At 30.1% G+C, this 72089-nt stretch overlaps 2 long non-coding RNA genes across 3 annotated transcripts; both read right to left on the reverse strand.

The window, feature by feature from the left end:
- Positions 1 to 22592: 22592 nt before the first annotated feature.
- LOC147803286 (uncharacterized) lies at positions 22593 to 50383 on the reverse strand. Of its 2 annotated transcripts, XR_015428843.1 has the most exons (5): positions 50309 to 50383; positions 37146 to 37220; positions 25737 to 25830; positions 25547 to 25641; positions 22593 to 22716 (listed from the first exon to the last, which is right to left on the reverse strand). It is a non-coding gene; the product is annotated as an uncharacterized LOC147803286 (long non-coding RNA). The 2 variants fall into 2 exon arrangements; XR_015428844.1 differs by lacking the exons at positions 37146 to 37220; positions 50309 to 50383 and adding an exon at positions 28787 to 28956.
- An 8723-nt stretch (positions 50384 to 59106) lies between these two features.
- LOC147803287 (uncharacterized) lies at positions 59107 to 66965 on the reverse strand. Its single transcript, XR_015428845.1, has 3 exons — positions 65207 to 66965; positions 64092 to 64221; positions 59107 to 59361 (listed from the first exon to the last, which is right to left on the reverse strand). It is a non-coding gene; the product is annotated as an uncharacterized LOC147803287 (long non-coding RNA).
- Between the last annotated feature and the right edge of the window lie 5124 nt (positions 66966 to 72089).

Here is a 72089-nt window from a genome sequence, read left to right on the forward strand (position 1 = left end):
ATAAAGTTCTTAATTTTGATGAATAAAAATTGGTAAAAACTTGACAGCTCATTTTCTTAACATAAGAGGACTTTACTTTGCCCTATTAACAGGGCTCAAACTCAGAATGGCATATAATATTTTGCTTTTTCATTGCTTTAAATAAATTTTTTTTAACAGTTAGCCTTCACAGAATTTAAATCAGTACAAATTTGAGGTTTACATACCATATTTTAAATAGATATATAACATGAAATTATGCAAAAATTTACAATTAAATAAAAAAAAAGTAACACAGGATTGTTCCCCAAATCTGGAAAACAAATTCCTTGTGCTTTCCCTGTACATATTATACACAATATATTCAAAGGAAACACAATTACTGTGTTGGGTGAACGATACTAACTTTAATTGAGGGAAAAATTTCGAGGAAAAAATGGAACAGCTGAACATACTTAAATAATCCATAGATTATGCTTTAAGGGGGCACCATTTTCAAAAAGACGAAAATAAGAAATAAGTTCCTTGCTTTTCCCAGTTTGTAAAGAAAAAATAAAAATCCCCTGCATTTTTCCTGTTATTTCAGGTAACTTTTAAATTCCGTGTATTTTCTAGGTTTTCCCTGTTGTCCCTATGGAGTGGCAACCTTGTAACCTTTAGATAAGAGTATAAAATTAAAAATTATACATTACTGAAATTTTGTTTCATTGTAAAATTAAATTTCTATTTCTTTGGTTAAATTAGAACTAGATATTATTACCTTTTTATCATTTGAACTACCTTAAACCGGGGCGAGTCTACCCATTTTTTCAGTTTGTCAACTTTCAAATGGTCAAACTTTGGTAAATATTAAAGAAAAAAGACTTTTAATAGGTGTTTCGGAATCGCTATTTATCCCTCTTTAGAGCTGTGAAATCGATTTTAGAAAATATTAACAGTTACGCTGTTACTGTATATTTTTATAGAACTTCTGACAAATCTCTCGTATGGGGCGAGTCTACCCATTCTACTAAAATGAATGTTAACATTGTAAATAATCAAATTTTACTATTAAATTGTTATTTTAGTTACTATATAGGATATTTATGTAGTAAAACTCATAGCTTTATTATATATTCCATTTTTCATAAAATTTTATTCATAAAATAACACAAATTGAGTATTTGATCGATTATCCCATTTTGATCACAGTTTTGCTTTTATAATCATTAACATTATAAAATAACATTTTTTTCTGATTATTGTTGATAAAAATAAATTAAAATTAATATTGTTATTATTTGGCTTTTATCCTTTGGATAGCTTTTTCCATCTCAGGTGGCATTTTTTTTGTAACATTTAAATCCATTTGTTTTGCGAATATAATTTCGAACCATCTGTAATAATAAATAATAATTTATTTAACTTGCATTAAATAAAAAAAGTTAATTTTGTAAGATAAAAATTTAAAAAATAGGTAAAATAAACATATTTTATATTTACATTTATATTTAAGCTATAAATTTTCTTATTAATGATAAATTTATCAATGCAGAATTAAAATAATATACTCAAATTCATTTAAAATGACTTAATTTTAATATAAACAAAGTTCTAAATTATATTATTATGCTTTATTAAAACTAAATACGAATGGGTAGACTCGCCCCGCGAATTCTGGCTTTTTCTTTACAACAGCAAAACTTACATTCTTTTTGGGTTTTTTTTTTCATTTAAAATTAATATAATCTTAGTCTTAGATAAGTTTATCACTTAACCAAAGTGAAAATAGTAATAATAATAATATACTTACGGAGCACCAACTAAAAGTTTGATGATTTTCAATACAAATCTCTCAAAAGACGTTTGAACAGGTCGGTTAAAAAGACACCAAATAAATAAAAACGGATTAAACTACTACAGAGCCATCTTCCTTAGAGTCTGAACTAAGTTCTCCGTCGGTAAAAAAAACTTTATTTGCAATTTAAAATAGTGAAAATTAAATAAAACTAAAATGGGTAGACTCGCCCCTGGATGGGTAGACTCGCCCCGGTTTACGGTACTAAAATATTTTTGCTCTCAACATTTAAGATTTGCTTTAATGTTTTTTTGCTTTCTAATAGGAGTGAAGATAAATTTTAGACTATCTTGTTGGAAGGAGGGAAAGATGAGATTTCTTTTCTTTACATAGCTGTCAACATTGATAGGAAAAAAACAGGTATACTTAAATTTCAAGATAATTGTTGCATAATGTACTAAATATTTTACACATATGGAATTTTAGGGAGTTTTTTATAGTCATCAAAATAGAACAACAGCAATATTTTACAATTATGATTGACATTAAATATACTTGAAATACTATGTATTATGTTTATACATAATTTTGAGTATTAAAAGGCATTTAATTCAAAAATAGGTGAAAGAATTTTTTAGTTAATTTAAAAAGATAATCCTTATCCCTATTACTTATATGTACTTCATTATGTTATATTTATTTAAATATTCAAGCAAGCAATAATCTGTGCAAAAATTCTATTTAAATAGGTTTTTTTTTTCAGGAAACTTACTCAATTTTAGGAAATTTTTAAAGATGTACAAAAACGATTAGAATTTTAAATAAACCAGTAGATCAGGAGAAACTGGCAAAATCCAGTAGAGTTGGCAGCTATATTTTTATTTCTATGAAATCGATTTTCTATTTTTTAAAATTGTTTTTAGAATTGTTCAAAGAGTAGACAAAAAATTATTGTTTTGTTAGAACTTGATTAGATTAGCTCTTGGTAGTTAAGGAAAAAAAACAACTTATTTTTAAGAATAAGTTTTTGTTTCCGAAGTTTTTAAGTTTCTTTAAGAATAAGATTACGTAAACTCCTGAAAACCATAATTTTTACAACTGAACCGTAAGACTGTAATAGACTATGAAATTGTAAAAATTAGCACCACTGCATATAGTTTGCTGAGCCATTCGTCTGGACCATGTGGCGGTGACTTTGGCAATGAGGTATAACTATTTCAAGTAGGGTTGGTTGTACGGTCATTGTTTAGGACAGGTTTTAGCTTTGGTCAGGGAGAGAAAGGGTATCTTTCTCTTCTGTTTATTGTGTTAACCCTAGAGTGAAGTGAAGCTACCCTCCCTGAAATGCCCTATTCTTGGTTCCATAGCAGCAGATGGCCTCAGACTTTGTGGTGGGGGGAGTTCTTACCGTGGACAAATTATACATAGCATACAGATCTGAAAACATTGAGAATTAAATAAAATATTCAACCAAGTATAGGATCATTGAGTAAGCTGATGCAGGCATATGCTACACCGGGAACACTGTACTGTAATTTTGAACAAGGAGAGTAACAAACCACTTCAAAACCTTCACTGGGATGAACCTGAACATAAACTTTCTACAACACTTGATTCGACAAGGTGTTCGTACAGTAAAACTGAAACAAGAGTTGCTTTTCTTAAACAGCTTTTCAATTGTTTTATTTCTACATGCAGGAAAACATATTTTGTAGAAAGATTGCATTAATAGCACATCATTGTAGCATGTAATATTTTAATATTATGAGATGAATAATTCTGAGAAAATTAAACGGAAAAAAATACATTTTAAATGTTTTTTTCTTTTCGTTTCATAATTGAACTTATAGTTTTCTTTTAACTAGTCCAACCTACTTTATTATAAAATTGAAAAAAATTCAGTTTATAAAAAATTTTAAATGACAATTTTTTATAAACTGAATTTTTTAAATGACAATTTTTTAAAAAAAATAATCCATATATTTTGATAACAAAGAATAAAAATTTAAGTACTTAGTTTTTTTTGCTTTTGAAATTTTAAATTTTTTTTAAAAATAATTAAAATTAAAATATAATATAAACTGAATAAACTATACCAACTAGTTCTTAGAACAAAAATCTAGAGATAAAAATCAAATGTCCCATCTGAAGTACACACAACTTCTCCGGCAAGATATAGCTTAACCATTAAACTACAAATTCACACATTGTTAGTTTAAATGAACTGAAACCTTAATGTGATTTATTTAACCCCAGGATCAGAACCGACAGTTAATTTTCTTACCTTATCTAATGCTTCGAACCATACTTTTGCATTTAAGATAAATTTCATTTTAATAGAAATTGTGCAGATACATCAGCTTAAAACAATAAGTAGGAAACTGTTCACATAGGAAATCATTTTTGAAAATATAACAAAATATTACCCTGTATATTCAAATCATCTTTCTCTAACCTATTGCAAATATAAATTTCATAACTTTACCAGGGTTTCCACTCAAATCTAGAAAGAAAAAAAAATTCCCTGTACATATTGCGGAGTGCGTAGCCAAATCTCCCAACAAAAAATAAGCATCTTTAAAGTACTTTTTAAGCATTCAAAAAATATATTTTCAAGCAATAAACACATTAACAAAATGCAAAATATTTTTCAAAGACTTCACATGATCATGATAAAATAACTAGTTCCTGACAAAGAATTCATTTCTTGATTATATTAGCTGCCATAAAAAGATCGCGAGATTTTTCAGTTCGCAAGAGGGTGGAAAATGAATCCTGAAGTTGAGAATAGCTCAAAAAAATGCAGCAAAGTTGCAAGAATCTCAACTAATCCAGCTCAGTAGACGCACATGCAGGCCTCCAAGTATTTCATCAAATATGTCACCATGATGGGTGCTATCATACGCTACGGACAAGCAACACGCCAAAATGAATTGTGGTTGAATGAATTGTGAAAACGCTGAATAGAACAATGGGAAAACCACGCTTGTGTAAATAACGTATTATGTAAATAATACGTAGTGAAAAGCAACATGCTAAAGAGAAAAAAAACCCTCGAAAAGGGAAAATTAAGCACTTTTTAAAATTACCTCAGGAAAAATGCAGTTTTATTTGCTTTAAAAAACGAAAATCGTAAATAAGCACCTTTAAGAACTTTTTGAAAACGCTATGCACCATGCATTATACACAATATTTTAAAAGGAAACACAATTACTGTGCTCATGTGTGAACTATATTAAGCTAACTATGATAGTTTTATTTGCTGGAAAAACTTAGAGAAAAAAAAACAGCTGTACACATTTAAATATTGCTATAGTAAATGAAATAGTTTAGTATAGTTGGAATATCATTGCATCCCATTGAGTGGTCACCATTTTTACAGAGACGAAAAGAAACTAACTTTCCTTTATTTCAGGTGATTTTAAAATTCCCTTTATTTTCCCCGTGAAATGGAAACCCCGGATAATTAGGAAACTGTACATATTTTCTATTTGGAAACCATCTCTGGCATAGTTGATTTTATACTAAAAAATAAAGGTTAAAACTCCAATTCATATCAACTTTCACTAAACTATTGTAAATAAAAATTCCAAAGCTTTATTTATAAATTTAATAAGCAAAATGTACCAGTCAAGATGAATTGGGAGTAAAGTCCTTTTTGCTTCTGATTTAGGATATTTAAATAGAAGGTTGCTCTGTCTCTCACTTCATATCACAATACAGGAAGCTCCTCTACAGAAGAACTAAAATATTTGGAAGAAGATCTTCACAGTGAGCACCAAAGCAAGCCAAGGAATTGACAGCAGCTGCAAAATAAATGTATATACTTTCAAAACAATGATCAATCACAAGAATGTAAATACATACCTGCCAACATTAAAGAAATAAAATAACAGAGATTTTACCATCGACATTTATCAGGTTACAAGTAAAGTTTTGATGCATCATGCATAATCACGTAAGTCAAAAAGAGAAATTCAAAATTGAAAATAATATAAGAACTTACAGTTAGCAACATAATATGTACATAAATATTAATCTAAAGATGATTTTTTAAACCATTATTTATAAATTATTTTATAACCATTGTTAAACAGCCAACACAATTTTAGGTTTACGGCTACTAATGTTCAACTCTGTCGCCTTGTCATTTTGAACCCAATCCAGAGGAAAAGGGAACTCTTGGATCAATCAAGAACTGGGCAAAATTTGCCTTCGTGGAGAACTTTTTGAAGGAACTGACCCACATTTGCATTACATGGAGAGGAAAGACACGAAAACGTCCAACAATTAGCCTGACTACAAGGAGTACTTAAACTTTTAACACTCAATATACTGCAGTGCTAGCAATAGCACTATCTGTTGAGGAATAAGAGAAGTATTTTTGTCATCAGCGGATATTTTATTGGGTAAATTTTTTTTTAAAAAAACTTTCTTCAAAAAATACAGAGAAATTTTAGAATATATGGGTTAACAGGTTATAGTCGCAAATACAGGAGTCTTCGTTAAAAAGCAGGACACTTGACAGGTATGGTAATAATAAAATTCGAAAATATCGTTTTGCTTCACAAGAGATTAGGGACAGTGCGAACAAAAAAAAAATACAATTATTAAATAAGGTTGTTAAATTTTTTTTTCATTTCAAAAAGTTTATAAAAGTAATTTTATGTTAAAGTTATAAATATTATTATGCTTTAATGTACATGGAATATCTCAACCTGGCTACCATGCTCATAAATGGAACGAATTCTTGAATATTTCTTTTCTTCTTCAAATTATGTGTCATGTAAATAAATGTCTTCATTTCTCCATTTTGCTTCGCAATATTGCCATATTTTATACTAAATTTCAATAAACACCCATCCACAAACATAAAAAAAATTCTATGTTTTTGATACACCTAATATTTGTATTTTTTTAAGGACCAGCAAGCATTTATGTATGTGCGTATATGATGACAAAAACAACTAAAAAATTGCATTTACATTAAAAACTTTGAAAAAGAAACAAAATGCATAAAACTCAGAAAAATGAAGAAAGAAAGAAAAAATTGCATTATAAAAGAACTAATGTTGTCAGCATTTAAATCTTTAATAACAATGTCTAACATATGTAGTGTTAGACAATAATGTGATGGTTAGGTATCAAACACTTTATTCCACGATGACCTACACTTATTAATTGGCACTAATTATTTTGGTACTTTTTAATTTGTAAATAGACTAAACACGAATTTCCCTCACACTAGCAAAACAATATTTGATAGGTTGACCATGGAGCCAAAGAAGAGAAGCTGTCTATTTTTCCTGAAGTCAATGAGTGTAGCAGTTTGCCAAACCAATAAGCAAACTGGGTTGGAGATGAAAACTAGCAGTCACTGCTGGCTCAAAAAATGTCCCTCTGTTTATGTTTTAGTGCAATTTTGATTTGTAAAGTAAAAAGTTTTTATCCTTAAACTTATCTTCCAGTTTAATTTCTTGATTTTTATTTCACAGGTTAAAAAATTTTTTTACTCAATTATTCTTAGCGATATTGATTTTTCTTCTTCATGTCGTGTTTAACAAATTATAAATTAAAATGATAATTAAATTTAACTATGCCATGACCTTTAATGAAAATTTTCTACAGTTATGCCCCCAGTAGTAGAGACCCTCCCAGCAGATGATTTTTCATCTAAGATTTCTTAATATTTTTAAAAAGTAAATGGAGATGACTCCTTTTTGAAAACATTACTTAATTTGAATAAAGAGCTGAATAGCGAGAATACCACAAAGAGCAACAACTAAAGATTGTTTCAGCTAGAATTTTAAATTGATAAAATAAAAAATAACAGAAATTCTGAAATCACGCAAATTCAAAAGAGAATTCGCTCTAGAAACGATGTTTTTTATTTCATTTTTTGAAAGAACACCATAATTTGTAAAGAGCAGGATAAAAAAAAATTATATTTTAATAAAACATAACTATGAATGGGGATTTTGTTACAAATTTAGATATTCGGAACTTCATGAAATTGGAGGGGGAGGGGTGTTCCCTTTTAAAAATTAGATTTTTCGGCCACCTGAATCCATTATTTTTTTTAAAAAAAATAGTTAAAATCATGACATTTCAGAACAAATTTTGTTCAATACTGAAATCCATGACTTTCAAAATTTTCCAGGTGCGCTGATACACTGCTTAGAATAGCTTCCGATATTGAACTGAGATTGAAGTGTTTAAGCTTTGTAATATCATTTCTATCTAGGTCCCTTATAGGCTTATAATGTTGGTTAAATATTGGGGTGTCTATGCTTTTTAATATTGGTCCTAGATAGAAAGGAATCTTGTTCCAATAATGGAAGTCCTTCTAGGACCAATACTTAAAAATCCAGACATCCCAATGTTAAATCAACCCTCGGTCCATGTTCTTATTGAGGCAAATTTTAGCCGAACTCTGCCTTGCAAAAGAAAAAAAAATCAAAGTTGAGTTATATTTGGTATCTTCGTATGATACGCTACATATTGCAACGAAATATTTTCAAAATAAATTTCGCTTTTATCAATTTTCGAAAATTCTATTTTTGCGTTTATAGCAATAGAAAGAAAAATAGTTACGAAGCCACTTTTTACGTTGTTTTTTCAAATGTACTGCAAAACTGGGGCCAAAGTAAAACTGATGCTTGAGTAACATTTTGACCATTACTTTTTATTGGCGAGGCGGCTAATCAAAGATTTTGGAGCAATATTTTTTTTAAATATTATTTTTTTTATCTTTTCTTATTTTCACAAAAATTAACGTTTCTGAAATGAATGTTTTTGATGCCAAATATAGGCTTACTGTTATGGGCTAACTCTGCGTTGTTAAATTTGAAATTTCCCCTGAAAAGTCTTGGATTTTTAGTTAACAAAAAAATTCATTACGAAACTGTTTTCGCTGCTCTCTTTAATTGAGTTATTTTATTTTATTTTATAACTGTCGTTGAACAGTCAACAGTTTTGGGGGTTTACGACTACAAATGTTCAACTCCGTAGCCTTGAAATTTTGAACCAATCCAGAAGACAAGGAAACTCCTGGATCAGTACCCCCAGAGATATGATTTGTTATGGGGGCATGGAGGATTTTGAAACTCAACAGATTTAACGGGCATCAGTCACCGTTTACTACACGGGTAGTCTTCGGTCGGTGGGGACCGAACTCTAGACCTCTTGGATATGGGTCCAGTGCCCTACTAACAAAGCTATCCAGGCCTTTTAGTTGAGTTAATATTTTTTTAATAACTTTTTACAGGCGGGGTAGGTAACAAAAAGTTTCATTAATTATTTCCTACGATAGGCTAATTTTTGAACGCTAAGTCCAATTTCATGGTCAGAAATCAGCTGAACTTGTTTTTGGTCATAATTATATTTAGCGTCAGGGGTGCTAATTTTTTTAGCGTTTATTATAAAATCATTATTAATAATTGCAGTTTATGAATGTGTGTTATCTATTGCTAATTCGTAATAAACATTGCTAAAAGTAAATAACGTTTATTATTCATTGATGAAGATCTTAAAATCCTTTAACCATTTTCAACTTCAGATTATACATCGAAGAATTGATGAAAATTAAAAAAGTCATCGTTGTAAAATATTTCAATTTTGTTATTTGTACAATACTTGCAAAATTTAAAAAATAAAATCGGTTTTGAAAAGTAAGAATCTGCCCTATTACATTTTCTTGCTCATTGGAAATGATTTATACACTTATTTTAAATTTTAATTTCTATCATAATTCAACTAAATGTTTAGTAACGAAATGAAAATCTGTATTGTTTAAGTATAAAAAATAAATTATTTCTTAGTTTCGTGTTTCATACTATTATTTTCTTTGAAATTTAGCAATGACGCAGAATTTTTATTAAACACATTTTTCATAAAATTTTGAATTAATTTAGATCAAAATGAGTGAAAATATCATATTTAGCATTTTAACAATTTATGGTTAAGAAATACAGCATGAAATGTCGGATGGCTCATGTCCAAACAATTTTTCAAATTTTCATTTCTTCGCAGTTATTTAGATCGAATAGAAACAGTTATTCATCATTGAAATATAATTTTAAAGTCAATTTTTGATAAATTTTTGAATATCAAGGATAAAAAATTTTAAACTACTTTTTTTAGATTGTATTTTTTAGCATAAATATAATTCCGATAAAGTAAGAGATTTTTTTAGTAACCATTAGACTGATGTTATAATTGAAAAGTACCAAAATATATTTTTACTTGTAATTAGATTGTCAGAAAAAATGTATAAAAGGGAAACCGATGTTCTATCTGAGTCAAATGGTTAAACTTGATTGATTTTTTTTTACTGCAAATTTTATTTCAGTTGGTTTTAAAAATTAAAATAAAGAGGCACATTTTTACACTTAAGATCCCTCACTAGATAAATGTTTTTTAGTAATTAGTATACGCTTTTCATTAATTTAACGCGAGGGTGTTTTTCAAAATATTAATTCAATTATCTTCAGCAATTTTCTATAGGTTATATAATTCCAGAAATTTTTCATTGAGTATAAAAAAAAAATGTGTTCAACAAAATTAAAGTTTATTGGAGCAGTAGTTTCAGAGAAAATGTTTGTGATGCAGTTTTAAGATGAAAAGAAAGCTAGCAAAAGAAACACGTATCAAAAGTTGACAAGTGGCATCAAAATCTTTTAAAAAATCATAAAAAAATATTTCCATTGCAAGTAGAACATAACTAAAATTTTTTTAGAACCATGATTGATAAATAAAAGTTACGCGGACATCTTAATTTATGAAACAAGAAAAAAAATTCGTACCAGAATTATGTAACTTCACATTAGACAGCTCATCTTACACCCTAATATCCCTGTCCAAAAATTAAGGGCCACAAATTGTCCTGCGTAAATTGAATAGATAACAAAAAGCATAAGCAAAGTTTTACTTAGCATTTCAAATCACGAAATGAAATAAAAATTTATTACTATGTTCACAACACTTTTAATTAATATAACGAATATGTGCATGGTACAAAAGAAACATGTGAGTAACATAGAAGAGGTGGCATAAGTTTTTACTGAGTTTTTATAAAACTTGATTAATTATTTCTATAAGATATACACTGGACAATAAAAATGAATTAAAAATAATTAAACTTAAGTATTGCTTTTTCTTTCCCTCACTATGAATGCATGCGATTTACTATTTCATAGGTAAAGACAAGTTGACTTACAGGTTTGTATAAATTTTCTTTTTGTGTAAATTTCCAGTTTTCTATGTGTGATTTGTTCTCTTGTTTATTAGATCAAGGTTGGTAGCCAAATCTTTCACTAAAAAATAAGCACTTTTTAAATACTTTGTAAGCACTAGAAATCTTTTTTAAGCACTAAAAATATTTACAAATGTCTAGTTATCAAAGACTTTTCATGATCATGATAAAATAACTAATTTCTGACAATGAACGCTTTTCTTGATTTCATTATCCACCATAAAAAGATCGAGAGATTTTTCGGTTTCGATTTCAGAGGGTGGAAAATTAAACCTGAAATTGAGAATATCATGCAAATTGCAGCAGAGTTCCACATGAAAGTGCAAGAATCTCACCGAATCCAGTTCAGTAAACGTACTTGCGGACCCGCAAGCATTTCATCAAACATGTAAAATGGTAGGCGCTTTCATACGCTACTGACCGACGGAAAGCGGAAATGCATTTTGTTTGAATGAACTGTGAAAACGTTGAATAGAACAATGTGAAAACCACGCTTTTGCATAATACGTAGCGAAAATCGACATGGTCAAGAAAAAAATTTCATTTTTGAAAAGGGAAAATTAAGCATCTTTTAGGACTTTTGGAAAACGATAATTAAAAATTTGCACCTTTTTAGCACTTTTTAAAAACGCTACGCACCACGTAGATTATAAATTCGCTACAACTTGTTATGACCGTAACTTATGTCTGTATGATGATCGAGGAAAATTTTTAGAGCGATCACGATTTTCTTCTGTGGGCTAAAGTTACTGTTCCCAAATGGTGTTCCGCGTAACCTTATGGTTCCGTGGAAGATTTAAAGGGGTACCGAGACTTTGAACTGTATGACATTTTTGAAACCTACAATTATATTTAGGTACATTAATCATTATTTACTTAATCATTATTTACATCATTATTACAATCATTATTTACTTAATATTTCGGATGTCCTTTCTGAATTATTTAAAGTAAATTGACAAAAGAAAAGGCACATACTTATGAAAAAATAAATACAAACAACTTATTGATGGACTTACACAAATTTGCATTACTATTTCCCATTGCGATCTTCAAATCAAAACTAAATTCATTAATAAAGAAATGCGCTTCCCTAACAACTAATTTCAACTTATGGTCTTTTTAGTTTTCATTTCCACGGCCTATTTCATTCATTTTTAGCTTATGACTGAAAACAAATCCATACCTAGATTAGATTCCGCTTGCTGCTTCAGCAGTTGGATATCAAACCTAATTTAAGATACGAAAAAATTTCATTCCTACTATCAAATATTTCAAAACTGAAATAGCCCTTTATTGGTCAATAAATTTATAATTGTCTTTTAGTAGTTTTTCATAATTAGTAGTCTTTCATATTAGTAATTTTTAATAATTAGTTTGTATATTCACCTAACGAACTTAATTTATGAAATCGGGGTTCCACAGAAGGCTATTTGCTATATAGTTTGACTATTAAGGGTTCCACAAAAGAAAAGAAAAATTGTGAACTGCTAGGATAACGTATAATTTCAAATGTTACTTTAAATAAGAACTACTAGTTAACCAGAATAATAAATTTTTCAGAAGTTGGATACAGGATGTGTTTGGTCGTAACCTCTTTGGCGTTTGCAATAACAAAATTTTTTTCACAGGCTGACAATTGCTCTCTAGATGTTAATGTTCTCAGAAAAATTAAAACACGTGGTTGTTTGATCGGTTAATGGGCTAAGACATATTTTTATTCTTATTTAACAAATAGTTTTGGTGTTTCAAAATAAGGAGGTTAGATATAATAATAACAGCAGCCCTGTACTTGATCTTTTAGGAGCCGACAGCTGCGGCCAGAAATTTTATTTGAAGAGAAAAATTATAAGGAGATTAAACTCAAACCTTTCTTTCTAGATCATAAATATGTTAAAACTTGTTTCAGATAGAACTTTTTGTCGTGTGGTCTAACGATTTCTCACATTGCGCCTACGTTTGTGGTCTTGTGTTTTCTTGGTCAGCGAAAATGTGTTTTGAATCTAACCCCTTTTTTTAATGTGGGTAAAATTTTTGTTGGTTTTAAGTATTTTCGAGATCTGACGAAATATGCAAAGAGTGAAATTAGCATTAATGACCTCATAATTTTGAAGAAAACTTTCATAAAAAGTTTTTGTTGTTTTATTAAAAAAAATTGTATGAAATTAAGTGTACATGGCATGTAGAGTGCGAGAAATTAAAAAGAGTCCACCCTTAATAACTTTTGATCTAATCATAGATTTTAATGTGCTAAAACCAGAGTGCGTAGCCAAATTCAACAAAAAATAAGCACCTTTTAAGTGCTCAAAAATATTTGTGAGCACTTTAAAAAATATCATAATTAGGATATGAGCACTAATAAAAATGTTCTCTTCCTATTCTTGGAAGTTTCTTATATGCATTAACAAAATGCAAAATAATTTTCAAGAACTTCATGTGATCATTATTAAATAGTTAGTTTCTAACAAAGAACTCTTTTTTTTTATTACATTTGCTACCATAAAAAAACTAATACCCAATTTTAAGCATATTTAATATTGAGCGACCTATTATATTTCTTAAATCAATGCTAATTACTTTATTTAATAAGGTAAAGAAATTTATTAAAAATTATAATTAATTTAACGATTATTTATAAAGATTCACAAGTGTATTTTTTAGATTTAAATAAAAGTTTTTTAAAAAAGCATATTGAACAAAACATTGTCAAGATTATGTTATTGATTATATCGAATTTATAGAGATATGTAAAGAATTAAGCAAATTAAGAAAATTTAAATAAATTCGTATTATAAATGTAGATTAGTGAATGAACCCTAATCATTTTTATTAAAATTTGTTACTTGGTTTCAGCATTTCTCTCATGTAATGATTTAAAAAATAACTTTGAAATGTAAATAAACGAGTTTTGAAACAAAACATTTTTGTCAGGAGTAAATTATTATATGGCCCCTAAATTCATAGTATTTAATAAACTTGAGATGATTGAATTTTTTTATCTCAATTGTTTTTAAATCAAATCATGAAAAAATGAATTTAGAGTTTTTTGGAGTAACATAAGATTTTTTGCTGCATTTAAAATAGCGAAAGCCCCTAACTTCATACTTTTTTAATTGATTGATTTATTGATTGAATGTAGGGTTTAATGGCACAAAGTCTAAATAAGGACGTGCTGCGAAAAACAATCCTTCCTTTTTAAAACTTGCCTTTAAGTATTATTGAGTTTTTTCATAAAACAAGTCAAGAGCACTGAAAGTTTTAAAAGTATTAATACAACAAAAAGTAATAAAAAAATTTATTAAATACAAGAAATTTTTTTTTTAAAAAATGTGGTAAATTATTGGTAGATGGTCCCTCATATAAAAATATTGCTACTAAAAATCTCAATCAATTTTTATCTTTATTAAATTAAGGAATAAATACGAGACGGAAATTTAGAGGCAATAAAGCTTTGTAATTCTTGATTGCTCTGGGGATAAACATCAAAATACGTAATTAGTGAATGATCCCCATGTCAAATTCAAGGATTATGGTACTGATCTATACATAATGAGCGCGAGAAGGCCATTTAGCTTGTCAGTAAGGAAGACGACAGCGCTTCACCAACGATGAAATTAACAAGAGAAAAAAACATTTCCTTTGCTATTAGGTAAAAAATTGGCTACGTTTAGTTAATCCCAGAGTGATCAGCAAAAATGAGAGAATTTTTCGATTCAATTTCAGAGGGCCGTAAATGAAGTCTGCAAATGCTGAAATTGAGAATCTCTTTCAAAAGGCCGCTATGCATGAGAGTATGAGAATCCTTCCCACCGGATTCAGCTCAGCATACGCATATGCTGACAAGCAAATATTTAATCAAACGTGTAAAATGATTGGCAGACCAACGGTAAGTCGAAATGGATCGTAGTCAAACGAATTGCGTAAACGTTAAATGTTATATTATAATTATACAACAGTCGTTGAACAGCCTACTCAATTTTGGTTTTACGACTACTAATGTTCAACTCAGTAGCCTTATAATTTTAAGCCCAATCCAGAAGACAAAGAAACTTCTGGATCCGTAGAGGTATTATTTGTTATGGGAGCATGGAGATCTTTGTGACCCGGCAGATTTAACGCATAGCAGTAACCATTTACTATACGGGGCGTACCAGGCTATCCTGGCCAGTGTAAACACCGGGATAGTTGGTAGGTGCTGGGCCGATGCCCAAGAGGTCGCGAGTTCGATCCTCGCCAGCCGAAGAATGAATTAATGAAAATGGTAGTAAATGGTGATTGATGCACGCTAAACATGTCGAGTAGTAAAGTCCTCCATGTTCCCATAACAAATCCATACCTCTGGGGGTACCGATCCAGGAGTTCGCTTGTCTTCTGGATTGGGTTCAAAATTACAAGGGTACGGCTGTTCAACGATGGGTTGAAAATAAAAAAAAGAGAAAATCACGAGTCGTGATTGCTCAGGGGATAGAGCGTTCATCTTCCCATAATGCGAACCCAAATGATATGAATTCCGCATCCGACTTGCACCAGCCACAGTGCTGACGTGAAATATCCTCAGAGGTACACGGATCATGGGTTAGAGCCCCCTTGGCGTCAGGCTAACCGTGGGAGGCACTCGCGGTCTTCCTCTCCGCGTAACGCAACTGCGGGTTAGCTCAAAGCCTTCGAGATAGGGTGTTTCATCCGAAATATTGTTTCTACTCTCTAGTTGTGATGTTACTCTCTGGGGGGTTATATTTTAAGTTGACGAAGGATAAGGTCGAAAAGAAAGACAGTGGACTGAGGTAGCCATTTAAACCGATTGGAAGCGACCTATTTGAAAAGTGTTCATCTTTGTAAAGAATCCATTTGAGAAGTAAGTTCACTTTATCTTATTTAAATAGATTTAAATGCTTCTTCTAATGTATTAGATATATTGTGATGTTTTAATCAAATTTAACATTTAAATTAAAAGCGTATCGATTATAATCACACCCTGTAACAATGAGTAACTTATCGAAAAAATTGTTACGTACTAGATTTTATTCTAAATAAATTGTTCATTCCTTTTTAAGTTATTAAAATGCTAACTCCATCTTTTTATTTTGTATAAAGGTTACTAATATGATTTATTAGATAGATATTTTATAGATCACATAGTAATTGAGATTAGTTAAATAATTTTAGATTACATTAAATCTATTTTTTAGCTTTACATCGTGCAAATATTGGATTATTCGACGTTATATAGCATTTTTCTCTTTTTTGATGTGAAAAACCTGTAATTCTTATTTGTACAATATTTTTCATATTGTATATTTTATTGTTTGTAATATATTAAGTACAAACAAAATTTATAGTACATTTCTGTTGAATATCTTATTTATCTACATATCAATGACAATTAGTTATGTTAATAAAAATTAGTTCTGCTTTGAAACATATGCATGAGATTTTATGTCATACTTTTTTACTAATCTTGCATGTAATATTGAAGATCAAGCAATAGTACTTATCCATTTACCTATATGCTAAAATAATTTTTTATAAATTTTCGTATTCTTCTAATTTTAGTCTTGAATAATTAGTTTTCAGATTTAAATTTTGAGAAGACTGATTTTATACCTTCCTTTAAAACTTAATATGAGTTTTTAAAATTACATAACATCTTTATTTTGGTTTGCAGTTTTAGTATTAAGTTGATTTTTTTATAATTATTTGACATTTATCATAGTAACGAATAAATATCAATAATATTTACACAAGTACCTCTCAATTGATTTATATAAATTAAATGTATAAAATATTAAATGTTTGAACTTTTAATTTAAATTTTCAGTAATGAATAACTGTTATAGTTCCTTGTTTAATTCAAATTTTTAAAAATTCTTTGCCGCTTTAATTCGATTAAGTACATTAAAGTAAAGATGAAGTCATATTTTATTATTAAGTACTTTTTATTAAATATTTTTATTTGTTACCAGGTATGTAATATAGTAGGCAATGCTAGATGCATCAATATTTACTAAGGCCTGGTACCTATAAATTTAATTATTTACACATGCATATAAAAACAATTGTTTTTATTTTTTTGTTTTCAATTTTGAATTATTAGTACAATTTTTCTAATTTTAAATTCTTGAAACACAGATTACTCATATATACAAAATTTTAATTTATGTTCTTAAAATTATACTGTAGTTTTAGTTCTGATTTTCCATTTGGTTTGGTTTAAAACATTATATAAGCATCAGGTCTTATTTAATTTTTTAGTATTTTCTTATTACATAATATGTAAAATATAAAGCAAGTATCTATCAATTGCTGTTCAATTTTTTTTAATTAGTCTATTTCCAGTTTTCCAAAATTAATAAATTTTCTGATTTTACTAACTTAAAACCTGATTTTATCTACATTTAAAATTTTAAGCAGCTTTATTTTGATTTGCATATAAGTTTTGGTTTGAAGCATTTTGAAATCTTATCAGCATTGAAGCATCTGAAATCTCATAAATCTTATATTACTGTTTTGCTTTTTTTTTTAATTACCTGGCATTTTTTTAATAACATTAAAAAACAATAAAGTAACTGTTTCTAGTACTTCAAATAATTTAAATACACAATAAAGCAAAATTAGAAATACATATAGTTTTAATTTTGCTTTACTAGCAAATATTTTTGAAATCTATATATACATTTTATGAAGACTAACACATATGATTGTACTATAAATGACAGTGAAAACAATAAAATAATTTTTTTAATGAAAATAATAAAAACTAATTTCAATAGATTAAACATAGCATATTATTTTATGATGTGCTATGACTTTATATATTTATTGCTAAATTTTTAAATAATGGTTTAATATTACTTTGCATCTTTAGTTTATTTCAAAACATTATGCGTATGAAGTCGTACATTTTTTTAAACCTAGTTAACTTGTAAAATTTTTTTCTTCAGTTATTTTATGCCTTACATGCTATCAAGTGATATTATCTACTACACTAATATCCATAGAAGTAATTGTCTGTGTAAAAAATTAACAGACATTAAGCCTTAATTTTAATTAAATAGCAGTAATTCTGTTATTGTTGTTTTTACATTACATAAGTAAAAAATTCTTTAAAATTTATTTTTTACGTGTAATAAAAAATCTCACTAAGAAAAGATATCACTGACTATAAAAGCTATTACTGGAACTAGTTTTGTTCATAATTTTGCATGAAATAAGAATGAAAAGCAATAAGATATTTTTTCACCATTTTAGTTACAGAAAGAGACTATTTTAAAACAAATTATGTGACTATTTTGACATGATATTTTGAATCTGTTTCATATACTTTTTTTTTATTTCTTACTTTTCAAGCATTAGCTTCACCCATATGTTATAAATTTGTTAAAACTGTTCCTGAAATTATAATGATGATATTTAATTTATAATTTTAGATGCCGTTTCAATTAGAAGTATATTAAAATTGAGTTTTTTTTATTATTTTTTATTTGTTTTTTAAATTCATCTCAAATTAGATATTTATTTTTTTGTAAATAAATGGAACATGCTATATGTATTTCCGTTGCAGATGCCACGATCATACTGTGTACCTGGGTACCGTTCTAGTTACTAAGGAGAAGCATATAGAAATATCACTAGTTTCCCAAAAGATTTAGAATGAAGGAATCAATGGGAGAATCTCTCTCATCAAAAAGACTTTCAAGCTACTGATTCTACAGTTATCTGTTTTAAGTAATTTGAAGAACGCTGTATTGAAAGAGAACATAAAGCAGTACGAACAGATGGTTCGATACTTGTTGTACCTCGAAAGAGCACAGACTTAACTTCTGATGTATTCCCCTCTATTCTCCCAAATTTACCTAATCATTACTTAACCAAGGAACTAAGGCTCCCAAAAAAAAGCACCAGATGAAAGATTTATTGCTCTTGAAAAAAGAAGGTAAGAAGAATTTAAGCAATGGTCTGCTGATGACAAAATTAAAGATTATGAAGATTTTATATAAAATTTTGAAAAGAAGCTGCCAGACCAGTGAATTGTCATTCATAAAAAAGATAATATTTTCATTTTTATTTATGAGTATTGCATGCATTTTTTAATATAGTACAAACATCTTTATTTTTGTACAGTTTATCAGCATTATTGTGAATAAAAACTTTTCCAATCTTTAGTATCTTTGTATGGGTTTAATTTTAAGACATATTTACTTCATATGGTTTATAGTTTGAGCAGGAAAAGATTACATTATGTATTCAGGGGTCTGCCCAGACATTTTGTGAAAGATTCTTTTTTTGTGAAATTGTGAAAAAATTACTCACATTCCTTCAACCAAAGTCCGCTTTTATGAATTTGTGCAAATAGGGTCTGGTTGTTGCAAAAAACGTTTTCAGGGAGTTTTTAAATTGTAAATAGATACAAGATTATGCTCGGCACTGTAAAATTATGATAAAAAAACTAAATTTTCAAAAATAAACAGCAATTGCTGCTTCTAATTTAGAGATGCAACATTTGGTATTTAGCTTATACTGTTGAACGCAGAATATTCATTTCGGACGAATAATGGAAGAATCGTCTGCCGAAGACAAAACTTAATTCGTTTACATCCATCTTTCTTGTTTTCTGCCCTGGGAAGGGTTTATTCGATTAACAAAGTAATAATGAGGATAAGCAAATTTGTGAAGGGTTCGATTAAATGAAAAATCATTTTGTGAAGGGTCCGTTTTTATGAAAAGATATTTTGTGAAGTGTCCGTTAACGGACCCAAATTTCTTCTAAACAGACCCCTGGTATTATTAAGGTATCTGATCACCTTTTTTCCGTGAAAATTAATCAAAATATCAATTTTTAGATTTTGATAATTTCATATAAAACAAACGTTTATCTTTCTAAATCCGTTTGAATTTTGTCTCTATGTACAGTAGAACTTAAGTTATAGCATTTTTTGCAAAGTTCTGTCACGAAATATTGAAACCGGAAGTTGTTTTCTCTCAAGCGGAAGTCGAAGTTTTACCCCTTTTGGTTTCAGTTTCTGTTTGAAATTATCGTAAATGACGTATTATTGAAAAGACTTGATTTAAAATGAATTTTATTATTATGTATTTGGAATGGCAACAAATTTAGAGACTATTTTGAAACTTTGATCTGGCAACAAAGTCAATAATCAGATCCTTGTTTATTTTTAAACTTGCGATAGCGTTTTGAATTAGTTACCTTTCAATTTCTTTTATTTTTGATAATTTCTTGTTAATTTTTATTTTATTTTTGTGTTATTTAGTTTTATTATCGTTATATTTGTTTTATTGCCGTTATTTCTTGCTATTACTTTCCAATTATGGAAAAATCTATCGCCAGAAAACGAAAACGTCGCTTCCAAGGAAATCAGTTTTCAGCACAAAAGTTGCAAACAAATCTTGAAACGTCTGTAAGTTTTACAAAAAAAAATGAGCATTTGGATGTTTCTGATGTTCTGATAATCAAATTCTACATAATATAACCCAGTGCATGAATGCATATTCTTTCCATGCTTATACACAACACCGTTGGACAAAACCATTTTCTGTCAAAATTTTAATTACTGCAGCATAAATATTTTTATTTACATGAATATTTCCAATCCATGAATTTCAATTTTTTATTTCATTCTTTTTTGTTGAAATTAATATACGCGCATATAACATTGAATATCATTAGGTATAATCATAGTTATAATGTAAAATGTTTTTCAATTTGTTTTTGCATTTCACTTTATTAAAGTGGCTTAGAACTTTTTTTGAATGTGTTTTCATCGTTTTTATTTTCATAGTAAAATACAGTTACTCAATAACTTTTTACAATTATTAATTTTTCAATGCACTCAAAAAGAATTTTAAAAAAGAAAAAACCGAGTATAAATCAATGTAAAAGCATTTTTATGAATTATCGAAGGAAATAATTTAATATTTTATTCAATTATCAAGGAAAAATCTTAACGCTCAGATTTTCAAACACTAAAAAATGTTCTTTTTAAATGTTTCACCATAGTTCAGTGCTTGATTTAGTGTTTGAAAATCATTTCAAGCACAAATGATATTAAAAAACATTAATGTGCTTTGAAGTCATTCTGTGAAGTGAACGTATCTCAAATTTTGTAAATTTCTTCCATCTTTTACTCAAAATTAAAATATTACATAAAATTTTAAAAAAAGTAAATTTTTACAAAATTTATATTTTTTTGGACAATAAAAATGTTATTATTTGGATAATCAGGCAGTTTAATCTAATATTTTACAATTATATATTAATAAAGTTCAAGTATAATGTTATTTTGTGTTTTTCTCAAAATGCATTTTTCCGATTTTTCAACCATCTCAAAACACAAAATCTCGAAAACTTTTCATTAGATTTTCCTCAAATTTTTTTTGTGCATTCGTATTAAATGGTTCTAGGGAATGAAGCTTGCTTTTGGATCTAAATTGATTTTCTCACATTTTGTAGGAGTTATCTTGAAAAAAAAGTTTCTGATTTGTAGCATTTTTACCCGTTACTTTATTAAAATGGTTGCTAATTTTTAAAATATTGAATTACAGAGCTATAAGTGGTTCATTCCCGGCAGCAGTGGTTTCTAATTCTTTAACACTTTACAGAATGGAAAATATCAATTTGTTTTGGACTTACCATGTTTTGCATATACATCAAATTTTGACACTTTTTGGGCACTTTTTGACTCATAAAATAAAAAATTCAAACTAAAATAATAATTTTTGCTGCTTATTTTAAGTTTAAATAGCTCCTGCAATAAATAAACCAAAAAAAGTATAAGTCAATCAAATATTTCTAAATGTTTGATTGAAAAATTTTTGAATTCAAAATTTTGATTTTTGATTGAAATTCTTTACACAATAATGATGTGGAAATAAAGTAAAGCAATATAATTTTCTGCGTAAATATTGAATCATAAAATAATGTATTCTTTTGTTGCATTATTTACATATTTTTTTTAAAAAAAAATTCTTCAGTTTAAAGTGGATTATGAAAAATATTAAATTTTCAATCAACAGATATAAATTATAAATGGATAACAGTAAAAAATATTCAATAGCTTTATTTTCCTAAAAACGATTAATATGTTTTAAGGACTGTATCATAAGAATGTTAAATAATGAAGTGAAGTTGAATTAAATTATCACTTTCAATTAAGATCTTAAAAAAACTATTCTGACATGCAAGGGAGACCTAAAATTATTAATCTGAAGAAAAGAAAAAGCAAGACATTCTTTTCTAACATGTTACCCACTTGCTCGTGACGTCACAATTCTTACTTGAAGGCTTGTTCACCCTATCTAAGAGTTATTGGTTAGCTCCATCAAAATGTCCTCCTCAAGGGCACACCCAATGGAAAGAGCACCCGGGGTTTTAAGAAAGGAAAATCGAAAATAAGCACATTTAAGCACTTCCTGAAAAAGCTAAGCACCATGGTGGTAAGATCCCCAAAGAATGAAAGTTGAGGATATACAAGAATCAAGTAAGTGTTAAAGTTATGCTTGAGGGTATTTTTTTTTCTGGAGAAAATTTTGAAAATATAGTCAAAACAGGAAAATCGGTACTTACCATACTAAAAATGAAGTGCATTTTTCACAAAGTTCAGCCTCCCAACCCTTATTGGTAAATTCAAATAATATTCTCAAGAAGTCTCACACATAAATAAAGGGCGGGTACATCAAAGCACACTCCAGTTCACTAGAAAAGAGGAAATTAAAGAATAAATATAAATATAAAAACAGATATGAAAAATCAGAGAAATTAAATAACACAGTCAATACTCAATATCGTAGTTTGAGCAGAAATGCTTGTTATAATGTGAGGTTGCTGTATCGTGAATGCAAACGAATACTGTCGTAGCCAAAAAAAAATATTTGGGGGGGATATATTTATCGACCATGTCAGCCTTCATTTTTGGAAAGGAACATGTCTCACATACTAGTGAATTGTAAATGTAATTTTGTAGCGGTAGACACACTACAGTACTCCCCCCCCAGAATTATAGCTGTGACAGAATTCGATGAACGGATACCATTGGTTGATTCATTACTGTTTTGTGAGAAGTCGGGAGAGCTGTATTAAGATCACCCCACTTTTTAGGGCTGACAGTGATAGTTGTATTAAGTTCACGATCGTGGTCGCTCCTGTGTTGCCTTCAGCAGTAGAGTGAATACGTTGTGTGTGATCGAGACTGAGTAGCAACAGCTCGAGGTGGATATTGTAACAGTCACAAGTAGCAAGTCAACTGTTCAATTGAGGACCATCCATCGAAGTAGGCGTGTTCAAATCGAAGTGGGAGTTTCCTGTCCAAGCAGGCATGTTCACATCACGCCCGAGTCCTCAATGTGGGGGATATATTTATCGATCATGTCAACCTTCATCTATGAACAGGTACCCCAACGTAGAACCGAGTTATCATGTCTTATTTACTATTGAGTTGTAATTTTGTAGTGGTAGACACACTACATTTCACTTTTATCATATTTTAGAAGCAGAAATATTTAGTACTAAGGCAACTTTTTCTTTTCATTAATATATCATAAAAGTGAAAGTTAAAATAATACTTATATATGCTCCATGATACCTTAATATGCTCTGCCAGGGCTGCTATTATAGATAATTGACATACACCGAGTTAACTGAAAAGGCCAGATGTTTTAACCTCAAAAGTAACCACACAATTGGTCTGACATAGCACAAAAAGAGTGAATAAAATTTTTATATAAGAAAAGTATTACTGATAAATTTATTGCATCCTTTAAAAATAGTCATAAGCATTGTAAATGACAATAAATTACCACCACCTAGGATAAGAATTAACACTTAATATATACCTATTTTTATCATGGCCGGTCAAATAACCGTACTTTATGTTTCTTGATTGAATGTATGAAATGTGGACGTTAGGAAGGAAATAAATTTAAAAAAACTTTATTATAATTAAACGAAATTATATATTGCAAATTTTTATGTATAACAAAGAATAAGAATTTTTAATTCATTGCTCATTTACATTGTACATTTTCCGCAAACATATTTCTTCTAATCATTATTATTTCTATAATTCTTACAATTATTATTATAATTAATATTATTTCTTCTAAAAATTTGAGCTATCTTTGGCTATATCGCTATAAATCGCTATATTTCGACATTTCTCTGGGTAAAAACTAACAGTTAGTTAGAAATGAAGTAACGCCAACAAAATAAAATATAAGCGACTTACCAAAACATTTAGTTTTTGCCACTTTTTCTTATACAAAAATGCCAATCTAAGATTTTAGGTACTTTCTTGAAATTTGAATTCACAGTTATTCTGATTGAACTCACTACGCAACAGTCTTTGCAGGAATGTGCAACTCATCGAATGCAATACGTTGTACACGCATTACATCGTAATTTCTGATCCGATAACCTTCGAAAGCAATAAATTGTTCTCCGGGTCAAATGACCGGTTCTGGACGAAATAGGTTTACGACAAGTATTATTCGAAACAAAAAAAATATAAAAAAATAACAAACGAATATTCTAACTAACTGTATATAATTGTTAGAAAAAGTCTTAAGTCAAATGTGCAAAAACGATGAGCGCATTTTCGATGCAAAAGCACTTTAACGGTCATTTGACCTTTTATGGCATGTTAAGTGTTAAATCACGTCCTGAATATATGTGTTTTCTTGTTAATCGTACGTATATAAACCGCGATCCATTATTTTAAATCAAGTGAATGCAATTTTAAAATTCGTTTTACCTAGAAAGGAAAAAAAAGGTGAAATATGGAAGTTTTTTTCAGCCAATAGAAAAAGCAGAACTTTCTAGGAAAAAGCGGAATTTTTCTTTTACAGTCAAACTCCCGCTATAGTGAACGTTCAAGGAATCGAAGTTTCGGTTCGCTTTAACGAGGAGTTCGCTATGTCCGTACTGCAAACAATTTTAACTAATTTTTCCGAACTACTTCCTTTTATTACGCATTGTTTAATCAAATGACCAATAAAAAGAAATACAAATATAATTAAAAAAAAACAATATGTACTAACGAAAAATGCTTTAAATTTTATTTTTAATTACTCTTCGTTTTACGCACAAAAAAATTTAAGGGTGGCCTTTATTTAAGGATGGGTAACTGAGATAGAAGAAGCAAACAAGATATAATGCTTATGGCCACAATAGATGGTTCTGAAAATCGGTTTATGTATTTTATGTAAAAATTTCAAAATTACCAAAAAGTGAAGAAAAAATCAGTCGAAGACAGAAAAAAGTTCATAATTTCCAATTTCCTCTCTTTTTTTTTGGTTCACTATATCCACAAAAATTAATATATGTGCATAGCAAGGCAAGGGAGCGAACATTTCGTTCACTATATTCAGAAGTTCACTATAAATTATGTTTACTATAGGGGGTTTGACTGTATTAATTTTTTAAAAAAAGCGGAAAAAACTAATCTCTATTATAACGGTGGTCTAACTAAATAACATTGGATGCAAATAAAATAAAATATAAAAAGAATACCTTGAATCAACTTTCATACCTTGATTTTACTGTTACTATAACTTTTTTCTAATGTATTCTAGGGTTGTAGGTCAACAAAGCTGTCAACGAAGGACGAGCAGCTGGGAAGGGAAACTAAATAAAAAGCTTAAAAAATATAAGTTACATATTTAAGAAATATACAAATATGAAACTGAGTTTTCAATTACAATTATTGAAATTAATTTAACCTTTCTTCCAGCACTTTTACATTCCAGCTCATATTCTTCAAAGTTTTAAAACTTCTGATGAGTATACTTCCAAAGCTTCATTTAACTGATCAACCTATATGTGAAAATAAATGATTAATTAAAAAATAATTTAAACTTAACTGATGTAAATTAAAGTGAATACTACAGTCATTTGTACAATAACAACAGTTCACTTAGTAATAATTAATAGATTTTAGTTTATCAATTTAGTTGATAAACTAATCAGCTGGGGAAAAATTTCAATCCTAATGGTTCCTGAGGGTGACTTCAAATATCCTAATTAACCAGTTCAGACATTTCAAGTTACGAACTGAGACAAAATACAAAAGTGTCCTGTTTCTGAATAGCCATATATTATATAACGTATATTCTAAACACAGGGTGCGTAGACAAATCTTTCAACAAAAAATAAGCACCTTTTAAGCACTATATACATTAACAAAATGCAAAATAAATTTCAAAGATTTTACATGATCATAATAATATAACTAGTTTCTGACAAAGAGCTCTTTTTCTTGACTATATTAACCGTTATAAAATGATTAAGAAACTTTTAGGTTCGATATCAGAGGGCGGAAAATGAAGCCTGAAATTGAGAATATCTTGCAAAATGCAGCAGAGTTTCAAATGAGAGTGCAAGAATCTCTCCGAACCCAGCTCAGTCGACGCACATGCGGAATCGCAAGTATTTCATCAAACATGTAAAACGATTGACGCTTTTATACGCCATGGACCAATGGTACGCCGAAATGTAATGTGGTTAAATGAATTGTAAAAACGTTGAATGGAACAATGTGGAAAGCAAGCTTTTGCATCATACGTGATGAAAATCGATATGGTAAAGAAGAAAAAAAATCTTATTTTCGAAAAGGGAAAATTAAGCACTTTTTAAAAACATCCATTACAAAAAGCACCTGTAAGGGTGTTTAAAAAAGAATATCGAAAATAAGAACCTTTAAGCACTTTTTAAAAACGATACACAAAATGAAACATATTTCTGAATAAACATATATTATATAAGCATATATTACATACAATAAATATTTGTCAACAAATATTATTTCTATAAACCATTGAGCCAGAACAAAATATCCCATTGGAACTTGTCCGTCACTGCAATATGACTTTCCCTTTATCATTTCTGGTTAGCAACTCAAGAATATTTTGAAGAATAGAAGCAACTCAAGAGAATTTTGAAGTTGAACATCACCAAAGTAACCATTTAGATTTTGGTAATTCGTTATGGGACGCCATTTTATGATTCCTCAATTTTATTCCATCAATTCTCAGCTTTCTATCTCGATCAAGTTCGCATGTCTTTCTTATTTTTTTATTGATTCATTAATTCAACTATATTTAAAACAAAGTATTAAACGTTTAACTTAAACAAAAAATTTTATAATGTAATGTAAATTAGAAATTTTAAATTTTTTTCTTCTCAAAGATGTTAAATAAACGATATTTAATTGGACAAAAAAGTTAATCACACTTAGGATAATTTTTGTAATAATTTGGTAAATAAAGTGTTGAGTACAGGGAAAGTTAGATACAAACACGGCATGCAACAAGAAATTCGCTATTACGACAAATTTTCAAGTTACTAACAAAATTTTGTCATTGAAGATCTCAAAAACATTTACAGGGGTCTGTCCAGACATTTTGTGAAAGGTCCGTTTTTGTAACATTGTGAAAAAATCACTCTTAATTTGTGAATATAAAATAAACGTTAAGTCACATTCTTTCAACCAGGATCCTGCTTTTATGAATTTGTGCAAATAGGGTCCTGTTAATGCGAAAAACTTTTTCAAAGAGTTTTTGAATTGTAAATAGATACAAGATTATGCCCAACGCTGTAAAACTATAATTAAAAAAAATTGAATTTTCAAAAATAAACAGCAATTGCTGCTTCTAAATTAGAGATGCAACATACAAATATTTGGTATTTAGCCTATACTGCTGAACGCAGAATACTCATTTCGGACGAATATAGGAAGAAGCGTCTGCCGAAGACAAAACTTAAATTTGCTTACATCCATCTTTATTTTTTTCCCTTGGGAAGGGTTTATTCGATTAACAAAACAATAACGAAAATAAGCAAATTTGTGAAGGGTCCGATTAAAAGAAAAATCATTTTGTAAAGGGTCCGTTAGCGGACCCAAATTTCTTCTAAACAGACACTTGATTTATATAAAAATTTCAATCTTACCACTGTAGAAATTTGTAAGCCCAACAAACAATTTCGGCTCTACCTTCATCGATTAAAAGGAAATGGCTAAAACTAACTTTCGTCCAACATTATTCTTCTTTGTCTTCGAACATCATCGGCAAAAAAATTTAATTTAGTCTACTAATCCATTAAAATTATGGCCAAAACAAATTTCAGCAACCTTTCCCCTTCTAAAAACCGCAATTGTAAATGAATTTGTTGGCAAACCAACCAAAAATAAGTGTACAAAACAATTTTCAGCTTTCTTTTTGCCTAGTAAGTAAAATGTTTCATCTTGTAGGAAATCGTAGTTCCACGTTGGTTTGATAAAATTTATAGTCTGGAGTTCTTTTTGTCTTTTAGATTTTCCACATTTGCTTTTGCCACGGCATTTGAATAGTTATAGACGAGGACTGTTACGAATTTTTTTTTCTTTTGTGTCTCAAGTTCACAGAGTTTATTCAAACTCTCTTTAGCACGTGTTGAAAGCTACAAATTTGAAGTGTGCCTTTGAACGTCAAATTTCTTTAGAAAGTATTTACAGCTGGTAGCTTAGCAAAAATTAGCATCAATTCTCCTACCAATGTAAAAAAATTCATAACTTTTTATATCCAGGAAACACTAGACAGAATTCTACTTCAAAATGTTAGCTCATTGTAGTAATTCGTGACCCAACAAAAAAATAGATCGAATTTTAGTGTCCTACGTCAGCACTACTTATAACCTTCTTCCTCCATTGTTAGAAAAAATAAGCAAACCACAAAGCCATTTTCGTTCATCGAACAGCCCGAAAATTTCTGAAGTACGAAATTAAAATTCTTACCAGAACTATGATGCAGCGGAAAATACTTTTCTTCTTTTTCATGTCAAGACACGTCCTAAAAAATGCCAACAACGCTTATCAGCATTTCAAAAAGAACAATTAAAAATAATACTGCTTAATTTACAGCATTGTTCATGCATTGTGTGTATAATTTATTAATAATATTTTCCCCCTTGCCGTCAGACTAACCGTGGGAGATTTTCCTCTTCATATAACGCAAATGCGGGCTAGTTCCATTAAAAAGTCAGAAAAGAAGGCAAATCCAGGAGTTCTCTTGTCTTCTGGACTGGGTTTAAAATTACAAAGCTACGGAGTTGAACATTAGTAGTCGTAAGCACAAACAATTGGGACGGCTGTTCAAGGACAGTTATAAAATAAAATAAAAAGTATTATTTATTTGAAAGAAAGAATAAATACTGAGCAACTTTTATTCTATGAACCCATACCTCTCATTCCCATACTTCTGTCTATCAAAGTTGCCCGCTAAGCAAAGATATAACTATTGTGAAACAAGCTTTAGCTAACTTTTGACCCAAAACTTTTATCACAGAACTCATGACTCATTTTAACGACTCGTCATCCTACCATACATCTTAAGGATCTAGCAAACACAAGTTTCAATTCAATTTTTGAATGCTAACTAACTCATTATAAGAAAACGTTGGGTGTTAGCCAAACAAACATTTTCGTTAGGCCAAAACAGGTTTCAGCTATGTTTCAATCTAGTAGCCGCACATTATAATTTTGAAACCAGACGTTAGTCGATTATACAAAATGCCACGTGAATTCAACAAGCATTTTCGTTAACCAATCAAAAAATAATAATAATAATAATGTCAAATGAAAATTTCACTTTTTTTCACCTAAAAATAGCAAAATTTGGTTTTGTCCTAAAATGTAAGCCCGTTGCAAGAAACTGTTAGCTCTACACTACCAATCAAAAGATGTAGACAAAAAAATTTTTAGCTGATTTTTAACACAGAAACCGTAACTTTAAAATTTTCTTTAAAACGTTAGCTCAATGTTAGAAATCAGTCAATGATACCCAGGTTCCGATTTAACCAGGTTTATAATATCACCAGGTTTAGAAACTACAAGTTTGACTTTCGCTTTAATACGCTAACCTATATTAGGAAATTGCAGGTCAAATCAAAAATTTTTGTTACCAAATCAATTTATCGAAAAATATGGCCTAAGTCTTTGTTAACTACAAACAATTGTGAGCCCGACTCAAACATTCTGAAAATTTCTTGAGTAAAATCATTAATGACGCATTCAAAAAAATTAACGTCTTTATAAATTCAAATTTCTGATATTTTCAAAACATGAAATTATAAATAAATTATATGCAGCACAATTTAAATATTTATGTATAAGCTTACTAAATCTAATGTCTAATCACATTACTGTATGAGAAAAAATATTTACAAATAAAAGAGCTGCCAAGTATAAATTATAGTTCTAATATTTCTAAATAAAATGTACAAGAATTTTTATACATAAATGTGATCGATAATTTTTTTTGAAGCTACTGGATTTTTGGTTTCCGAAAACTTCCGGATCGCGGTAGTGAATCCGGATTTTTTTCCGGTGCACAATGATTTCAGCTTTTAGCTTAATTAAAACCATTACATTGTAGAATGTTTAAAGTTTAATACAACGAATACTGTTATCGTATTAAAATTTTTTTGTTTAAAATATTGCAAAACAATGAATTACGTTTTCATATAAATGTCTGGAATAGAGACGGATGTGTAAGTTTTTGATGCATCATTTATACTGATTTGTAAATGATTAAAAAATAAACAACAGTATGGTATTTTGGTGAATGAAGAGCAACGCTGGAAAAAAATACGAAAATTTCCTGTTGCTTTCATATATGCTTGTGCGATGTATTGAAATTAAAAGCATTGAATTTGACATATTTTCATATCAGAAGATGCCTGAATGTTCACTGTAGTGTCTCTACCTCTACAAAAATTCACTAGTATATAAGACATGTTAACTCGAATCTGTAGCGGGGCACCTTTTCATAAATGAAGATTGACTTCTCTTCCCACACTGATGAACTTAGGACGTGATGTGAACACGCCTACCTTGGCAGAAACGCCCACTACGATTTGAATACTCCTACTTCGCAGGATGGTCTTCATTTAACAGTTGTACTGCGACATCGTCCTCCTCCCGCTGTTGCACCTCAGTCTCGATCACACAACAACGTATACACTCGACTGCTAAAGGCAACACAGGAGAGATCACGACCGTGAACTTAATACAACTCAATCTTTATCTTAATATCAATCTTAATACAACTCAATCTTTATCAAATCTTAAATTTAATTTAGACCACTGATTCATTAAAGTCATTGCCGAAACAAGTTTTAGTAAACTTTTCCCCATAAACCACAGGTGTAAAATAGATACAGCAAGTTTTAAGTAAATGAATTTATTTTCAAACCAACTGAAAATGAGTTACATACAAAACAATTTTTAGTTTATTTTTGACCTAGAAAGTGTAATGTTTCATTTTAATGATAGTGCTCTGTAAGAAATCTTAATTCCACGTTGGTTTGATAAAATTTATAGTCTGGAGTTCTTTTTATCTCTCAGATATTACACATTTGTTTTTGCCACGGTATTTGAATAGTTATAGACGAGGACTGCTCTAAATTTTTTTTACCTCTCAAGTTCAAGTTTTATTTTTTATTCGTCGGTGAACAGCTGACCCAATTTAGGGTTTACGAATACTATTGTTCAACCCCGTTGCCTTGTCATTTTGAACTAATCAGTAGACAAGGAAACTCCTGGATCAGTACCCCAGAGGTATTGATTTTTTATGGGAGCATGGAGAACTTTGCAACTCGACAGATTTAACGTGCATCTGTCACCATTTGCAATAAGGGGAACCTTCAGCAGGCAGGGATCGAACATACGAACTCTTGGACATGGGCCTAGTGCCCTACCAACCGGCTTTTATTAAAATTCTCTCTATCACACACTGAAAACTACAAATTTGAAATTTGCCTACAAACGTTAGATTTTTTAAGAAAATATTTAGCGTTGGTAGTTCAACAAAAATTTACATTAATTCGCCAACCAATGCAAAAAAGTTATAACTCAAAAAGTTTAGGCAAATTATTATCCAGGGAAAAGTTTTTTTGACATAGAAATCACAAAATTGAGTTTTGTCCTAAAATGTAATCTCGTTGCTGGAAACTGTTAGCCCTACACTACTAATCGAAAGATGTAGACAAAACAAATTTTAGCTGATTTTTAACATAAAAACGGCAAATTTTAAATTTGCCTTCCAATGTTAGCCCTTTGTTAGAAATCAGTCAATGATAGCCTCAAAAAATGTTCGCGATCAAAACCACCAATTTCTGACATGAAAACTACAATTTTGAATTGTGGTTGTTAACTATAGACCATTATGGAAAATCGTTAGCCTAAGTTTTCCCGCAAATATTATACAAAATAAGAAATTTTTTTTCCAAATGACAGTTCATTAAAGGAAATTTTATGTCCACGTTAGCTGGACAAAATATTTAGATAGCCCAGCCGTCAAAAACAGCCCTGATCATAACAAGTTTCAGGTAACTATGTACCATGAAAATATTTTGAACTATGAAAAGTTAAATTGTGAAAGAAAATTTTAAACTTAACAAAAATCCTTTTTAGTATGAACACCAAAAAATTTGCTGAACTGTGTTTTAACTCATTTTCTTAATAGAAATCAAAAGTTTGATTATCGAATCAAAACTTTAGTTCATTACAGTAAATCATCAGCCCAGCAACTTTATAATCCAATAGCAACAAGTTTAAATTTTAACTTCAAACGTTAACCCATTGTAATAAAATTGCTAGCACATTTTTGTCAAATTAAAAGTTTTGTTAGAAATTATTCCCAAAGAAAAATATGGCCAAAACAAGTTTCAGCTAGTTTTTGACTAAGTAACCGCTAGTTAGAATTGTAGGCCAAACGTAAGGCCAAACAAAAAATTTTGTTCCATAACCTATAAGAAAATGAGTTTTTTTTTTTTCGCTCACTTTGGACGAAGAAAATTTAAATTTCGCCCCCCAAACGCAAGCTCATTGTACATTGTCCATGATAGCTCAACCAAAATTTCGTTAGTAAATTGACCAAAAAATTTTACGACCGAAACAAGTTTTAGCTCCAAAAATATTTTAACTTATATTTGACGTAACCACAAGTTTGAATCAAACTTTTGACTGTTATGGAATGTTGTTGGCCAATGTTATTTTTTATTTTATTTTATAACCGTCGTTGAATAGCCGACCCAATTCTTGGCTTTACGATAGCTAATGTTCAACTCCGTAGCTTTGTATTTTTGAACCCAATCCAGAAGACAATGGAACTCCTGGATCAAGTATTGGGTGAAATTTACCTTCGTGGAGGACTTTTTGATGGAACTAATCCGCATTTAAGTTATATGGAGAGGAAAACCACGGAGAGCTCCTACTGTTAGCCTGGTGGTAAGGGGACGTAAGCCTCTCACGGTTACCCTGACGACAAAGGAACTCTAACCCATGATCCGTCAACCACTGAGGATATTGCACGTTAGCACTGTGGTCGGTGCAAGCTGGATACGGATTCGTATCGACCATCCATCGCTAGGATTCGAACCCGATTCACCTTGTGGCGCCAGGCATGGCGCGTAGTCGCCAAGGGAATCAACGGGATGACAAACACACGATCGGCAACTTTGTATCTTCCCCAGTATTTAAGAAGCTTCGAACTTTACTTAGTCTCTATCACACACACATACTTAATTTTACGTTTCTGTTTTTATCTTGTTATGTTTCAGTTGTTAATAAATGTTTAGTTGATTTATGTCCTAGTTGTCTTCAACTTAATATGAGAGGGTTCCTCCCCCTCACTGGAAGGCGAATACTCCATCCGTTGAGCCATCGCGGCTCTGGCCAATGTAATTCAGAACCTCCGAAAATAGTATTGCTCAAAACGAATCTTTTGTCTTAGAAAAGTTGAACATTGTCGACAAATGTTGTATTATATCATTGGATTACCATTTAACCCACCATTACTTTGTGTTTGGTTTAACACAAAGTAATTGTCAAAGCAAATTCTAGCTAACCTCTAACAGAGAGTATGAATTTTAGTTCTAAGCTCTTTGTAGACCAAATGCTAACGACAGACAACAAAAATGTTCGTTAGATCATCTACCAAAAAAGTTTATGGGGAAAAAGAGAGTTATCTAATTTTGCGATAGGAATTATAATAATTTTACCTTACAATATCAGCTCACAGACGAAAATTTAAATCGTATGCCAACCAAACTAAAATTTTCGTTAGTCTGCCAAAAATTGCGAAACTAAATTTCAGTTATCACAACTTTATCTTATGCCAATACTCCAGGCATATCTCAAATTTCTCCGGCAGCAACTGCGATTCTTGCAACCAGCTCCTCAGCATTGTCATCAGGGGTATCATAAACCATTGTTTTCATATGACCCCATAAATAAAAATCAAGACTTGATAGGTCGGGTGACCGAGGAGGCCAACGCACTAGAAAGCTCGGAACTTTCGTAAAACTCCCTCTACCGCGTCTGGAAAGCATTTCCGACCCCGCATTGCTATATGATTTCGAGTCATCAGGATGCACTCTACCCCTCTTAGGAGTTCTGAAACGTTTAACTGAGACACCCTGTATAGACACCCTGTATAAGACATATTAACTCGATTCTTGATTTGAAGGTACCTTTTCATGGAGGAAGTTTGACATTGTCGAAATCTACTCTCTCCACATGGGTGATCTTCGGACGTAATGTGAACACGCTCACTTCTATCTGAACACGCCTACTTCAATGGATGGTTCACATTGAACACTTGACTTGCTACATATGACTGACATTATCCACCTCCTCGCGCTGTTGCCACTGAGTCTCGATCACACACAACATGAGCCTGCATACACTCGACTGCTAATGTTAACACAGGAGCAACCATGACCGTGAACTTAATACAGCTCTCGCGATCAGCAAAAAGTACGGTGATCTTAATGCACCTCTCCCGGCTTCTCACGAAACAGCAATGATTCAACTAGTTGTATTCATTCATCGAATTCTATCCCATCTATAATTCTGGTGGGGGAGTACTGTAGTGTGTCTACAACTAGAAAATTACAATTACAATTCACTAGTACATAAGACATGTTAACTCGATTCTATCAAGGGGAACCTCTTCATAGATGAAGGTTGACATTGTCGATATCTACTCTCCCCACAAAACATTCAACTGTAAATGAATATGACTCAGCGAAAGATGTTCTGCACGATCTCATCACGTAAATTGTACCTTCCTTTTTTCTTCTGTGAGCGAAGTGTTACGTCATCTTAACATGCTTTATGTATGGTGCCACAGGTAGATGGATTCTATGGATTACATCTTTCAGTAAGATGGAGCATCCTCACACTGGGGTACGATGGTTAGCACATTTTTTATGAACATCTTCTAAGAGTTGAATCGGTCGAAGCGGAGATGCCGACGATGTCTTCTACTCTTGGCCACCGAGATCTCCGGACTTGATACCCTGCAATTTCTATCTATGGGTTATGTGAAAGACGGATATATGTGCTTCCCACGCTCAAAACAATGGAAGAACTCAAAGAATACGCGATTGAGTCGGTGACTGCACAAATGCGTCAAAATGTATGGTGTGGAATGGACTACCACCTAGATCAGGGGTCCCCAACCTTTTTGTACCTAAGAGCAAATACCAGAATATCGATAGAATGGCGGTGACCATTTATTTTTCAAGATAAATTTATAATTGATAGACATAGGTAATAATACACACTACATATAATGCGGAAAAAATTTAATTTTAAAAATAAATTTACCTCATGAATATAAATAGTATTCATATTCTTGTGTAAAATAAATTATTGCTAAATTGCTTTTAAAACATACGAAGCATAAAAATTATTTATAAAATATATAAAATACAGTTAATGTTATCTTAATTGCAGTTCACTGGCCAGCGCTTCATAATTGGGAGAATATGATGAAATTCCTGCTCGCAGGCAATCGTCAAGGTGTTCATCTGTAAGTCGGGATCTATATTTCTATTTTATGATATTCATTGTCGAAAACAATGATTCAAACAAGTATGTGGAACCTAAAAACGACTTTATTTTATATGCTGCTGTGACAATCGAAACCCCTGCCAACGCCATCTATGAACACTAAAGAGACTCAAATAGAGCAGTTCTAAGTTAGTTTAACCCCATCTCTCGAACCGAAAACATGTAGGTTTCGAATTTCCCCCACTTAAGTTTTATTTTCTCCCTGATTGTATTAATGTTTTATTTTGTGACTTGTAACTTACAATTTCATGCCCTTTGTCCCATTAAAATTCCTTAATCACACCGTTGATTAGAATTCTTTAAGTCGCATGGCACCACGCTGCTCCTTTTAAGAATGGAATTTATTTCTGTCAACTACATATATTACAGAATTTCTCATCTGATATAATAGTTTTGCGGATAATGTCATCCTGAAGATCAAAAACTTCTCTCTCCCCTTCTTCTCGCCTTACTTGAAGAAATTCTGAAATGTACAGGTATGTTGCTATTACGGTATGTTTATTTGGTTAGTAAAAGAATTTACAAAAAAAGGTGATCAAAGGCTCGATTATATTAAATTGTTGAAAGCGCTTTTTAAATTGAGCTTGAAGCGTTGATAAGCCAATTTCACTGTCACCTATCATTTTTTCATGTTTGGAAAATACCGAAGAGAATTAATTTTCAAATGTGATATACACAAAAATAACTTATCTCTGAATGAGCCCCTGTCATTCTTGCTATATGTTTGTCCTTTCTCTGCAGCTCCAAAATTTAAATTATTAATGCCATCATGTCGGTTAGGAGAGATAAATCTGCGAGAGATCTCTTAGCTCTAAAAATATTTGATTTCTTATTTCTTCAATTAAATGTAGAAATCTATCAAGTACTTTGCCTTTACTGAGCCAGAGTACTTCAGTATGCATTTGCATAGAATTTTAAGGGAAAATGGAATTACTTTATCGTTGGGCATAAGCAGCGAGCTCACCTAGATCGATCGACGGGCGCCATAGTGCCCGCGAGCATAGGGTTGGGGACCCCTGGCCTAGATATTGTCCGTGTGACCAGTTGAAGTCCTATAGAAAATCTGTGCCGCAAGTATACAAAATTTTGAAGTTACTTCTATATTTTGTGTAATGTTTATCGATAAATTCTTTTTCTTTAAATAGTTAGAGCCGTTTGTAATCGCTATATTTATTTTGAAGTACACTGTATATTTGAAGATCCTACAATTGCTGAAGCATAGTAAAATTCTTACCAGAACTAGTGTTGTATCACAAAATATCAATGAAGTCAATGCCATGACTCCTTACGAAGACCAATGCAAACTCTCCTGCAAAATGCAAAGAAAGAATAAGATTCCAAATGAAATTATCAACATTTCTAAAGAGACGTTATAAATAGAAAGAATCACTGTTAATTTATATAATGTCAATGAGAATTATTTATTTGATAGGGAAAAAATATATTTAAATGCAGCACTTACACTCCCATACCTCTGATAACCAAAATTAGCACACTAAGAAAAACAAGTTTTAGTTAATTTATAGCATAAAATAAGAAGTATTAAAGATTTTTCTTCAATGGTTAGCCCGTAGTAATAAATCGTTCACCTAATAAAGTACTCTTCTAAGCCTACTGACCAAAAAAGGTCAAATCTAACTTTTGAGTAGGAGAATTTTAATTTTGCCTTCAGACGTTAGGCTACTGAATAGATTTTTTAGCACACGTTAGTCCTGATAAATAGTGTTGACCCATCAAACTAAATAAAGCTAGAGTAAAATCAAGTTTCAATAACCGTTTGACTTAAAACCAATGCAATTTTTTTATATACGTAGCCCATGGTAGAAAATTTTCAATCCGAAATTTTCTCAAAATAATTTTTTAAAGAATCTATTGTGGTATTGTATTATAAAGAGCCTGGGTGCTAACTTTCGAACAAGAAAGCACAAATTTAAATTGTTCAACTAACTGTTAGCCCAGCAAGTATTTTCGTTAGTTAAAGCACCGAAAGAAGTCTAAAACAATTTATAAATTATATAATGAAACAATGAAAGCTAATTTATGATCCAAAAGCCGCGATATTTCTTTTAAGAGTTCAAGTATTACATAAAAACGTTAGTACTATGTTAGCCCATCAAAATTTTTTGTACGAAATTACTAATTTCTAGGCCATTATATGAAATCAGTGGCCCGAAAAAAAATCTTTTTTTAGATCAAGGAGTTATGCCAAATAAATTTTTAGCTTACTTTTGATTTAGAAAAATTCATTTTAACTCCAAATAGGAGCGCATTGTGAGAATTTTCTGGTAGCCCCCCACCCGCCAAAAACGTCATGTCAAGTTTTAGTTAGTTTATGATTTAGAAACTTTTGACTTTCGTTTTTATACTTTAACCCATAATAGGAAATTGCAGGCAGAATAAAAAAAAAATTGTTAGAAAATCGATTTATCGAAAAATATGGCCTTTGTTTGTTAACTATAAACAAGCTTGAATTTTATCATAAAACGTTAGTTCATTGCAGAAAATCACTAGCTCAGAAAAATGTTTGACAACATACCAAAAAAAAGTTTTGACTCAGAAAATTTAAATTTCACTTTAGCTAGAATATTTAAATGTCGCTACCCAGGTAGCGAAAGGATATTATGTAACATTAGAAAGATGTAATATAATACTAAATTTGCTAGAAAACGCTAGTCTCCTGAATGTTATCTTCTAATATTATATCTCATATTATATAAGGTTAGATAGCGTCCAATCTAACATTCATCTATTTTATTACTTTTTGTGAAAGGGCATCCCATATTATTAATAGATAAACCCTTATTTAAGAAAGAAAAAAATTTAATATTATTTAATATCGTTTTTAACCAATGTAATTTCATGACAGAAAACGCAAAAAAAGATTTGCGGAAGTGTTAGTTTTGTTCGCGAACGATTCAAAACTGGAAAAACTTTCTCAACTGTTGAGTTGTAACTTCTTTAAGATTGTTAATATCGCCATTTAATTTGTGGTCGGCAGCAAGAATGAATCGCTTCAATTTCAAAGTTATTTATAATCTAGCAATTTTTTTGTAAATTTTAATATTTTGTGTAACTATCATTGAAATTTATAAAGTAATATCGTAAGTAATGCTTGTTGTTTTCATAAAAATCAGCTAGAAAAGTAATATAAAGTACTTAAATACATGATGTGTTAGAGATGATGTTGTAGAAACATTCAGTGTACTTAATAATCTTGACCGCTTAAACATAACAGTTAAGAATTAATTTAATGATCATGTATCTAATATTTAATAAAGTCAGTAATTTTATGATAGTGTTCTTTATTGACAATGAGTAGTTTGCGCTTAGTAGTAGACTTTTCTGTCAAAATGTATTGTCCAACAATAAATAATTATTGTAGTTAGTTGCTTGTAAAAACAATGTTTACTTGGTTATTCGCAGCTGGCAACAATGATAAAGAAAAAAAAATCTTTTCCGTAAACAAATATGCCATGATAAAATAATTATTAATTAATTGGCTACTTTTCAATTAAAACCATTACATTTTAGAATGTTTGAAACTTTATTCATAAGACGAACGCTATTGTTACTTTATCTAAATTTCCTGCTTAAGTTTTCGTTAATCCAAATACCAAAATAAGTTAAATACAGAACAAATGTCTGCTCATTTATGATCAAGAAAACAGCTTGAAATTTGAAGAAGTTTGAAATTTGCCTTCAAACGTTAATTCATGGTAAGAAAACGTAAGCACTACGTTAGTGGAATAAACTTTTGTTAACCTTACCGTTTAAACCTTTTAACGATATTCTGATCTAATTACAAATTTGAATTTCGCATCTAAACACTAGTCCACTGAAGGAATTTGCTGGCCCAACAAGCAATTTCGGCTCTACAATCGTCAATTAAAAGAAACGGCCAAAACTAACTTTCGTCAAACCTTAAATTTAATTTAGACCACTAATTCATTAAAGTCATTGCCGAAACAAGTTTTAATAAACTTTTCCTTCTAAACCACTATAAAATAGATACAACGCAAAAGTAAATGAAGTTGTTGGCATACCAACTAAAAATGAGTAACATGCAAAACAATGTTTAGTTTACTTTTGACCTAGAAAGTGTAATGCTTCATTTTAATGATAGTGCTCTTTTTTTTTTTCTTTCCTCCAAGCCCTGAGCATGTACCTAGGTTATGAAAACCCTTAACCATATAGCCCAGGACTTGGCCGCTGATCCAGCTCCACTCCAGCCTAAATAACATACAATTTAAAAAATTTAAAAATTTAAAAATAAAATAGATTTTACTGAAAGTGTGGAATTTAGGAAGAAATAAGACCAAAAAAAATATTATACATGTAAAATGGGAAGTTATTAAAATTTTAATAGATAGTCATTATCCGCTAAGAAGTTCATAACTGTTATTAATCTTTTGTTTAAGGTATTGTTTGTAATAAAAGTTTTCTGCCAAATTTCTAAATTTGTTGGGTTAGGTTGACGACTGTGCCAGGAGACAGTGTAGGAACAACTAGTGAGATAATGTTCAGGCGAACCTTGTTGGCCGCAGGTGCAAAGATCAGTATCTGTTATATGCAGGTAATTAAAGAATGTTGGGAATGGTCCATGACCCGTCAAGAACCAGATGACTTGTTTTGGAGGAATTGTTTTAAAAAAAGTAACATTGTTAATAATTTTGAATAGACGTCTGCCTCTGTCTGAATTATTCCATTGAAATTGCCATTTTGTTAGAAGAGAATCTTTAATACGTCGTTTAAGATATGAAACTGGAAGTGGGTATGCATAATTTTTTGGTTGTCTCGTAGATTGTTTAGCTAAATCATCTGCTTTTTCGTTACCTACTCTATCGCTGTGTGCTTTAATCCAGGAAATTTGAATTGATGTGTGTTGTAGTTCTTGTTGAATCTCAAAAGAAATTCTATTATTTGTGTCAAAATCAAGTATTGATGATATTGATGATTTTGAGTCTGACCAGATTACATAGATATCGTTATTATTGAAGTTTTTAGTGCTCTTAATGTATTTAATACATTCAAAGATTGCCAACTGTTCTGCTTGAAAGACCGAATTTTCCCTGTCTAATGTGTAGCTTTGTGAATGTGTAATATTGAGGAAAGCGAAAGCTGTGCCTGTGTTTGTCTTCGAGCCATCTGTAAAATAGTTTGTTTTTCTGTTAAAATCAAAATTATTCTGTTCTACTAAAGTTATTTTGTTAATTATGTGAAAAGATGGATGGCGATGTGGTATTTTTAGCTTTTTCTCATAGTCTAGTGTATTATACGTTATATTATTAAAATTGGCATCTTTTTGGAGGTGAGTTACGGTTGTTGAACAAGATATTGACATAATCTGTTCTGCGAGAGGAGGAATATTTGTTAGTACTTGAAGTGCTGTCGTTGGGGTAGAATAATATGCTCTACTCATGTTTAAAAGAAATTTTCTTTGAATAGATTGTAAAGAGCGATAAATACGTGGAGAGATATTCGTAGCCCATAGGCTGCAACCATGAGCTAATGCGGGAATTATTACTGTATTGTATATTAATTTTCTCGCTTTTTGGTTGATACCCCATGATTTTTGGTTGATTTTTTGAAGCGAATTTAATAATGTTTTAGATTTTTGTTTTAAAAGATTAATGTGAGAACCCCAGTTTAATTTTTTGTCAATGACTACTCCTAGATATTTAAAATGATTAGAATGTTTAATTTTAATATTGTTGATTTTAAATATTGCACTGCGATCTGTGTTATAAAAGTGAATGTAAACTGTTTTTTCTATAGAAAGATTTAGAGCATTTTGAATTAGCCATGTGTGAATTTCATTAAGGGAATTATTTGTAATCTCTTCCAAATTTCTCCTTGAGTTGGCAAAAGTCAGTATAATCAGATCGTCTGCAAAAGCTTGGATCATATAATTTTCAGAATGTATGTTAAGCAAACTATTGATAGTAAGATTCCATGCTGTAGGACCAATACATGACCCCTGGGGACAACCTTTTGAAATGTTTTTAGTTACGTAACCTTGATCTGTTGAAACAATTGCTTGTCTATTTGTGTTTATACTTTCTATGAAAAGGCAAAGATTAGAGGGAATATGATGTTTTGACAACTCATGATTAATTATACTATATTGAATGTTGTCAAAGGCACTTTTAATATCTAAAGATATAGCTGCAACGTGTTTGTAATTATTTTTTTGGGGTGTGTTAAATTATCTTTAAAATTATCCAAAGCTAAATGGACTGACTTGCCGAATCTAAAACCGTATTGAAAATCTGAAAGGGCGTTTACATTTTCCAAATGAAAATTTAGTCTTTTAATAATAAGTTTTTCCAGAAATTTACCCAAGCAAGGTAGAAGGGTGATTGGGCGATAAGATGTTAAATGCTTTGGATCTTTGCCCTTTTTTAGAAAAAGTAAAACCTGACCTTTCTTAAAATGATCTGGAAAATAATTTAGAGCAAGACATTTGTTGAAAAATTTAAGTATTAAAGTACTGAAAAATGAGAATAAAATTTTAACTACAATGTAATCTATTCCATCGATGCCGGGTGCTTTTTTGCTATTAAGAGACTTAATTAGGCGTTGTAACTCATTGTGTGTGAATGGGGGATCCGGTGTGTTATTACTGTAAATTAATGGACGTGTAGGAATAATATTATCGTCAGGAAAAAGATTTTTGAGAATGCTGTTTGCTTCGTCAAGTTGAGAATTGTTGTTGTATATATTTGTGAGTATTGTTGGATATGAATTTGTTCTAAATGTAGATTTATAATGGGCACCGTAAATATTCTTAGTGTTTTCGCAAAGAATCTGCCAACTTTTATATTTAGCTTGTATAATATGTTTTTTATACTCTGCTCTTTTTTTTCTTATAAATTGTTTTATATTTATTAATAATCTCTGTATCATTTGATCGTTGAAAGCGTCTTTTAATTGCTTGAAGTTCTTTTTTGTAAATTGTTAACTGTGTTGTCCACCAAGTGGCATTTGTTGGACGATGAAAAAGTTTAGTTTTGTAAGTTTGTTGACAACTTATAAAAATTTTACTAATTAAGTTATTCGTAAAACTGTTTAGGTCTGAATGATTTTGTATTGTATTTAAATCATCTATTAGGTCTAGGTTAAAAGTTGAAAAAACTTTTCTGAACTTATTGTGATTTCCGTATTTCGTTTTGAATCGCGTGAATGAGGAAAAAGAGAATGTGTTATTTACTTGGATTAATATGTACTTATGGTCAGAATTACTGTTTATATCCATTACATTCCATGTTGTGGATGTTAAAACATCTGGATTATTTGTTAAAGTAAGATCAGGAAATGATGAAGTTAAGGAGGTTACAAATGTCGGTGTCGCGGGCTGGGTATTAAGAATTTTCAAATCATTAGATGTTATGAAATCCAGTAAAGCATCGCCCCTGGCATCACTGTTGTTATATCCCCAGAAGTCATGATGAGCATTAAAATCCCCACAAATTAGAGTAGGTGAATTATAAAAATTTTTGTTGCTGTAATAGATTAAATCCTTCATTAAATTTATTTCGTTATTACTTGGAGAGTTATAAAAAGAGATTAATATTAATGGAGAATTATTTGATGAATTTATCGAAATCGAAACTGAATTTTGTAGGATATCTAACTGTAGAGGAGTTATTGTTTTATTTGGTATGAATATACCACTTTTACCATCTGCCGACACGAAAAGTTTCCAAAAGCTTGGGTATCCTATTATTGTTCCTTTAGGAGAATATGGTTCTTGAAAACAAACTATATCGATCCCGTGCTCAACAACCGTTTTTTTCAATAAAAAGATAGCTGCTTTGCACCTTTGAAGATTAATTTGTAGAATGTTAAGTCCGTCAAGATTTGTTGATATAGTATACTGTTTTATATCATTATTAAATTGATTAAGCATTACTAAATGAAATTAAGTTGAAATGCTTAGAAACTAAAGTTTAAACAAGAATGAAAGTTGCCTTAAAAATTTAAAAATAAATAAAATGAGGAAAAGTAAGAAATGGAAAGAAAAAAAAAATATGGAATGTAAAAAGAAATGAATAAAATAAGTTAATAAAAAAAAGATAGCGATGAAAAAAAAACTAATAGAGTTAAAAGTATCACTAGATATAGAGAAATGTTAACAAGCAAATATATATGTCTTTTTAGTAGGGATTTGTGTAGACTTGATTGGATTGACGTAGCTCTTTAAGTTCGTGCAGGTAAGTTGGGCAGGAAGGTGAGGAGGCTCTGTGATTACAGTCGAGATTTAAATTGGAGTCTTTGTTGGATGAGTGACAGTTTATACAGTATTCTTCTTTTTCCGTGCAATGTTCAATACTATGACCTTGGTATCCGCACTTCTCACAATAACAGTGTGACTCAATACATGTGTTTTGGTGATGGCCTATTGTCTGGCATTTTCTGCATCTTAATAAGACCAGTCTTTTTTTAATTGTGCAACGTTGCAGTCCAGCATAGAAATAATTAAGATTCAAAAGCTTGATGGAGAGTTTTCTGTTGACTCTTATAATAATATGTCTCTTAGAATTATCTCTTTTATGTGGGATTTCTTTGGTCAGTTTGATGATATCGTAGGCAGGATCGAAATTGCCATTGATTTTTATCAAGTCAATAATCTCAGTTTCTGTGAATGTGGTAGGTGTGTTGAGAAGAATTAGAGAGAACAACTTTACGTCTTTGTCGTGATATTGGATGCCTGTCTTTTGTAAGGTTGAGAGGACCGTTTCTTTATGTTGATTGTTATGAAACTTTAGTTCTAGCATCTTGCTGTTTCTGTAGACTTTTTTCACGGGCAGTTTAGGTTCTTCCTGAATCAGCCTTTCCACGATATCAGTTGTGGAGCAGTCTTCTTGTGGTCTTACTATTATTGGTTTTGATGGTATTATTACTCGTGGAACATCAACATTGATAGAGGTGGTATTTTCTAATTTTTCGAGTCTTGCGTTGATGGTCCTTAGATTCTCTTCAATTTGATTTAGTGGGTTTGAGGAGTGAACATTTAATGAAAAGTCAGCAAGTTTTATTCGTATGTCGTCAATTTTCTTGTCTAAGGATGTTTGGAAGTTTCTAGAGTTTATCAAGTCATGAGTTTCTTGTTCCGAAGTTATCTTCCTTATTTGTTGAATTGCGTTGATACAAGCAGATCGTGGTTCCTGCGGAAGGAATATTTTCTTATGATAGCTGTAGTTGACGTTTTTCTCTATTATTTGCAGAAGGCGCTCGATATCCGTTTTAGTCTGTGACATGATGGAGGTATTTTTGTTGGTAGAAGTTGGAGTATCACTGATGATGTAGTCGTTGGTTACCGGAGAAGTATGTTCATAGACAGAAGTGAGATCAACGGTTACTGAAGGTGATGTATTAGTATCAGGACATTGTATGATTTTATTATCTTTTCGATGAGAATTTTTTGGTCTGGAAGGAGTTTCTGTGAGTGAGATATTGTAGTCAATTCTTTGAAAGGTTTGTGTAACTCTGCGTTGGGATCTTGTTGATCTTGCAGGATTTTGACAATTGTCTGTAACTTGTGAATTAGCCATGAAAGAAGGTAGTCAATATGTAAGCAGAGATTTTTGTCAGTCAATGCGTAGAGTCAATACGTCAGAGGAAAATGACGTTTCGAGAAACTAAAGTATTAGTTACCAATTTTTTAATTTTTTATTTTAAATGGCGAGGGTGAGTCCCAACCAGTTACCCAGAAAAAATCATTCCAAGAAAGATGTAAAAATATTTATTTAAAAATTTGATTTGATGTGATGCTCCATTGATGCTAGTGTGCGCCGATGCCAGTGATTCAAAGATTAGTGAAACAGTCGAAAATTATGATAACACTGCATTAAGTGCATAAAAACAAGTTATTAGGAAATCGTGGGGCATTTACGCTTAATGGCAGCGCTAGGCTGAATGAAAACATGAGCGAAAACAATAAAGTATTGCTTATGTGAATTAAGATATATTGTTTAGGCTAAAAAAACCTATAAGTCTAGTTTAAGAATTCTACCATCGTGTCATTAAATTGTAAATTTATGATTTACCAAGAGAATTACAGCAATGAAACTGTAAACGCAATAAATAAAGAAAAACGTTATTGCGGCGCTAGGCAGAGACAAAAATATTAAGATCATTACATTATCAATGTTAATTAATATGATAATTGCAAGAACTAAAGCATTAATAGAAATACACTAAACAAAAAACTAATATAGTCGAAGACGAAGCTAGACAGTGCTAGACAATCCTAGTTAATTGATACAAACTATGATAACTAGTATTGAGCCACTGGCAACAGCACACAAAACATGAGAATAAATGAAAACCAAAATATGTATCAGTTAAAATAAAATAAAAGATAGATCAATAACTATACTGAAGATAGATAAGAAGAAGAAGAAATAAAGAGGAATTACAATGGGCCATGGAGTGTTACAGCAATGTAAATAATTACTTTAAGGTGATAGGTCATCGCTGTGCTAATGAAACATAATCAAACTTAATGATATAAATTAAAGTGGTGAGAGTAGATATGGCAATTTATTAATTAGTACCGGTCTTGAATAGTTGGCCTGAAGCTGTCCATCATTGAGTTGATTCTATATTTCAATCATTTGATTGGGAAAAAGAATACTAATTGACCATAAGTTATGTAAAAAAATACATGAAAGACTTAGGTCGTAATAAAAGTACACACAATACGTAATTTAAGAAAAAAAAAAAACATGTGATTAAACTACTATTAGAAAATATGAATAGCCCTAACATAAGTAAAATGATAATAAAAAATGCATTGGAATAATGTATGTACAATAGGAAAGGAAGAAAGGAAAAAATATTAAAGAATTGTAAACTCTGACTTTAATATTAACTGAATACAACATGGAATTGGAAAAGATATAGAGCAGCATAAGGTCTAATTTATAGAAATTTAATAAAAGAACTTGGATGGCACGTGATTAAACGCATTTAACTGTATCTGAAATCATGAAGTTTGTTTACAAATTGCTATGGAGAATAGAACACCGTTAACATTGAAAAGTGAAGTCTCTATAAAAATCTATGAAAAATCAAGGGATGGGAGAAAATTAAAAAACAGGGTTTCGGGCAATAAAGGACAATTAGGGGAACAACAAATATAAAAAATAGATTGGAGCGAGAACAATAAAACATTAATTACAATGACCAAAGTCAGAGTTTACAAATGGTAAAATTTAACACAGCGATAGCCTATTCACATTTACGACACTTTTAAAATGATATTGAAATGAAGAGTACCAGACCGCCGGAAGATATATAAGTTATAAAAACTGAAAGATAATCGCATGGGCGAATGAAATGATGTGTTATAAGTTAAAAATGGAAAAGTGTTAGTAAAAATAATTGATTTCAAAATTACCATTGAAATCAGTTAGCATTGAAAGACATGTTAATATGGCGGTCTGGTACTCTAAGCCTACATCAATGGAACATCAAAAACTGAAAATTAAAAATGGATAAATAGACCTCCCTGAGGCTGGAAAGGACTCACCGTAGATGCCTTTGGGAATTACATGTTGTTTTTATGTAGATTTAGCTGAGTAAAAGAATTATATGATGGTTTTAAAAGAATATTTATAGAGCTCCAAAGAGTTGTTGCATCAAGCGTGGGAACTAGATCTCTCTTTTAATGATAGTGCTCTGTAAGAAATCTTAATTCCACGTTGGTTTGATAAAATTTATAGTCTGGAGTTCTTTTTATCTTTCAGATTTTACACATTCGTGTTTGCCAAGGCATTTGAAAAGTTATAGACGAAGACTGTACTGAATTTTTCTTTGCCTTTCAAGTTCACGGAATTTTTAATTTTATTTTATATCCGTCGTTGAACAGTCGACCCAATTTGTTTGTGACTACTATTGTTCAACTCCGTAGCCTTGTAATTTCATAGACGAAGGTTGTCGATATCTACTCTCCCCACTTTGGTAAACTTCGGACGTGATGTGAACACGCCTACCATGACAGAAACTTCCACTTCGATTTTTACACGCCTACTTCGATAGATTAAACAATCGACTTGCTATTTGTGACTGAGACCGTATCCACCTCCTTGAGTTGTTGCTACTCAGTCTGTATCACACGCAACGTCGGCCTGCAAACACTCGACTGCTAATGGCAACACAGGAGCAGCCACGACCGTGAACTTAATACAGCTCTCACGATCAACAAAAAGTACGGTGATTTTAATACAGCTTTTAAGACAGCAATGAATCAACTAGTGGTATACGTTCATCGAATTCTATCACAGATATAATTCTGGTGGGTGAGTACGGTAGTGTATCACTACAGAAATATAATTCCAATTCACTAACGTATAAGACATATTGACTCGATTCTATTTTGGGGTGACTTTTCCTAGACGAAGGTTGACATTGACGATATCTACTCTCCCCACGTTATGCTTATATTACTTTTAAGTGTGTGATTGTCTTTACTTAATATCTTATTCCTTTAATGCATCCTATGCCTCAAGTTATACTGGGCAATTTAAAATGAATATAGCGATTACAAAAAGCTATAACTATTTAATAAAAAATAATTTATCGCTAAGATTAACATAGAATGTAGATGGAACATCAAAATTTCTTGATGTAAGGCGCAGGCGCAGTGAAGCGGAATCCTAAGCATGCGCGAGTTTATTAGTAAGAATGATCAGTCCCGTGCAGAAGGCATGCTGCGTGTTAGAATTTAAAAAATTTCATTCTGTTATCACAGTGCTGAGAAGATTTCGTCATCGTTATAAAATAGGAACAACATACGCAGATGGCATAGGATGTTTTATTTTATATTATAACTGTCGTTGAACAGCCGACCCAATTTTTGGGTTTACGACTACAAATATTCAACTCCGTAGCCTTGTCATTTTGAACCCAATCCCGAAGGCAAGGAAACTCCTGGATCAAGTATTGGCAAAAATTTGCCTGCGTGGAGGACATTTCGATGGAACTAACCCGCATTTGCGTGGAGAGGAAGACCACTAGAACCTCCCACGGTTACCCTAACGACAAATGGACACTAACCCATGATCCGCCTACCACTGAGGATATTTCACGTCAGCATTGCGGCTGGTGCAAGCCGGATGCGGAATTCGTAAACCGTTACAAATTGACGATCTTTGTAGTTTTATAGCTAAATGCTCTAAATGAATTTTAAAATTCCCAAAAGTATGTAGAGTGCTTATGTTACTTTTTCCTTACTGAGATGTTCCATTAATTGTATTAAATGATTCAATGAATATATTACATCTATTTTTAATACTCATATCAAATGTTACAAAAATGATCAACGACAAGAAAAGATCATCGCTAGGATTCCAACCCGGTTCACCTTATTGGATAGCCGAAAGCTCTATAACCTGAACCATAACGGCTGGCATAGGATGTTTGAAGAAACGGGATGCTTGTAAAATAAAAAAAAGCAGTGGTTAATGTTGAAAAAATTCTCCGCAAGCAAGAACGAAACCCGCGAAAATCGGCGCTCGAAAGCAGTTACAAAACAGCGGTGTGGCGCGTTTTTAGACAGAGCCTGCAAGCGAAACCGTACTGGATTCAACTGCTACAGCAATTGAAGTAGGAAAATTACGGCAAACGTATGAAGGATTATGCTGAAAGCATGGAGAATGAAACAATGGCTGATCGTTTCATTTTTAGAGATGAAGAAACCTTCCACATAAGTTGGGTGGTTAACCGGTCAAATATGGGGTACGAAGAGGCCTTCCACTGTAATTGAACATGACTCAGCTAAAGGTAAGATGTTCTGCACTATCTCATCACGTTAATTGTACCTTCCTTTTTCTTCTGTGAGCGAAGTGTTACGTTATCTTAACATGCTTAAGGTATGGTGCCACAGCTAGATGCTGATTCGACGGATTACATCTTTCAGTAAGATGGAGCACCCTCACACTGGGGTACGATGGTTCGCACACTTTTAAATCAACATTTTCTAAACCCTTGAATCGTTCAAGGTGGAGATGGCGACGATGTCTTCTGATCTTGGCCACCAAGATCTCCGGACTTGATACCCTGCGATTTCCATCTATGTGGTCCCATGTATGTGCGCCCCATGCCCCAAAACAATTGAAGAACTCAAATAACGCGCGATTGCGTCGGCGACTGAACAAATGCGTTAGAATGTATGACGTGAAATGGACTACTGCCTAGACATGGTCCGTCTGCCAATTGAAGTCACATAGAAAATCTGTCACGCATTTATACAAAATTTTGAAGTTCCTTCTACATTCTGAGTAAATCCTTTCTCAATTAATAGTTATAGCCGGTTGTAATCGTAATATTCATTTTGAATTACCCTACAAATTTGAAAATCCTAAAATTGCTGAAGCATAATGAAATTCTTACCAGAACTAGTGGTGTATCACAAAATACCGATGAAGTCAATCCTATGAATCTTCACGAAGTTCAATACAACATATCTGCAAAATGAAGAAAGAATAAGATTCCAAATTAAATTATAAACATTTCTAAAGAGACATATAAATAAATATAAACATTGTATAAATTAGCAGTGATTCTAAGTATTATTTATTTTATAGGAAAAAAAAGTGATTAAATGAAGCACTTACACTCCCATACCTCTCTGAAAGCCAAAATTATCCCACTAAGAAAAACAAGTTTTAGTTAATTTATAACATAAAATAAGAATTATTAAAATTTTCTTTTCGATGGTTAGCAGTTAGTAATAAATCGTTAACCTAATAAATATTTTTGTTAGCCTATCGACCAAAAAAGGTCAAATCTAACTTTTGAGTTAGAGTGTTTAAATTTTAACTTCAGAAGTTAGTTTACTGAATAATTTTTAGCACACGTTAGTCCTAATAAATAGTATTGACCCATCAAACTAAATAAAACTAGAGCAAAATCAAGTTTTAATAACAGTTTGACTTAAAACCAATGCATTGTTTCGCATACGCAGTCCATAGTAGGAAATTTTCAGTTGGAAATTTTTTTCATAGTAGAAAATTTTTACTTGGTTATTCGCATCTGACAAAATTTCTCTACAACAATGAGAAAGATAAAAATAATTTTCTGTAAACAAATATGCCATGATAAAATAATTATTAATTAGTCAGCTTATTTTCAGTTAAAGCCATTACATTTTAGAATGTTTGAAATTTTATTCACAAGACGAACACTATTGTTTCTTAATTTAAATTTCCTGTTTTATTGTGAAATAACGAGTTAAAGATCTTTCTTTCCTTGAATACAGACTGATTTTTGATGCATCTTTATTTATATTAATTTGTAAATAATAGAATATGATTAAAAAATAAGCAATAATATGGTCTATTCCAAGTGTGTTAAAGTTGAATGAAAACGAGTTGCAATTTTTATTCAGGAAGTTTGAAAATAAGTATGAACATTTCCTATTGGCTCTATGAGCTTATACAATGTAACAAAATATTTAGATAGTTAAGCGCCATACTGTATCTTTAAAAATTTTTAAAAAAGCATTGAACTTGAGATTTTTTGTATCAGTATATGCTCGAATGTTCACTTCAAATAAAAAGGGCTTAAATATTTTGTACTATAATTTTGTTTTAAAGAGAAAGAATAAAATTTTTACTTGACAGTGGTTAAATTAAACGCTTTTAGCTAATCACCTTCCTTCTGTTACGTTTTTCGATTCTTGTGTGGTGATACCGTGATTTTTTGGCGCAATATATACGGAAATCTACCCTTTGAATTTAATTATAAAAGATATCACAATTTCTTAAAGATATTTTCGAACTAAATAATCAAAATTTTAAAAAATATTCAATTCTTAATAGTTTTAAATGTAGCGTGTTTTCAATGTAAAGTTTTACTTTCTATTTTCTAGTAAAATGTTAGCTTCGTCTGCCAGATTTACAAACGAATCTGCCAGAAAAGAATAATTAATTTTGAGATGTGCTGCTGGACACTGCAGATGGAAAATAACACTCTGGTAGAAAATTGGGGGTGGTTAGTTTGATCCTGACAGAAAACGGAGCTACTGATGTGTATTTGCAGCAAGGCGCACTTTAAATCTCTCGTAGCTCAAAGTCCTGTTATTGGTTGTTGTGTAGAAGTTAGAAGAAAGGCGCATGCCTGTGTGATTTCATTCCAAGTAAACAATAACTTGCATTGGCAGAATAAAACTGTATGAAATTGCTTCGGAAAGCTTTATCACTTAAAAATAATAATAAAATAAAAGCACAGTGTCTAACTGATGTCATTGACAGTAGGCAGATATGATATATTCATTAGTAAAACTTAATAACATATATTGTTTGAAATTTTTTTATAGTGATGCTTAAGTACTATGAAAACAGATATATTTAAAATTTGGTTACTTTAGAATTTTCAAGATATTGAAAGCAATTTCATTTTAACATTGTAGTTAAACATAAACTTTAGCTTAGAAGTATACTTATACTACTAACATTGCATTTATTACTTTAATTACTGGCTACTACTATTATACTACTAGCATTGTATTTATTACTTTACTTGAGATAAGAAGTATTTATTTTTATTTATATCATGTTTAAAATAATATAATAGAAAATAATGATAATAGTAAAAATTTCTTCGGCTCAATATTTAAAATTTAGCTGAAGAACATTTACATTATAGTGTAAAAAACAAAAAATTTAAATCAATGTAGAAAAAAATCGCGTTTAAATTTTCATCTGTAAGGTCCTGTATATTCTTTGTGAAAGCAAGTTTTTTAAATGCATGTCATAGTTTTTTATGGTTAATTCACCAATGTCAGAAACTTGACTCCAGCCTTTGCTCAATTTTTATAATTTTCTCTTTATAAAAAGCTCTATTTAAAATGTTTGCACCTAATTTTTCTTTAACCTATTTATGTTTATAAAGCGTTATCTATTATCAGGGAAATACAGGCAATGCAATTGTTTTAAACAAAAATCCTTTTTGTTATAGCAACGATCTCAAAAGAGTAATTGATTGTAGTCAAAATTTGATAATTCATACTAAATGCAGCTTCAAAAAGATGATGTAAGAAATTTTATATTTTTTCGTCTCATTCTCGTATGCAATTATATGTTTGCGCAAATTTAATTTAGATAAAGCATAATATTTACTACTTTTTTTTGGTTTTAAAATTTAAATATTATGTACCTTTTTGGCCAAGATTGTTGGTTTAGTGCATAGAGCACCTTTAATTAATTATCGAATTGTAGAAAGTTATTTTTACATCAAAAAAATTACTAGCTATTTTCATAATATTAGATGCTTTCTTGATACCACACCCTTGAAAAATTTTTACGTTGAGATTTTTTTTCCATATGTTTTGTTAAGTAAAATTTCAGATATTAAAAGAATAAAGTAACGTAAGAATTTCTCCCTTAAATTTCAGTGAAAAAAAGAAGTGGAAGAAGTATTTATTAAAGTAAGTAATTTGAATATTTTTAAATTATGTTTTTTATTGTGTTGATTATTACAGAAAAGGACAATTTAAAAATTAAATAAATTCATTATAGGATTTTAAGGAAATTTTTTTTAAAGTTAAAATTTTCAAATGTTCATTATTTAACCAAATCAAGTTTTAATCACCGTTTGATTTGAAAATCAAAGAAATTTTAAAGTTCGTTATATAACAAAAACTCTTCTTAGTTAAATCGCATAAAAATATGGCCAAAACAAATTTTATATGACTTTTGACTTTGAAACCGCAATTTTAAGTTTTGCCTTTTAAACCTTAGCTCAATGAACGTAATTGTTAGCTCAACGAATATTTTCTTTAGTTTAGAAACTAAAAAAAAAGTATAGCAAAAACAAATTTCAGCTAACATTTGATTTGAAACTTTGAATATCAAACGTTAGACCATGATAGAAAATTGTTAGTCCATAATAAATTTTCCTTTCTTCGTTAGCCAAAATAATTTAGGATCAAAAAAAAGTTTTAGATAACTTCTGAAACAGAGACTCACAAGTCTGAGTTCTATTTCCAAATATTGGCCAATTGTAATAAATTGTTAGCAAAAAATTAGCTAAAATTTTAAAGCCTGACAAAAAAGCAAAAGGCTTGAATTTCGCTCTTAAAATTTGGACCGTGGAAGAAAATCGTTAGCCGACACAAACACATCAAAAAATTCTTTTAGCCGGCAAACTTTATTCAAATAAGCAACAAAAAAAATCTTTTAGCGAACTTTTGACCTGGAAACCATAAAGTTCAAATATTGTTTAAATAAGTTAAGACTATGTTAGAAAATCGTTAGCCCATCCACAAAAATAGATTATGGCAAAAACAATTTTAGTAATTCAATGACGCATAAAAAATGTTTGAAACTCGTCAAATAAGTAAGGTTATGAACCAAATTTTAGCACATAGTAGGAAATCTTTAGCATACATTAGCCTAAAATACTTTTCGTTACTTAAATCCCCGAAAAAAGTTTCAGCTTACTTTGGATCTAGAAAGCTTATATATGTCATTGTAAGTTATCGAAAGTTCACAGTAATCCGATACATTTTTTCAATAGCTCACAAGCGAAAAGAAAAAAGTTACGTCTGAAACAAATTTTAGTTGATTTATGACTTATAAAACTACATGTTTGAATTAAATCCCCAACAGATCTTTAAATGACCAAAGAAAGTCAACTTAAAAACACACGAGCCAAAATATGTTCTAATCAGACATTAGCATATCGAAAAGAATCGTTACAGTACGTTAGCACACCCACCAAAAATAAATTGGGTAAAACAAATTTTAGCTAATTCATTACTTAGCCACAATCTTAAATTTCACCACCAATTTTTAAACTATTATAGGAAATCTGAAGCCCAACAAAAAGTTTTTGTTAGGTAACCAATTAGAAAAAGAGTAACAGTCAAAATAATTTTTAGCCTACTTTTTTACAAAAAAGGTTACATTTTACAAGTGATAGTGCCAAATGATAGTGTCAAAAAAGGTCAAAATGAGTTTTTCTTAAACATTAAATAATAAACCACAAATTTTAAATTTAATTCATGTTTATTTTATTTATAGCTATGTTTTTAAAGCGTGAATCTATCAAACGAAATAATTTGAAAAGAAAAGTAATTAAAATGAAAAATAAGTGTTGAAAAGCAAAATTATTGGAGAAATAGTACTAATTTATATAGGACAAGTATAAATAATTGCCGTACTATTATTGACACCTACGATGCACTAGGTAATAGGTTCTAATTGAAATTTAAAAAAAGTATGTCCTAAGAAAAGGTACTTGTTCTTTTCGAAGAACGGTGAAAGATCACCATACTATCGACTCCAATGAAGCTTAATTTTGGTAATCTGTACAAATTTAAATAAAAAAAATAAACGGTGCACTAAAATGAAACAACTTGGTAGTAAGTACTAAAGGAAATTAAAAAAAAGTAAGCTATATATTTTATGTTGTTGTTCGTTTACGTCACACTAGAGCTGCACAATGGGCTATTGGCGACGGCCTGGGAAACATCCCTGAGGATGATCCGAAGACGTGCCATCACAATTTTGATCCTCTGCAGAGGAGATGGCACCTCCGCTTCGGAAGCTAGACGACCTGCACGCGAAGTCGAGCACTTTACGGTAGAACAGTTAAACGAGCACCCTCGGTTCCTACGCAGACTGATCCAAGTGGTCACCCACCCGCACACTGACCGCAGCCAGTGACTTCAGTGATCTGCTGGGAAACGTGTCTTAACGATCAGTCCACTGCAGAACTATATATTTTATGAACAATTAAGTAAAATTAATAGAGAAAAGCCATTAATTAATTGTGGAGAAATGTAAAAAAACTGCCATATTATTATTGACAACAATGATGCTTCATTTTAATTATAGACACTAAAGGTAATAAGGTAATTGAATCAATTTTCATAGGTATTACATGTAAGAATATATAGGGCATCAATACTGGGAAGCTTTAATACAGGTGCTGTGAAAAAAAGTTTTTTGGATCTCCTTAAAGGGATCTCTCGATGGTGTTAAATTTTGACTAGCATAAGTTGACCTCTATCATCATGCCAAATGATTCAAAATAGAGTTTTTGCTTCATTTTGATGGAATGAATTGTTAAAACTTGATTTGTTAATCTGATGACGTAAAGCTATCGCAGTGTGCGTAACCAAATCTTTCAACGAAAAATAAGCACCATTTAAGTACTTTTTAAGCACTCAAAAATATTTTCAAGCACTATATATTAACAAAATGCAAAATAATTTTCAAAAACACTACACGATCATGATAAAGGAACTAGTTTCTGACAAAGAACTCTTTTCCTGATAATATTAGCCACCATAAAAAGATCGAGAGATTTTTCGGTTCGATTTCAGAGGGTGGAAAATGAAGCCTGAAATTGAGAATATCTTACAAAATGCAACAGAGTTGCCCATGAGAGTGCAAGAATCTTACCGAACCCGGATCAGTAGGGGCACATGCGGTTTCCCAAGTTTTTCATCAAACAAGTAAAATGATTGGCACTTTCATATCCTACGGACGACGGTAAGCCGAAATAGATTGTGGTGGAATGAATTGTGAAAACGTTGAATAGAACTATGAGATAAAGCACGCTTTTGCATCATATGTGGCGAAATAAGACATGGTAAAGAAAAAAATCTTATTTTTGAAAAGGGAAAAATTAAGCATTTTTGAAAAACTCTCAATGAAAAAAAGCATCTTTAAGGGCTTTTAAAAAACGAAAATCTAAAATAAGCACCTTTAAACACTTTTTAAAAACGCTACGCACCAAGAAAAAATATATATGGACGCCGAAACTCTTATAACAAAGATATTTTTGCCTGACGTGTAAACCAAAATTTTATCAGGATTATTAGGTGTTTTTACAATTAAATCTAAAGATGGAGGAAGTCTCCAAAAATATTAGAAAAGAATATATAATTCTTGCACAGACTGAATGGTTATGTCTAAACAAAAGGATCGATCTAAACGAAAGTAACTATATTTTGCTTTTTTAAAATAGTTTACAAATAATATATTCTGCACATTTAACTAAAATAATACTTCCCCAGAAATGCTTTTTTTTTCATTTTCTGTAACTCGTATTAGTACAGAATTCACAAAACCAACTACAAACAAAGCATATGAACCTTCAAATTAAAATTAGGAAGAATAATTTTTTTAACTGTAAGAATTAGTAATCGAAATTCCACACTTGTTCTATTTTTAACAGAGTAAAAATCAAGGATGTGAACATTGTATTTAAATGTATTGTTTGTATTCTTTTGGTTCCATATAAATTTAATAATTGCATTTTTTTAATATCTGTGATTTTTAAATCTAATTATGTAAAAGGTTTTGCTTAACGTGGTCTTAAAATGTTTACCTAATTCTGTTATGAAATTTTTCGTATGAATGAATTGTGTATAGTACGTATGATTGCGCTATGATCTTAAATTATGTTTAATAATAAAAGGAAGAAAAAGGAGCCCGTATTTGAAATATTCCTATTCTTTCATTTTTTTGACAGTTGATATAAATGAAATAAGTAAAAGCGTATTTTTAAAATTAGGCTGTACAGTCCTTTTTCTACAACAGGGTATCTGCTACATTTTAGATTTTCAAATTCATGACTTTTCATGACTAAGTTCAAGAAACTTTCATGACTTCACGAAGTTACTATTTTCTACAACAAAACACAACAATAAATTTAAAATAGCATTAAAGTAACATCAACTGAAATGACTTGTATAACCAAATTTGTTATACTCTGCATCTTCATATTTATAGATTTAAAAAAAAAATACAGATAATTGAAAGAGTTGAAGTAATTAAATAGCTGAAAAAATACAAAAGCAAATACTTTTTTCTGCAGAATTATATTCTAAAGATACTTTTCATCGAAAAGGAAAGAAATACTCCGGATTTTTCTGTTTTCATTTTGTAATAATAAAATTCGCCAATGAGTGGCTTGCTTCAGCTTGAATTTGAAATTGATAAAATAAAAAAATAAAAAAATTCTGAAATCACAGAAGTTTAAAAGATAATTCGTTCTAGAAATGATGTTTTTTCTTTCATTTTTTTCAAGAACAGCATTATTTTTAAAGAACATGGTAGAAACATTTTATATTTTAATGAAATATGACTGTGAGTGGGGATTTTGTTACAAATTCAGATATTCGGAACGCCATGAAATGGGGGGGGGGGGATAAATTCCATTTTAAAAATTAGATTTTTCGGAGATCTAAATCCATGAATTTCCATGATTTTTTTTTAAAAAAATAGTTAAATCATGACATTTCATGGCAAATTTTGTTCATTACCGAAATTCATGACTTTCCAGGTGCACTGATGCGTTTACTTTGGTTACCAGGTGCGTTTTACTTGTCAGCTTGTAATTATGTTAATAGTTATAAGCATTTTAGTGTTTTTATACAATAAAATAACATTCTGAATAATTCTTTTTAACCTTATAGGACATATTTAATATTTTTGACGAATAAAACAGTTGTGAGCTTAGAATTGACTTCCTTAGCAAGATATAGATATACTAGTGCCAATTAATTGTAAATCATAATCGTAAATTAATCCTTATGCATAAATAATCATATGTGAACCATCTAAGAGTAAATAACATATTTTTTATGACATTTTAATTTTTTTTTACATATTTTGTATTTTTTGTTGCAATGAAATGAACATTCAACAATTATTTTTTTATTAATAAGGTGAAACTTTTATACTCGAATCAAACACTTTAAATCCTTATTAAATCTCTTAATATTAGTTAAAACGTAAGGCAATTACTTTTATATTTTACTTATTTATTGCATCAATCATTTGAAAAGGCTATAGTAAAAATTCAGCATTTTTCGACTAATATTGTAAAGAATAAATTTTATGTAGGACGTGGATTCATACTCGGAAGGACAAAATAGTCTTTAAAAAATATTCTGTGTCTTTTTCAAAATTAATCTATATCAGTAGATTTTTGAGTTAAAGCTATTAGAAAAATATTATTAAATAATAGAAGAATGTAATTTTTTATTTTTTTGCAATTAAGTATTTTGCGGTATTTTTATAGATATAATCTTTAATATTTATGTAGGGTGGTCCCAAATTCATGGTACAAATTTTAAGGGTTGGTACAGGGCATTGTAACAATCATTTATTGTATAGGAATGTATGGCCGCAAGTGACGCAAACACAAAAAATAAGAGCCGAAAGGAAAGACAAATTGTTTATTGAAAGCGTCGTTGACAAGTGTAATGTTTACAATAACTTGACAAAATTGCTATCATAATGTGCTTGACAGCGTCGGTGGAGCGATTGGCGCACACGTTCAAGGACGTCAGTTATTTCACGCACACGTGCAGCAGCTCCGGATATTACAGCAACAGAAGTGGGCTGGCGCCTCATCATGCTGAAACCACATGCAGTTACGAATCCCGATCGGAACATCCTGCAGTAGTTCTGATAACACTTGCTCTAGAAAAATCAGATAACACTCGCCATTAAGTCATGTCGGTAGTAAGTGTGGGCCAATCAAAAAGTCGTTTACAATACCAGCCCACGCATTCATACAGAATCGTTGTTGATACGCATGTGGTCGCGTTGAATGTGGATTCTTGGTTGCCCACCCATGGGAACTGCACGCACTAAATACACCTTTGAGTTGTAAATGTCGCCTCATTGAATAGTACATGAAGTATGAAGTACGGCTGCAGCGCACATTGCAGGGTTGCCACAGTAAAAAAAGAACAAAAATAGTTGCTTTTAGTAGCATCAAGCATGAAAATAGTCGCCTCAAACTATGAAAATAGTTGCCTGAACAGGAACAAAAATTTATCAAAAATAGTAGCCAAATAACTAAAGTTATAGCTTAATTGTCAAATACTATTATTAGGACTGGGTGATGTCAGAAATTTTAAATCGTGATAAATCGTCAGTTAGACATCACGATATAGTAATGTATCGCAATGTAGCATATGTTCAAAAATTACCTGTGGGAGATCTTTAAATCAATCAAAAATAAATAAAAAGGAATAAATCTATTACAAAAGAAAATATTAATTTTAAACTTATTCAACTATGACATCAATATCATTGCTTAATTTTTTCAATTAAATTAATAAAGAAGTCAAAGTAAAAGCAAACCCTAGCTTTATTTAATTTTTCTTAAATTAAAAATAATTTAAGATTTATTGGTTTAAAAATAATAATACTGTAACAAATTATTTTACATACATGCATTAAAAATTAGAAGGAAAAAAAAACGGAAGTGGAAAATAAACCAAAGAAATATTCACTTTAGAAGAAAAAAAAATTTATTATATGTTGAAAAAAAAAACATGCTTTTGAAACATTATTAGACCCTTTTTTATTTACTTATTTAAAATAATAAAAAGTAGTATTAACTAATGGTCAAATTCTGTACTTAATAAATGTAAAAATATTTTTACTTATTTATTATTATTTTCATTTTTGAAAATAAAATCGACTAAAGATTTATTTGTTTAAAAATGATACTGAATATCTAACAAATTATAAAACAAACAAGTATTGAAAGAATTTTAATTGAAATTTTAAAAAAAATACTTTAAGTACTAATGTTAAATTATTAAAAACCTCAAAACATTACTAAACTTTCTATTTAATTTTTAAAAAAAATTGTTTTAACTAATAGCCAAATTTTTTTAAAAAACTTTGTTTTCATTTTCTCAAAAAGCAAATTAAATAAAGGTAAGCTTGGTTTTAATTTTTTTTATAATAAAAAACGACTGAGCATTTATGGGTTGAAAAACAATCAAATTATTATACTTACCTGCATTTAATAAATTAAAAAAAACTAGCTTTTTATAAATACAAAATACCCCTATTAAATGGTATCGCTTAAAATAAACAATAATTGAAAAAAATCAATGATTTGATCTATTGAGTTCAGAACGAAAATTTAAGATAACAGCGATTGTGCAGCAATCGCAAAGTAACAGTAGGTCTACTAAAAATAATTGACAAGAATCGTTATGAAATAATGCAGAACGAAACGATCGCTGCAAAAGTCCCACTGAAAATAATTTACAAGAAACCAGACAATTATTTCTGACGAAATAAAATGCACAACGATCGCAAAATGACTTAAGTTCCATTGAAAATAATCCTCAAAAAACGCAAAATCCCAAAGACAAAAATGGACATAAAGAAACTACGCATTGCGTTCTATATTACAACGCAGATCCTCGCACGAAACCGGGAGTTCTGATTCAATTCGCTCTTCGTCTTTCAACATCACGAAACTAACATCATCTTATTAGCAAAACGCTATCTACATCTCTGCAGCTAGACGAAATCAAAATCGTCTTCGTTAGTACGGTAACAGCGTTAGCCTGGTCAAGGATCCTTGCATATTAAATCGTTAAACCGCAATTGTAATCTTATTCCGGCGGCTTAAATCAGATTTCTGATGCATCGCCTAAAGTCACTACATCGGCCTACTGATATATGCGTTAAATCGATATTTCGCGATACATCGATTTATCGCCCAGTCCTAACTATGCTCCAATTAAAAAGAAATTTGTACAAATATAAAAGGTATACATATTAGAAAATAGGTACCTAAATAAAAGTCGTATTACAATAAAATATGAATGTTAATAGAAGGAAAAAAACAATTAAAAGTAACAAAACTGCCCCTCAGAGAGAAAATATAACAAGTACTTTATTAAATCCAATGGAAATTTAAATTTTTGCCTCTTAGGACATAAATGATTGTAGTATAAAAGTTTGCTTTCTTTTGTTAATGTTCTGAAAAGTAACTTTCATTTTTGCGAAAAAACTTTGCCAAGAGTAAAAAAAGTCTCCTAATAGTCGCCTATTCCTGAAAATAGTTGCTTTTTGAGCCTTTTCAAGCAAAAAAAGTCGCCATTGTCGCCTAAAGCCGAAAATAGTAGCAAATAGTTGCATTTTAGTAGCCTGTGCACCCCTGCATTGCTGTACCCCCCACTGGCTGTAGTTCAGGCGGAGAGGATTATCTGTCTGATTCAAAGCTTGTACTCGCTGAAAATGGAAGGGGTGTACTGTTTGTCTAAGATAGGTACTCTTCCCGCCACAAAGTCTGCTGCAATGGAAACAAGAAGAGGGCATTTTAGGGAGGGTAGCTTCGACGAAGAGGTCTCCTTTTCTCTCGCCGAAACCAGTCCTAAAGAGGGACCCCGCACCCCTACTTGAAATAATCATACCTCGTTACCATAGTTACCGCCACAGCTCCAGACAAATGTTTGGAAGAGTATCTATCTTAGACAAGCAGTAAGCGATTTTCGCTTAAAACTCTATAAACTGTCTCATGGCTCAGACCAATGTGATGAACAACAGCTTTTGTACTTAACTGGTGTCTATCATCCACAAAGTTCATGATGCTTTCTCCCAGGATTGAACTGCATACAGTCTTTCGTTGACCAGCTTCATGTCTGGTGACGTGGAAAAAACCAGTTGGCGATGTAACAGCAGAAAAATTCTGTGAGCCGGTATTCGTCGATACCAAAACTGTGCGAGATATATTCGTAGCGCAACTCTGCCGTTAACCCTTTTGCACGGCCGCACATTCAATGCATGTCGGCTTTTTCGACATACGTAAAGTCGCCCATTGTAGAAGTTAGTATAATTGAGAATGGGGCTTTCCTTTACTGAGATGCATCATGTTGAACGGCTGCTAGACTTCTACTAGCAGCCGTTCAACATGATGCAACGCAAACAACCGATAACTCCATTTCTCTTTCCTTTTATTTCTCCTGTTTGCCCCTTACCGCGTCCCTTGCGTACAATAAATGATTGTTACAATATACTGTACCCATCCTTAAATTCTGTACCATGAATTCGGGACCACCTTGTATATGTTCATTGTATATCTCCTAGTTTTACTGGAAAAACTGTAAGCATGCTTTTCTTCTTAAAGTACACTATTGCAAATTTCATCTACGCTTGTATAACTTTTTTTTCAGCAAAACTAATTAAATATATTAGTTAATTATTCCTTTTTTAAAACAGTAACATTGAAAAGCATTGTTTGAAAAAGAGTTGTAAAGTTTGGAGGATTGTTGTGTAGTAGTTTTCCATAATCACCTTTAATATTGATTTCAAAATTTTTGTCAAGAATGAAAAAAATAGGTATGCATATTAGTGCACTCACATTATTATTTAAGCGAAGAGGAAAGAAAACATACGATCAAAAACTGTTGAATCAAAAGTAAGGAAGATGGGAGGAAAAAACATCAAAACCAGTATCTGATTAAACTAGGAGTTTCTAAATCCCATTTAAACTACTTTCTTTTCTACGGCGTTCAAACATGTTTTGATTTTTAGATATTTTTCTCTTCTGTGAAATATTAGATATGTTAATGCTATATACTATTTTGCCTAAATTTTAAGAAGAATTATAAAAAAATATACATAAAGAGCAATCGTTCTGAAATAATTTGTATTATTAGCTATATGGAATAATCGTAATGGTATAATTGTTAGAAAATTAATATTAAAAAGTGTTTCGTAATTACCAACTTTAATACATATTTTTGAAATCTTTGTAAAAATTGAAGTAAAAAATATTAAAGAATTAGTGTTCGTCAGTTAATATTTTAGTGAAGAAAGAAACAAAATAAACTATCGGAGTTCAGCGAATCACTTTAAAAAGGAAAGCGAGGTTAAAGGAATCTAAACCTGTTTGACTGCCGAAATAAAACAGAGTAATTGAAACCTGATTCTTATGAATATTTCCTACTCTTATCAGACAATCAAACTGGTTTTGTTGTTTTTATTTTTCACTTTTTGCAAGAAATTCGACAAAGTTTGATGATTTATTTCTTTATTCTCTAAATATTAAATTATCTTCGAATTTAGATTAATTTGCATCTATCTTGAATTTAAAGTAATTGCTATCTTAAATTTAAAGTAATAAAATATAAAAACCAACTTTTTTATTAGAAAACCTATTCATTTAAAGTGGTAAAACTTCATTACCAATAGCATTTATATGGAGTTAAAAATTCTGATTTGATCATTTTCAAAAATGTTTTCTTCTTTAAAAAGAAAACGGGGGGGACTGGAAAATCCTTTTGTCTGGAAGATTATAAATTATTAAAAAATTTTTTACATTATTGGTAGATAAAATTTACAATGTATAAAACAGTTAAGACAGAAAAATAAAGAAGGAACTTTTTACTTACGATCTTTATCTTCCAAAAACGACAATTCCTCTTATTCTGCTTAAAGACAAGGAGGCAGGCAATGTTAGAATCAATCTGCAGATTCCAAAGAGTCAGGCTCTTACTTATATGTCGAGCAATTGAGCAAATCCTTAAGAGATGAAATATAATAAATTAGAATTTAAATCAGCCGTTTTTTCTGATTACAGGAATCACGAAAAAAAAATTGAAAAGAAAATGTAAAGTGGATATTTGAATCTATGAAAGAAAGAACCAAAAGAAGGTTGAATTTTTCTGTACCAGTTGAAATTTTTAAGAGTGAATACTTTTGAATAATTCACGCTCATATGGTTATAACAGAATTATTTATATTTATATTTGTTATTTCAATTAATTGATAATTTTCAATAGTTTACCATATTATTTGCTTAAATTAAAGTAATATTAAAATTTAGTGTCTTCATTACATTTTTTTTTTCACTTTTGATTCAGTATGATTATAATTATAATTAATACCTAAATTATTTTAAAGAATCACTATATTTTTATTGCATTATATATCACAGTATATGCTTTATTAATTGTATAAGTAAAATTTAAATTTTTATTTTATTATGGTGTAAAAGAAAAATAAGATATTCAAGTATGTGAATTTTTCTTCTTCTTCTAAATGAAATATTAACTAATTGAAATTTATTTTTAATGCTGAATGTCCCAGCAGAGTGGCAAGAATTATAAATTAAAGATGATAACCAAAAATAGCGTAACAAATAATTTTTAAAATCTGTAAAATATTATTTTTTAAAAATTGAATTTTAAGGAAGAGAGACCCGAAGAGAGTTCTGATATTTCCATTAACAGACCAAGCTTATAAGAGAGAGAGAAAAAGTCAATCTTAACATAAAGATAAAGTGACCAAACACAAATTGACAATGAATAGTATCCGGTTACACTCAAAATAATTTTTGCGTGAAGGAAAGAAGAAATTTTGCTCATGATGCTTTTAAAGAATGCGTTTTTTTGGAGATCTTAAGAGAGCTATTATCTCCAATAAGTTATTAAAAAAACTGGTGTATCAAATTTAAAATGTATGAAACAGTTAAGAAAGAAAAATAAGGAAGGAACTTTTTACTTACAGTCTTTATCTTTCAAAAGCAACAATTCCTCTTCTGCTTAAAGAAAAGGAGCCAGGCATTGTTAGAGTCAATCTGTCAGATTCCAGTGAGTCAAGCATACACTATATGTCGGGTAATTGTGAGCAAATCTTTAAAAGCTGAAATATAATAAATTAGAATTTAAATCAACTGTTTTTTTTCTGATCACAGGAAGCGTGAAAAAAATTGGAGAAAATGTGAAGTGGATATTTGAATCTATGAATGCCAAAACCAAAAACCGGGATGATATTGAAAATCACATTGTAGGGAAAAAAAATGAGAGAAATTGAATGAAGTGCTGTGAAACATATTAGATAAAAACCAGAAAACAAACTGAAAATTACTTCAGAAAAATATGGTAGGCACATTGAATGAAAAGCTAAAACTAAATAAAAAAAAAGAGAAATCAAAATTGAAAACAAATTCTGAAACCAATTTAAAAAAAAGTAAGGAAAAAATTAGAAAAAGAGAGAAGACGAAACACATGGATCGTAGAATTTGTCACATTTAAAAAAAAAAAAAAAAAAAAAAAAAAAAAAAAAAAAAAAAAAAAAGACTAGTACGAAAAACGAAATTAGGTGTCAAAGCACGAATTGAATAAACAGTTATACTTGAATGAAAATGTCACGAATCGAAAAACTGGATCACGAAATTGGCAAATAAAATTGAATACACCGCTAAAAAAATTATAACACATAATTAAAGAAATTAAAAAGCATTTTGTATACAATTTGAAAACATAGTAGCATTGAAGCTGGCATTGAAATAGCTGATTAGCATATTCGACATTAATTTGAAACAATAAAAAAACTGGATGTAGAAAACAAAAGAAACGAAAATTTTGAAAACAAAATGATAAAAAAAAGAGAAGACAAAACACGACCAGACAATTGAACTGCAATTGATACGAAGAAGAAAATGGTAAATACATTGTAAAAAACCAGAACTGAAAAAGACTAGAAAAAACGAAAAAATAACTTGAAAATTTGACAGGATAAAATTTGAAAATTAGAAATATGAAAAAAAAAACAAAATGAAAAAAGTCAGAAATGAAAAATATTGAAAAATACGAGGACAGAAATCACGGATGGAATTTAACAGATGTAGTAAAAAAAAAATAGAAAGCTTAAATTTAAACAAAACTGAGAAAAAACTGTAAAACAAAGAATTGCGAAAAACATGGGAGAAAAACTGATGAAAAGCATACAAAGAAATGTAATACACTGAAAAAGAGAATGAAGAAACACTGAAAGAAAACCAATGATAAATATCTAAAAATATGAATTGAAAACGCACCGAAATGGAAAACACAAAGCAAAAAATGAAAAAAAAGTAAAAGACATAAAGAAAACTAATGATAAATACCTAAAAATAAGAATTGAAAACACACCGAAATAGTATGGAAAACACAAAGCAAAAAATTAATAAGAAAGTAAAACACTGAAAGAAAACCAATGATAAATACCTAAAAATATGAATTGAAATCACACCGAAATAGTATGGAGAATACAAAGCAAAAAATGAATAAGAAAGTAAAACACTGAAAGAAAACCAATGAAAAATACCTAAAAATATGAATTGAAAACACACCGAAATGGAAAACACGAAGCAGAAAATGAAAAAAAGAGTAAAACACTGTAAGAAAACCAATGATAAATACCTAAAAATATGAATTGAAATCACACCAAAATGGAAAACACAAAGCAAAAAATGAAGAAAAAAAAAGGTGAAAGACTGAAAGAAACCCAATGATAAATACCTAAAAATAAGAATCGAAATCACACCGGAATGGAAAACACAAAGTAATAAAATGAAGAAAAAAAGGTGAAAGGCTGAAAGAAAACCAATGATAAATACCTAAAAATACGAATTGAAATCACACCGAAATAGTATGGAAAACACAAAGCAAAAAATGAAAAAAAAAGTAAAACACTGAAAGAAAACCAATGATAAATACCTAAAAATACGAATTGAAATCACACCGAAATAGTATGGAAAACACAAAGCAAAAAATGAAAAAAAAAGTAAAACACTGAAAGAAAACCAATGATAAATACCTAAAAAAAATATGAATTGAAATCACGCCGGAATGGAAAACACAAAGCAAAAAATGAAGAAAAAAAAGTGAAAGACTGAAAGAAACCCAATGATAAATACCTGAAAATATGAATTGAAAATACACCGAAGTAGTGTGGAAAACACAAAGCAAAAAATGAAAGAAAAGTAAAACACTGAAAGAAAACCAATGATAAATACCAAAAAATATGAATTGAAATCACACCGAAACGGAAAACACAAAGCAAAAAATGAAAAAAAGAGTAAAACACTGACAAAACAAGATGAAAAAAGTCAGAAATGAAAAATATTGAAAAATACGAGGACAGAAATCACGGATGGAATTTATCAGATATAGTAAAAAAAAAATAGAAAGCTTAAATTTAAACAAAACTGAGAAAAAACTGTAAAACAAAGAATTGCGAAAAACATGGGAGAAAAACTGATGAAAAGCATTCAAAGAAATGTAATACACTGAAAAAGAGAATGAAGAAACACTGAAAGAAAACCAATGATAAATATCTAAAAATATGAATTGAAAACGCACCGAAATGGAAAACACAAAGCAAAAAATGAAAAAAAAAAGTGAAAGACTGAAAGAAAACCAATGATAAATAACTAAAAATATGAATTGAAAACACACCGAAATGGAAAACACAAAACAAAAAATGAAAAAAAAGTAAAAGACATAAAGAAAACTAATGATAAATACCTAAAAATAAGAATTGAAAACACACCGAAATAGTATGGAAAACACAAAGCAAAAAATTAATAAGAAAGTGAAACACTGAAAGAAAACCAATGATAAATACCTAAAAATATGAATTCAAATCACACCGAAATAGTATGGAGAACACAAAGCAAAAAATGAATAAGAAAGTAAAACACTGAAAGAAAACCAATGAAAAATACCTAAAAATATGAATTGAAAACACACCAAAATGGAAAACACGAAGCAAAAAATGAAAAAAAGAGTAAAACACTGTAAGAAAACCAATGATAAAAACCTAAAAATATGAATTGAAATCACACCAAAATGGAAAACACAAAGCAAAAAATGAAGAAAAAAAAAGGTGAAAGACTGAAAGAAACCCAATGATAAATACCTAAAAATAAGAATCGAAATCACACCGGAATGGAAAACACAAAGTAATAAAATGAAGAAAAAAAGGTGAAAGGCTGAAAGAAAACCAATGATAAATACCTAAAAATACGAATTGAAATCACACCGAAATAGTATGGAAAACACAAAGCAAAAAATGAAAAAAAAAAGTAAAACACTGAAAGAAAACCAATGATAAATACCTAAAAATACGAATTGAAATCACACCGAAATAGTATGGAAAACACAAAGCAAAAAATGAAAAAAAAAGTAAAACACTGAAAGAAAACCAATGATAAATACCTAAAAATATGAATTGAAATCACACCGGAATGGAAAACACAAAGTAATAAAATGAAGAAAAAAAGGTGAAAGGCTGAAAGAAAACCAATGATAAATACCTAAAAATAAGAATTGAAATCACACCGAAATAGTATGGAAAACACAAAGCAAAAAATGAAAAAAAAATTGAAAGACTGAAAGAAAACCAATGATAAATACCTAAAAATATGAATTGAAATCACACCGGAATGGAAAACATAAAGCAAAAAATGAAAAAAAAATGAAAGACTGAAAGAAAACCAATGATAAATACCTAAAAATATGAATTGAAAATAGACCGAAGTAGTGTGGAAAACACAAAGCAAAAAATGAAAGAAAAGTAAAACACTGAAAGAAAACCAATGATAAATACCAAAAAATATGATTTGAAATCACACCGGAATGGAAAACACAAAGTAATAAAATGAAAAAAAAAAGGTGAAAGGCTGAAAGAAAACCAATGATAAATGCCTAAAAATATGAATTGAAATCACACCGAAATAGTATGGAAAACACAAAGCAAAAAATGAAAAAAAAAGTAAAACAATGAAAGAAAACCAATGATAAATACCTAAAAATATGAATTGAAATCACATAGGAATGGAAAACACAAAGCAAAAAATGAAGAAAAAAAAGTGAAAGACTGAAAGAAACCCAATGATAAATACCTGTAAATATGAATCGAAATCACACCGAAATAGTATGGAAAACACAAAGCAAAAAATGAAAAAAAAATTGAAAGACTGAAAGAAAACCAATGATAAATACCAAAAAATATGAATTGAAATCACACCGGAATGGAAAACACAAAGCAAAAAATGAAAAAAAAAGTAAAACACTGAAAGAAAACCAATGATAAATACCTAAAAATACGAATTGAAATCACGCCGAAATAGTATGGAAAACACAAAGCAAAAAATGAAAAAAAAAGTAAAACACTGAAAGAAAACCAATGATAAATACCTAAAAAAAATATGAATTGAAATCACGCCGGAATGGAAAACACAAAGCAAAAAATGAAGAAAAAAAAGTGAAAGACTGAAAGAAACCCAATGATAAATACCTGAAAATATGAATTGAAAATACACCGAAGTAGTGTGGAAAACACAAAGCAAAAAATGAAAGAAAAGTAAAACACTGAAAGAAAACCAATGATAAATACCAAAAAATATGAATTGAAAACACACCGAAATGGAAAACACAAAGCAAAAAATGAAAAAAAGAGTAAAACACTGACAAAACAAGATGAAAAAAGTCAGAAATGAAAAATATTGAAAAATACGAGGACAGAAATCACGGATGGAATTTATCAGATGTAGTAAAAAAAAAATAGAAAGCTTAAATTTAAACAAAACTGAGAAAAAACTGTAAAACAAAGAATTGCGAAAAACATGGGAGAAAAACTGATGAAAAGCATACAAAGAAATGTAATACACTGAAAAGGAGAATGAAGAAACACTGAAAGAAAACCAATGATAAATATCTAAAAATATGAATTGAAAACACAAAGCAAAAAATGAAAAAAAAGTAAAAGACATAAAGAAAACTAATGATAAATACCTAAAAATAAGAATTGAAAACACACCGAAATAGTATGGAAAACACAAAGCAAAAAATTAATAAGAAAGTAAAACACTGAAAGAAAACCAATGATAAATACCTAAAAATATGAATTGAAATCACACCGAAATAGTATGGAGAACACAAAGCAAAAAATGAATAAGAAAGTAAAACACTGAAAGAAAACCAATGAAAAATACCTAAAAATATGAATTGAAAACACACCGAAATGCAAAACACAAAGCAAAAAATGAAAAAAAGAGTAAAACACTGTAAGAAAACCAATGATAAATACCTAAAAATATGAATTGAAATCACACCGGAATGGAAAACACAAAGCAAAAAATGAAGAAAAAAAAGGTGAAAGACTGAAAGAAACCCAATGATAAATACCTAAAAATATGAATTGAAATCACACCGAAATAGTATGGAAAACACAAAGCAAAAAATGAAAGAAAAGTAAAACACTGAAAGAAAACCAATGATAAATACCAAAAAATATGATTTGAAATCACACCGGAATGGAAAACACAAAGTAATAAAATGAAAAAAAAAAGGTGAAAGGCTGAAAGAAAACCAATGATAAATGCCTAAAAATATGAATTGAAATCACACCGAAATAGTATGGAAAACACAAAGCAAAAAATGAAAAAAAAAGTAAAACAATGAAAGAAAACCAATGATAAATACCTAAAAATATGAATTGAAATCACATAGGAATGGAAAACACAAAGCAAAAAATGAAGAAAAAAAAGTGAAAGACTGAAAGAAACCCAATGATAAATACCTGTAAATATGAATCGAAATCACACCGAAATAGTATGGAAAACACAAAGCAAAAAATGAAAAAAAAATTGAAAGACTGAAAGAAAACCAATGATAAATACCAAAAAATATGAATTGAAATCACACCGGAATGGAAAACACAAAGCAAAAAATGAAAAAAAAAGTAAAACACTGAAAGAAAACCAATGATAAATACCTAAAAATACGAATTGAAATCACGCCGAAATAGTATGGAAAACACAAAGCAAAAAATGAAAAAAAAAGTAAAACACTGAAAGAAAACCAATGATAAATACCTAAAAAAAATATGAATTGAAATCACGCCGGAATGGAAAACACAAAGCAAAAAATGAAGAAAAAAAAGTGAAAGACTGAAAGAAACCCAATGATAAATACCTGAAAATATGAATTGAAAATACACCGAAGTAGTGTGGAAAACACAAAGCAAAAAATGAAAGAAAAGTAAAACACTGAAAGAAAACCAATGATAAATACCAAAAAATATGAATTGAAAACACACCGAAATGGAAAACACAAAGCAAAAAATGAAAAAAAGAGTAAAACACTGACAAAACAAGATGAAAAAAGTCAGAAATGAAAAATATTGAAAAATACGAGGACAGAAATCACGGAAGGAATTTATCAGATGTAGTAAAAAAAAAATAGAAAGCTTAAATTTAAACAAAACTGAGAAAAAACTGTAAAACAAAGAATTGCGAAAAACATGGGAGAAAAACTGATGAAAAGCATACAAAGAAATGTAATACACTGAAAAGGAGAATGAAGAAACACTGAAAGAAAACCAATGATAAATATCTAAAAATATGAATTGAAAACACAAAGCAAAAAATGAAAAAAAAGTAAAAGACATAAAGAAAACTAATGATAAATACCTAAAAATAAGAATTGAAAACACACCGAAATAGTATGGAAAACACAAAGCAAAAAATTAATAAGAAAGTAAAACACTGAAAGAAAACCAATGATAAATACCTAAAAATATGAATTGAAATCACACCGAAATAGTATGGAGAACACAAA

Source organism: Parasteatoda tepidariorum, chromosome 9, assembly GCF_982258835.1.
Source record: "Parasteatoda tepidariorum strain Cologne lab strain chromosome 9, Ptep-v5.0, whole genome shotgun sequence".
Taxonomy (NCBI): Eukaryota; Metazoa; Arthropoda; class Arachnida; order Araneae; family Theridiidae; genus Parasteatoda; species Parasteatoda tepidariorum.